The following is a 72,089-nucleotide window of genomic DNA, read 5'->3' on the forward strand; positions in this document are numbered from 1 at the left end:
GCTAAAAGTCTACGAGTGTTATCCACAATTGCACTTGTACGACCCTACTTCTTTCAAGAAAGCTAGTAACACCTTCACCATGTATATTGCCAGATCTTTACAGGGAGGTGTTCACACAAGGTTGTCACAAGAAGCACGAGGCTTGGTTCATTCAATTTCCAAAATTTACTTATATCAAAGTCCAAGGATTCTCTGCCCAACCCTATAGACCCCCAAGATATCCAACAGATAAGATGGTGTTGTTGGAAGTAACTAGACAATTGACTGCCTATGACAAGGTTTAGAAGAAGAAGAAGAAGAAGAAGAAGAAGAAGAAGATTGGGCTTGAATTACCAATTGTCGTAGGAGATTATGATGAAATGTGCCCATCATTGGCAGCAGTAGAGAAGTCAGCAGATGAATTATTATTCTACCACCTCGCACCTCACACCGCAAGGTCGGATTTCGATCCGTGTGATAAGATAAGGATGGTATTTGGCATGAGGCATAGGCATAGACTGCAACTGGAGGATTATTGGGCTAAAGCCAAGGATGACTAAGAAATAAAAAAAAGGATGTTTTCTAGATTGCCTCTTAAGTTGATAAGAATATGTGAAATCATCCAAGTGCTGGACCAAATAGAAGAAGATGTGAATACCGTTCAGCCAAATTATGAAAAGGAAAAGAATAAGCTAATTTAGGCGCCTAGTTAGTTAGAACTAGAAATTGATGATTTGGATATTTTAAGCACGTCAATTATGAAATTCACAAGGCACTGGGTTGAAAGTCACATCGCTAAGTTAAGGCAAAGAATGCTCGCTTGCCTTATATTTTGACAAGAGACTTGGAATCCCATGATGAGGCAACTGAAGGGTCATTAGGAGCCCAGGCCGAAGAAGAGGCAATTTCGTAGGAAAGGATAGAGCGTAGAGAGGATAAAAGTGTCCCTAGGAATTCACAGGCAAGGAAAAGGAAGCTCAAAGAGAGGAACCACAACAGAAGAAGCCAAGGTTGGAGGAAACACAGTCACCTAACAACTCCTCAAGCGTGCATGAAGTTGATATGTTCACAAGAGAAGTAGGAGGAAATCAGCCACAAGGAGAAGACCAGGACATTTCACAAGTGCAGGATATTCTCAATGCCAGTGCCTCCCGAAGGCTTGTTCAGTAGAGGAATGAAGGACAAAAACTTCCTTTGGACACAAAATGATAGGTCCAAGATTGTTTTAGGGAAACAAACATGGGAGACTTAGGACCTTTTGAGGAAGATACGTAGGAACAAGAACAACTGGAGGTGCAAGATCAGCAGGCGGCTGCTCCAAATTGGCTGAAGGAAAGAATGAGGAAAGAGCTAGAGGAAGAGACGGATCCTGCACTTGAGATTGAAGAATTTCTGAACAGGGTACGCAAGCCAGCAAAAAAGAAAGTGGTGAAGAAATTCTCTAAAGTTACAAGGGATGAATCAGGATCGAGGACTTTGCATATAGTTGTGCCTAGGAAATCACTCCTGATGACTATGATGTTACAACCGTTGACGTGGGACATGCCACTAAGGCACAAGTGATAGAAGAATTTGACGAGTCTTCCTTATCATTGAAAGAGCGAATGAAGAAAGGGGAGGAGAAAAATAGGAAGTTGAAGGAGGAAAACAAAGCCTTATGTCAGTATGTACAACGCTTGATGCGTCCATTCAAAGAAGAAGATTGGGCTTTTGTTCCTCCCTCTTCTCTTCTGAAGGAGTCAGTGGATGGACTTGAAGAAATAAGGAAAATGGCTCAATGTTCTAAGAAATGGGTAGAAGACGTCTTCACTATAGCTTGCAAATTCATTAAGGACTTGGCTCATTTCTATTGGAGGATCTTGGCTATCCTTCGCAGATTGGAAAGCATATACAAATCATGGGAGGATGCGCACAATTATCAAGGCTTGACAATTCCACACCTTGAGGCACTAATGGAAACCCCTAGGCAAGCATTGATTAATGGAGAAGTCATGAGGGAAAATGAGGCATATGATTTCCCTCGGTGGTTCTATGCAGTATGCACTAGAAAGGAATTCTTTGAAATATCCAATAGGGGGTCAGCATTATTGAGGACAAAGGTCAAAAAGGTTCAGGAGGAAATCCTCAATGTTGTCGAGCTATTGTTTGCAAGAAGATTAACTGATGAGGAGCTAACAATGGACAACCTGAAGGATAGGCTGCATGAATTCTTCTTCGTGGAATCCTTCTCGAAGGAACATTTGGAGAATGTTTCCTTGTTCTCAAGCATAATGAGCAAGACCCAAGAGACTGTGCCAAGATGGGAGAAGTTTTTCTCAAGTGTGAAAAGGATACTGCCACGTTGGAATAAAAGTTGGAAACTGTGACTAGATTCATCGCATTTGCCGTCAAGGAAAGAGATAATGGTTGTCTTATTTTGGACGAAAATCTATTAAATGTATGGAGTAATAGGTCATTTAATGCATGGTGGACTCTTTGATGGATTAGTGGGTTATTTAATGAAAGGTGGACACCAAGTTTAGGAGCGATGGGCTATTTATTGCATGTACGTGTGATTCCTTATTTATGACCATGCCCACTACTTGGCACCACATATGGTCATTCTTGGTCAAACCCTAATTAGGGTTTTGCATGGGCAAATCTTAGCCATTGATCTGAATGTAATCTAGGCCGTCCATTTTCATTTTGGGGTATATAAATGGGGTTGGCCGCTTCATTTGTAAAGGAGGGAGAATTTGTAAGAAATTGTTGTTGCTTAAGGTTGTCAAGATAATAAGAGTGATTCATTGATTTTGGTGATTATTTGAGTTATTTTGAAGTTGCATGGTTTCTCTTCCTCACTTAGATTAGATTTGTTTTCAAGCACTTAGATGAATGAGATAGATAGCATTGTTTCATGGTGAAATCATACGCTCATACCTTTTGTAAGTAGATGATATCTACTTGCACTGCAAGGTTGGACTAAGCCTCTTGAATGTGTATGTCTAACTTCAATTATCGAATGAATATTGTTCGTCTTGATGGTATTCATTGGTGAAATGAAAATCTTGTGCACAATCTTTGAAGATTGCACCTCTCTTTGCATAGTTGTCTAATGTTGGCGAAACAAAGTGTGATCGATTTCACTTGAGCCTTTGTTATCTTTTGAGTTCTTAGATTAGGTTAGAATCTCTCTAAAACGCCTTCCTATTTACTTTCCGCATCTTTATTGAGAAAAGTTCCAAAAGAGCACTTTTCATTGCCAAACCATTCGCAAAATCTCCTTGAAATATAGATTTGCTCAAGTCCTTTTTACTGCACGTAAGTCAACCTTGGATTACCAACAAAGCATCAAGCCAAACGAGCTCATATCCAACGTAAAGTTGCAAGTTTGCAGTAGGAACTTTGGAGTCACCTTTATGATCTTTCCCATGTTAGCATACGAGGAGTCTTTGCTCAAGAGAGGATAGAGTGACCGTTGAAAACTTTATTCTGTGTTGGTGTCTGTCAACACCTCATTGCTAGAAATGGCACAAATTACCCATTTGACACAAAGAGCCAAACCTTGATGCTGGGTAGAAAGAAGCCCAAGCCCACTAGACTCTTGTGGGAGGTAGCAAAACTCCTAGGCCACATGATGGAAACCCTTGTGGTGATTGAAGGAGAGCTCCTCTTTGAAACTAGAACCAACCCAACAAAGCCAAGGTTAATGGCTTCCCAAGCACACCAAATGCTTTTGGACACAAAAGTGCCCTCAATATGCACTTCTATCATGAGAAGAAGGGTTTGAAAACCAATCCCCTTCTAGGCAAATCAATGGACCAAAAAGCCAAAAGAAATACTATGTTAGAGAAGAATCTTCCATGCCTCATTGCTAGAAATGGCACAAATTACACATTTGACACAGAGAGCCAAACCTTGACATTGGGTAGAAAAAAACCCAAGCCCACTAGACTCTTGTGGGAAGTAGCAAAACTCCTAGGCCACATGATGGAAATCCTTGTGGGCATCGGAAGAAGCCAAGAGAAAATCATGGAGAAGTTTCTCAAGCTTCAAATAAGAGACCTTAGAAGGCACTCAACAAGAGGAGCAATAAACATGAGTAACTGCAAGAATTTTAGAGCAAACCTGGAGTTTCCTAACAAGAGAGTGGTTTAGTAATTTAGTATGAGAGCTTCTTCTCAATTCTAGTGAGAACCGCATTCCACAAGTCCACCAACGAGGCTTGAAAAGAAAAGGGAACGCTAAGAAAACTGAAAATTTCCCCATCTATGATCCACTTTTAGCCATAGCTAAGGAGCCAAGGTGGCATAGGGCAAGTGGATTGGCATTAACACTACAATAACACTGGGTCTTGTACCATTGAATAGCCAAGCTAGAAGCCATGTCGAAGGTGTTAAACAAAGCTACAAGACTTGGACTTGGCCGAAACTCAGCAAGCTGATTTTTGACTCACACTCGGACTCGGTGCCCATACTCGACAAAGACATGGCAAATTGAAAAACCCAAGAAATTGATTATGGTGGATTCTTATGAGGATATTGTGATGAACTCCTTGGTTCATAGTTTTGTAGTTTGCTAATTGTGATCTATAGTGTAAAGTTAGCCTGAGCCTAATCATTGTGCTAAGTTCGATTGTGGATACTTGTTCAAGTTGCACCAGCATTGGCTATTTGAGTGATGTATTTACAATGTGAAAATCTTCCATTTCCTTAGAAGATTGCATCAAGTTTGTGCAGTTGTTGTCATCATAGCGAAGCAAAGCTTGGTTTAATGGGATTCATCTATTTAAGTAACATCCATTATCATCATTGATCTTAGTAGTGCAATCTTTCTAAACCCTTTGCCTCTTTCGTCTTTATTTTTCAAAGTTCAATTAGATCCCACGTTCTAGCAGAGTTCAACCAAAACGTAAGTCCCCTTGTGATTCCAACAATATCACATCATATATCACTGAGTCTATCTTGTTGTTTATAACTAGGGAAGATGGGTTCGGATTGCCTTAAGGCAACATCCAAACCCATATAGGATTGGGTCCTATCTTAAAGGGGTAACGTGCCCCCAAGTTAAGTTCGGCCCCATACCTCCACGCCACACTAAAAGCACCATGCCTCAATAAAATAAATTGGCGCCAAAAAGGATGAAGGCCGACTTGGGATATATGGGTTAAAGACTCGTATAAATAAAGTTAAATTGCAAACACAATTAATCACTTCATCTCTCATGCAATCAGCGAACTAGCTCTGCAACTAAAGGTGCGAAATATAGAAGAGGATTGTGCGAACTTGTCCAAGAGGATATAAGGCATTTTGGTGCAGACTTGGTGTATTTAGAAGGGAAGATCTGATATACAAAAAGGGATCAGATCTGGAGAATCAAGCTAAGTATTGTATTTGTGCAATTAAGATTGAATACATAATCTGACATGTGGGTCTTTAGTGCTGGGTTTTTCCTCCTTGGAGGTTTTCCCAAGGTATTTGTGTTTGTCTCTTGCTCTCTTGTTTCATTCTTGGATTTACTTGATTATGGTTTACTAAATGCTAACAAATAATTAAATGTTACAAATCTGATTACTGAACTAGGGCACAAATTTAACATATCCACAATGTAAAGTCAAGACCTAACAGTATAAACCCTGGAGTCATCTCATTTGATCACGAAGCTCAGCATTTGAGAGGTCTTTATTCAAGAGAGGATAGAATACCTTGGTATTTTAGTTTGTGTTCGAGGTGCATAAAAAACACATCAACACTAACCAATAATAAAATCCAATATTTTGAAAAGCTTAAATAGCTTTAAACTAAGTTATCAAATTAGGATCACAGTCACAATCATGTGTATGGGCATAGTATAGCAAAAGAAATTGGGAGATATATCATGCATATGCTAAGCAAAACTAAAGTGAATATTATAGATTTGAAATACAAGCTACTACTTAAATATCAATTTGCCACTCTTTGCAAAACTCTCTTCCTCTCTAATTCTCATTTATCAAGCCTCCTAGAGCTTTCCCTCTTAACTGCTTCTTAAAATTCAATCTAGCTCTAGGTTGAAAGCTTCTAGGAAGGTGAAAAAGATTGTATGTGGTCTCTTTCCCCTCTTGGTTTTTTCAAAATTAATATTGATGGATCCTCATTTGGCAACCCATTTGTTGTTGGGATTAGTGGGGTTGGACATTATAGTGATGGTTTTGTTAATTTCTTCTTCACTTCTTCTATAAGGTGTTACACTAATAATCAAATGGAAGCCTAGGCAAATTATTGCGGCACTTGAGAAAGCCTATGAGCTGGGTTGGAAGAATGCTATTTGTGAAATGGATTCCATGATCCTAGTTTCTCTTTTAAACAAAGGGAAGTTGCATGAGTCCTCCTAGAGGTTGCCATTTCTACTTGGGCAGATTCTTTGTCTCACCCAAAATTTTGATTCCACTTCCTTTGTTCAGATTCTTACAGAATGGAATGTTGTTATTGTTGTGAAAATTTGCAGTGCAGAATTATATAGAGAAAACAATAAACAATAAACATAGATTTATGTGGAAAGCTTACTAAAACCATACCAAAAATAAAAACAACACAAGCAAAGATCTCTTGTATTTTATTTCTCAAGAAAGACTCGTCGTTACAACAATCTTCAAAACTATATAGAAAACACATCGATATTGGCATGTTGTGGGCATGGTGTGATGGTTAAGTTGCGGTAATGTTGTTCTTGCCATCAAGGTTCAAACCCTATTGGGGTGCTATTGTTGAATGGTTGAATGGGGATGAGGTCCCCCATTTGTGACTTCACCAATTCATAGCTCTGGATCAAAAGCATTTATCCCTTTAAAAAAAAAACTATATAGAAAACATGACTTTGCATAGTCTAAGACATCCGAGTTGTAGACTCCTATTTGAAGAAAACTTTCTTAAAATAGAAAATGTGACTCATGCAACTACATGCCAAACACACATCAAACTGCTGGAATAACAATAAACACAAGTAGACGTGGAATATACCAAAAAAAAAAACATGGGCAAAGATCTCTTGTAGTTTATTTCTCAATAAAAATTTGTTGTTACAAAACTCTTCAAAACTATACAAAAAAACATGACTTCGCATAGCATAAGACATCCGAGTTCCAACTACATGTTGAACACACGTCAAACTGCTGGAATAACAACAAAATTGACTTGATATTCCAACAGTTGTTGATTCCATAGCTAAATGGGCCTCTAGTGTTGATTGCAACTAGAATGCCATTGATTGGGGCTCTCTACCTCCGAATAAATCTAGGCAATTTCTTTAGCTTTTTCATAATGATCGAGCTTAACTCTTCTTGCTTGCTATTCTTAGGGAAAGCGAGTATCGTTTGGATCACAAACTCTTTTAATTTTTGCAGATGGTGGAGTAATAGAAAACCTCCTTGGGTTTTTCCTCTTCTATCTTTATTGATGGCTATTGCTATCTGGAAATATTTCTGTTGTAATCTATTTTAGACTCTACTATCTGGAAATCTTACTGTTGTAATCTGTTTTAGATTCTCTCTCTATTTCTCTCTCTCTCTCTCTATATATATGTATGTATATGCCAAAGTTGAATGTCATGAAAATATTCATTGTTCAATATAAAAATTAAATGAGTTATGAGAAAGACAAACAACATCATCATCATTGATGTTAATGATGGAGGTATATTAGAAGAAACACATACAACCCAACTGCCTCTCACAATAAAAGTCTCTTGGCTATCCCAACTCCTTAAAACGTTAAATGCTAAAACCTATGCATTCCACCTTGTTCTCATTTGTGATTACACAATCTAAAATCCAAGACAATTATTGTATCCTCATATGCTAAAACTTGTTTGTTATTTTTCTAGGAATCGCAAAGAGTAATAGTTATTTGTGGAGACTGGAGACTAGTTGGAGCAAGAGATCGTTAGCCAAGCAGAAAAGACTTTTCTTAAGGATGGCATTCATGTATTCTCCTTTTACATTCAAGCAGAGGTTCACGTGTATTCTCCTTCGCATTCGAGCAGACTCAGAAAAAATGTATTCACAGCAGTTTCTGCAATGCCTAAAAATCAGTTAACTTGCAAAAATAATGAAAAGCAGCCCTTAAAACTCTTGAAAGGAATGAAACGCAACGGGTTTTTTGGAGGTCAAAAGGTGAAAAAAGTAAAACCATTCAAAATCAACGCCTGCCTTCAGAACCATAGCAGAAGCAAACTGGAATCATCACATCATCATCAGTATTTCTCAGGCTCACAAGCTGTCGATTATAAATGATTTAGGCAAGAAAAACATGAACCCTGTCTGAACCTACAGGCACATCATCCCAAATTCTGGTTCCATAATGTTGCGTACCTAGAATTGGCCTAGTTTTCTGCCAATTCAGTAATCTAACTTTACACAATTACAAATTACAATATCCAATAACTTAAACTTTAACTAGTGTAATTATAAAAACCAATACCATGACACTTATAGCTAACTAAATATCCAGTATCTTTAAACCTTAAATAGATTCAATCAGTTATAGAGCCCTGTACCTTAAAACCTTGTATTGCATTAACCAAAATCCTGAATAGCTTCAAATAATCACAGAACCTCAAAAACTTAAAAACTTGGGCATTTTAAATCAATTATAAAACCCAATGTCTTACTGTCTCCGGCTAATTACAAAACCTCGATCTACAAACATAAAATAGCTTTTATCAATTACAAAATCCATATGCAAAAATATAAAATAAATTTGGTCATTCATAAAACTCAAATCTAAAAACATAAAATAGCTTTGATGAATTACAAATCGTAATACCTTAGACCATTAAATTAACTTTGATTAAATAACAAAACCTGATACCGTGAAACTCTAAATAGCTTTAACTAAATGAAAATAATAAAATGCAATAACTTAAATCCTGAAAAATGTTAATTATATAAACCAGTAACTTAGATCCCTGAAAAGAAATGTGACCGCTTACAAAATCTAATTATTTAAAATCCGAAATAACTTCAACCATTTATGGAACCCACTACCTCAAAACCCTGAATAAATACACCAATTATAAATATCAACACAGACCAATGTCCCTAACTGGCTAAATCAATCACATTGCGCACAATTAAAAAACCCTAAATAACCTAACCAATCGCAAAATCTAAAACCTAAAAACTCCTATGCAGACCTACAACCGTTAAATTGCTTCGACTAATTACATTGCATGTTTATCTAGGCGTGCGTATGCAGCCCGCTGGATGATAACCAAAAAATCCTCCCTCATGGTATAAAAACAACCAAGATAATGCAAGCAGAATATTGAAGAGGCATATTTCACTGGATGATGCATAGAAACAAAAATAAAATTATGAAAAACCAACCCATACATAAACAAGCAGGAAAAAGTTTTTTAACTGAGCACTTAAGATTGAAAATAACTTACACCGAACGTGAGGGACAGGCATGTCGAACACGGTCTTAAAACAATTGCCTGCCAAAATATAAGAAATGAGGAAATCCAGAGAAGACTGATTGGAATAAAACAATCTTCCGCGTCCACCCATTTCCGCTACTCCTGCAAGTTTATGTTATTTCCGTTTATTTCAGTGTTCCGCGTCCACCCTTATTTGAATAAAGCAATCTTCCGCTTCCAAAGATTTAGCAACTTAGCTTTTCCCTATTTCTGTTTCGTTCTTGTCTTCGTTTTTTGAAGAAAATATGGGGAGAACATGAGGACGACAACATGACCAAAATCTACCAAAATAACTCATTGGTAAATGAGGTGTTAATTTATTCTTTCTCAAGAGAAATATGAATAATGAGTAGTGTTTTTTTTTAAAGATATTTTACTTATTTTTAAAAAAATAAAATTTGTTTTTGCATTTATTCAAAAATTGTTTTATTTATTTTAATATTATTTTATTTTATAAGTATTTCTTAGAGTACTTAGTGTGGGTATTGTCTATAAGAATTAAGTATTTTTTACATTTGAAAAATCTATTTACCTTATATTTTTGGCATGAATAAAAGAAAAAAAACATAAAAACAATTAAAATTTGCATGAACTGAGAAAATCAAAAGACTTTAAAAGAGGTGCTTGAAAAACAAATCTAAGAAATGAAAGACATTGGCAGCCACAACAAAGACAAAAGGGTAATAAACAATAATAACCTTATGACATTAAATCCACAACGCGCTTTTGGCAAAGAAGTATCAAGTACAATTTTTTTCCAGCTAAACCTTGGTTCGATGAAGAGTTCAAGACCGCAAAAAGAAAGCTTAAAACATTAGGAAAGATTAAAAGAGTACAATTTTTTTATGTAAAACTCGTAAGATCCAAAAAAGAAGACTACATGAAAAGGAGAAGGAAAGAGCTAATCTCTTTGAGTAATCATAACTCTTGAAGCTTCTGGAAAGAATCGCAACAGGCAAAAGAAAAAATTGAAAAACAACATAGCAAGTGTTTAATGACTTGGTTATGCTGAGGAATTCTATGAAAGAGGGCAAAACATAGAACCTCCTCCAATTAGTAAATCTAAGACCAAACTTTTCTCTACTAAGGATGTAAAGATGGGAATTAAAAGGTTGGTTACCAGTAAAGCTTAGGACATAGATGGTCTCTAGGTTGAATTCTTGAAGTGCAGTATGGAAGCTCTTGCTCCACACATTAAAAATATATTTAATCAAGTTATTTAGAATGAATTTCCAACAAATTGGACAATTACTATTGTCATCCCACTCCTCGAGAGCGGTGATGTCAACAACCCAGCAAATTATCGTACAATAATGATTGGGGGCCCCCCTATTCGGTAAGCTCTTTGGAAGTATGGTAAAACATAAGATCAATCTTTGGGTTGAAAAAGAAAAGAAAAGGGCAGAGGGTCAAGCTGGTTTTAGAAACCAAGGCACTCTACCATTGACCATTGCATCACACTCAAATATTTGATCGAGAAGGTTTGGGAAAAACAGAGTGAAGATGTATTTTGTTGTTTCATGGATTTTAGAAAAGCTTTTGACACGATTCCTAAAAGTAAATTATGGCAAAGAATGGAAGAATTGGGAGTTCCCAATCATTATAGGGCAACAACCCATAGGTTGTATGAGTAGGTTCATGCCAAAATCAGAACTAAGGATGGGCTTTTAGAGAGTTTTGGGAGCGACATTGGAGTCAAACAAGGGTGTCCACTATCCCTCACACGGTTTGGGCTCTAAATAGATAAATTAGAGGATTGGATAGCAAAACCATTTGGTGAGGGTGTGATTTTGGCTACTTATAGTAATAAAGTTAATTTTTTATGTTGACAACCTTACTCTTCTACCTAAAATGGTTGAGGGCCTTCAAGATAATCTAAGAGTAGATAGAATCCTTTTTTCATGAGGTGGGAATGCAAGTGACCATTAGAAAAACCAAAGTTACGATTTTTACTTTGAAAATAAAAAGAAGCAGGTAAAGTTTGAGTTTGAGGACAACCCATTATAAGTGGTGAATGATTACAAATACTTGGGCCTAGATTTTTATAGCAACCTTAGTTGGGAAGCTTGTAGGGCAAAGAGGATACGGGGGGATCCAAAGCATTATACATGATTCAAAATAGATGTAGATCAAACGATCTATGGGATTGGAAAACTAGGGAAAATGATATTTTGATTACTTGTTATTCCAGTGGTTCTTTATGGATGTGAGGTTTGGTGCAACGATACCTCAATATCAAGATGGAGACAAATAAAAAGATTATACAAAGATACCTTATTACAAGCAACTTCAAAATTAAAACTGTAGACACCTAAAATTGTCCTCTCATAATTAAATAAATATTTTTATTTATTTAATTATTTTATCCTAAGCCTTCTATTAATTGAATAGATTTTTATTTATTTAATTAATTCACTTATCCTTTTCTAGCTTTTCCTTATTTTGATAAATATTTTTATTTATTTAAATTATCCTTTTCCTAAATTAAATAAATATTTTATTTATTTAATTGGTCCCACTTCTTCTATTAATTAAATAGATATTTATTTATTTAATTAATTCATTAGCTTTTTCCCTCCATGACACTTGTCATTTATCTCTTCATTTTATCCTAACTACCCCTTCATATTTTATTATTTCCTCTACCTACCCTTTAATCCTAGCCGACCATTTATCCTTTCACCTCTTAATCTTATCCTTCCATTATCTAAGGTGTTCTCTATATAAGAGGATTCCTTCATCCTTATATCAACCCTAATCCAACAATCTAACTAATCATTCAAGCAACTAAGACTTTTATGCAACCAAGCGATCAAGCGACTTCACAACCATAATTCGTTCTTTGTTGAGCTCTTGTCCATAATACAAAATCTGAGAGCAATCATATCAAACGAGATAAATGGAGATATGAAACAATGAATATCAAACCCTACTAAGTGTGTGAATGGTATGATCTTTCTATTTTGTTGTGATTTGCATGTTTTAGGTTCTTCATTGGTGTATGGTGGATTCTTGATAATAGAACCAGGATTTATGTGGTTGGATCGTTGTTGGTTTTATAATAGTTTAATCTTTCAAATTTCACCGTATACAAAAACCACAGTTCCTTACAAGATCATCTTAGCGAAAGTTGGAGTCTTTTTAGTTGATGTTGTTGCAATGATTATGTTTCTAGGCTATTTGAAGAGAATGGAGAAATGGAAGATCACAGTTGACCCAAAATTGTGACAAAGCAAAATTTTTAAAGAGAACTTGAAAAAGACTTGGATGAAAAAAATATCAAGTGGCTGAGTAGATAAGGAATTAATCTGCATGAATATCCAAATGGAAATGCTAAAATCAAGAAATATGTTAGAGAGAAAGTAATTTAATTGGCATAGTGGTCAAAGAAACTTGGAAGAAAAAGAGAATACTACATCAAGCATTTTAATCACACATGTGAACATCAACAAAAACACTATATAAAGGTAGATATAAAATGGAAAGCAAAAATCTAATTGCCCAATTAAGAACTAGCTCACACCATCTTTGGTTTGAAAACGAGGAGGTGGAAAATACCCAAAGAGGAATGGGCTGAAAGGGTTTGTCTTCTTTGCACGTCGGGAACTATGGAAATGGAATGGCATTGCATCATGGATTGCATAGCTTTTGATGACATTCAAAGAAACTATACGAATACTCTAAAAGTTGAGTCTCTAAATTCCTTGTTCGAAGAAGAACAAATTATTTAGGTAGTAGATTACTTTGTCAAAATTCACAACAAAAGAAATATGGTCAAAAAGGATTAGTGGTCACCCTTAGATTTCTTCCTAGGTTGGTCAGTCGATTGGTTATTTTAAGACCATTATTTTGTTCTCAATTTCAGTCCCATAGACTACTTGGTCTCATGGACGTCATAAAAAATATCCATTCATTAAATATTTCCTAGAAAAACATATCAAAACAAAAAATATTTCCTAGAAATAATTATTTATCTTAAAATTATGTTATTTTACTTTAAATTATATTATATATATATACAAAGACATATATAAAGTATGCATATCTTTGTTTTTATGTAGTGTTTATTTTGAAAATATTATACTTATAATTTTAATATTAAATTTTGACATGTAAATGTTTGTCAAATTTAAGGTAAAATGTAAGATTTTTATAGTCTCTAGGAGAGGAATGAGCATATTTCTCCCTTAACATGTTAAGTTTTGGATTATCAATGTCTAAAACATGTTCCTCTTGCACCAAAGTATCCTTATGGGGGAGATAATTTTTGAGAGAAGAATTAGCATCATTCTTTAATGCTTCATGTCTAGGAGAGAGATTATTGAGAAAAGTTAATCATTTCCTCTTCTTACACCAAAATATCCTCATGAATAAGAAAAAAATTAGGAGAGGGACAAGCATGGTTCATCTCATCATTATCTATATAGGAGGAGTACCAAGGTACGACATGAAGAATCTAATAAAGCTTTTATAAAAGAAATATATGCCTAAAAATTATTTGAAATTCTCATTATGTAACAAATGAAGATGTAATGGATCACAAGTAGTATGATATAAAAATTGTCACTTTTTAATAAATAAATTCAACAAGTGCAACTATTTAATAATTGGATGAAAGAATGTAAGAAAAGTTGATTGTGAAAAATGCATTAAATTAGAAGATATATAATCATAAAACATTGATTGCAATATATTTTTGGATTCAACTGTGTAAGAATTTTTGCATCGATGTTTCAAGTCACACTTTGTGAACCATCATTAGGATGAAAAAGAATAGGCGAAGGAGAAAAAATTAACTTTTCTCTTTCATCCTGATGATGGTTCATAGAGTGTGACCCGAAATGTTGATGCAAAAATTCTTACATAAGCAAATCCAAAAATATATCGCAATCAATATCATGGACTGTGAAAATTTGATAAATTTGAGCATAAGACATGTCAGGTTCACAAAAATGATATGTAGGGAAATGAGATCCCAGGTCTAGATGAATGTAAACTAATATCTGAAATTCTTTTACATAGCATTGGAACATGAATAGGTTCAACTACAATCATGATAGGAGAGTTCAAAGATAGAATTTTATTCCTTTGTTGCAATGAAATTGAGATCACGAAGTGTGGTATTATATATAAGGTTAATGATAGAAAAATACTTTATTTAAAAGTAATAAACAATAGATGCATAAAGAATAACTGAAACAACAAGCCAAATCTAGGATCTAGAGATACAAAGAGGAATCTAGACCTAAAATATGGAGTAGAAATTATTGTTGAACACACCTGGATCATACTACGAGGGAGGTTGAATCAACATAAATCAAATTATAACCATTTGTTAATTTTAGAATCTTCAAATCAGATATGCAGAAGTAAAGAATGAAATACAACACGCACAACGAAAGAATACCAAGATTTTTACATGGAAAATTAAAGTAAGGAAAAACTATAGCGAGGGTCAACTCACGATATATGAAACAAATTATTAAAAAGTTTATTCTAGGCTTGACACTTCCAAGAAAGCTCACTACTCCCTGGATGGACTTGCAGGCTAAGGTGTGTACTACCCTAGGGAAAGATACAAGACTTGTAGTCTTAAGATCACTTCTCTAGAGAAAGATACAATGAGATTACAACGACACACACAATGTGAAATGTGTAGAAGAAGCATCTCAAATATTGGTAGTGCAGTCCTCTTTGTAGAATGATCACTCTATCATACAGATTTTGCACACTTCATCATCATTTGAGATATAATTGATTTATTTCACACATTACAACAACATCACATCAAATATCACAACTTCAAAAATTATTTAAGCTTCCATATATATCATTCACAACGTCCAAAACATCAGTTAGGTAGGCTCAAATAAGACCTAACAAATGAAACATGCGACCTATAATAGGTCGACTCTAGGCATATGCATCAACCACAAAATTAGGTTGTGGATCAACCTAGTAATTAATTGAAACTTAAACATATCATAACACTTCCTCAAAGCTAATGAAATAGGTTGGAATCAACCACAATTTTGAAAGAACATACCTAGTTGGCCAAATAGATCAACATCACTGTCAAGATCACTAATTGTTTTCCTTTTTACCATCAGGGAGGGACTCAAAAAATCACGTTGGCCAAGATCAAGGTATGGGAGACCATATACAACCTTTCTATAATATCTCCTAAAGAAATCAATCGTGAAGTGCTAGTGTAGAAGAACGTCATCAATAAATTGGTAAATTTTGTGTAGACTAGACTGACTGTAAGACATCAATATAATAAATACTATGCACCAGAGCAACACACTTAAAGCTCATGTCATTGGTCCAACACACTATCCTCAACATCTTCCTAGAACAACTCGAGGTCATACCAATCATTATAGTAGAATGCATAGCATTCTAGTGACCCAATTGCATTTTAGTGAGCTAACTAAAACACTTTATTTTGATAGGTGTTATTTGAAGTTCAAACTCTTATAATTTTTTTCAGTATAAATAGTTAAGTCCTAAAAATTGGTAGACTGGTACTTGACATACTTCATAGATTAATTCCAGAATCGCAAAAGCGGGCCATGTAGGACAAAAGAATGCAAAGCAAAATACCAGCACATAGACATAGGGAAATATACTATTCTATACTTAGACACATTTCCTCAATTTTCTCAATCACCCAAGCATGAAATTGAAAACCAAACATCATGCTACTAATTCCCTAAATATGTAGACATTAACCAAGATGACTGCAAAATATGGACAAGTCATGAATTTTGTGAACCAATGCATACCACCTTCTCTGGACTAGTATAATGTCATTAGATCATTCTTTAGATCGTCTAAAATGACACAACTAATCACAAACATCTCCAACACACACATACACCATCAATGACCACAACACATACTCCAATTATCATCTCCATGACAATACATACTATCATACATCAAGTTGGCACTAATGACAACACATATTGCCAACAAGTGTTAGACATGGGTGTTGGTTTTCCCTAGTTTGAAGGTGCCTAAAACTAATGAAGGTGGGTAGGAATGTAGGTGGAATGTAGTAAGGAGGCTCTGAAATATTGTCTCCCAGAAATCCAACCTAAGAGAGTGAGACAAGGGCACCTAGTGAATTAGTTCAAGGTTTTTTGCCCATTTGAAGTTTGTCACAACCTAATATGTCCTATTATAGAGCCATTATTTGGTTCATTTAATGGATGCTAATTAATAATTAAATGCACACATTTGAATTGGTCATTCATTTTGTTTCTCTTTGGGTTTCCAGAAAACTCCTTTGATTGTGACCACCTTTTTTTATGGAAGGTGCTATAGGAACTTGTTACTAGCAATACTCCAAGATAAACTATTATATAACACACATAAATTAGATTATTTTAGGTTATCTTCTTTTTCATGACATAATGAAGTCATCAACAACTTTTACTAATAATAGATCAACAAAACCTTGTGCTTACGCTTGTGCTTGTAGTTAAATTATAATATCCCTCTTAAGCCTAATTAAGGAGATCATATCATCTTTTCATTTAATTGTTTTCTATTACATAGTTTCCAATGTATTCATTCAACTTATCTTAAGTAGAACTTGAAGATTTTTAGTTGTAGTGAATTGATAAATAAATATAACTAGCTCGATAAATTTAATATTAAAGAGACTAAATCATTGTCTTGAACAAATATGTAACAAATTTTTAAATTACACTTATATAAAAAAAATTAAGAGCACTATAATAAAATTAGTTAATATATCTATTGAAGAGATATCAATTTAAAACTATTTTAAATTTTTTATGTTTCTTATTAAATGTTACTATTTTGACATATAAGTGGCTTTTAAATTTAAGATAAAAGATAAGAATGTTTCTTAACATGCTCACACCATTGCAATCCACCCTTTGTTGCTATTGTAGAATGTCATTTAACATTGATTAAAAAGTAAAATATAATAATAAAAATGAAATCCTCTAAACAAAATTATTCAAACATAATTTTTTTTAAAAAAAGATTAAGATTAAATGATTCAACATAAAAAAAATCTAGAATATGAAAAATAAAAATAAACTAGCATACCTATCTTTAGAGGAATATAGGTAAAGTACACTGAAAGATATCATATTTATTATTCCAATTAAAAATTTATTATAATTAATATTAAATTATTATAATATTACGATATTGTAATTAATATTATATTATTATTAAGATATGATTATATTATTATGTTTTAATATATTATTATTTTTATATTTTACATTTTTATTAAACTCTTTATAATTAATAATATTAGATTGACATAATTATGTAAAGTTAAACAAAATTTTAAACTTTGAGAAGTGGAAGTGAAGATATAATAAAATATGTTTTTTTCTTTTTCATGCATCAAGTGTCACAAACATGTCAAATTAAATACCTCTACTTTTTAAACTTTGAGAGGTGGAAGTGAAGATATAATAAATGTTATTTTTTTTTGCTTTTCATGCATTAAGTGTCACAAACATAGTTTTTATTGCTTCCACATCCATATGTGAATATAATCCACGTTCAACATAAAAATTAAAACTTGTATCATTCAATACATATCTTATAAACATTATTTTTTTATTTTTAAACTTTGAAATGTGGAAGTGAAGATATAATAAAATATTATTTTTTTACTTTTCATACATTAAGTGTCACAAACACGTCAAATTAAATACTTCTAGTTTTTATTGCTTCCACATCCATATATGAATGTAATCTGCCTTCGACATAAAAATTAAAACTTATATCATTCAATACATATCTTATAAACATTATTTTTTTAACTATAAAAATCATCTTAAAATAAAATTACAACACTCAATATCATATCAAATACCTAAATACCTAAAAGTAAATATCGTTATTCAAAACTTCAAATAACCCAATTAACCGATGTTAGATCGGATATAGCTGGTTTTCCGCGAAATCCATTTCAGTAGAGCGTGCATGCTGATGGCCCGAGGTAGAGCACTCAATGGGCTAGGGTGGCCCAAAGCTTGACCAACCCCAAGGAAACCCAGAAGAATGCGACATTTACGTGCAACTTTTATTTAAAAGACAAGATCATCACAGATCTATCAACATTTACGTGCGACTTTTACTTACTAGAGAAGATCATCACAGAGTGATTTCCTTGTCTATCTTAACCTCCAGCAGGATACCCGATTCCATGGCGCACAGTAGGAAAGATTACAAAGAAGAGACTGCAAGCAAAACCCATTCCAAGTGGAACATTCTTCAATAACTGCTCTGCGTTGTCTTGAGCATTCTCATAATAACAATTCACAACGTTTTTATCCATCAAACTCAAACATCCAAACACTGCCATCGACAAAGAAGCATGAACAAAGTCTATAAACCTCAGCTTGTACGAAGACAAATCCAAAGTAGTCTTATCAATTCTCCCATTCAAAATCCAGAGCCCTGTTGTTGTGGCGAAGCCATAGTAAAGCGTCCCATCGGCCGACAGATAGCTGTCTGTGAAGGACGCAACAAAGCAGGAAATCCCACACAAGCCCAACAGAAAGGAGGTAAGATATCGATTAGCAGTATAACAATGGTCTCCATTGGTAAAACTTGGAGATAATAATTGAAAAGCTAGAACAGTTGTGGTGGGAAGCAGCTTTATAAGATTTGCCCCGCTTGAAAGTGCTTTGTCTGCAATCACCTCCGCGGAACTCTTTTTATTGTCCTTCTGAAGCGCCTCTGCGTCTCCCATTATTTTCAGTATTCAATCAACTATTGAACACTCTGATTTTCAGCTTTGTTTATTAGGTAATATGGAGATCGAATACATGCACCCACATATATATATATGGATAGATAGATAAATATTGACGTTTTCAATCGATAGAGAAAGAGAGAGAGATGGGTATTGACGCGTTAGTGACGGAACGTGCTGGTCTGATTTCTTTAAATTCAAATCAAAGGAAAGTGGTATACGATTAACTCTTTTTTTAAAAATATATCTGAGAATGGAGGAGGGCATGGAGAGGGAGGAAAACAATGGGAATAGTCTTAAATGGAATTGGCAGTCATGATCAAGAGTTGTATACGATTGCCTTTGTTTTTTGATCTGAGAATGAAGGAGAGCATGGAGAGTGGGGAAAACAGTGGAAATAGACTTAAATGGAATTGGTATTCCTGATCAGAATGTACGGCTCTACGTTTGAGATGCCGTTCTAATGGCGACTTCTCAATTATTTTCTCAATTCAGGCTTTAAATTATATGACAGTGGCAAAGAATCATATATTTAATCTTCAAGCACTTGCAATAGATATATTAAATCCCTTGATAAATAATAAATAATAAATATAGGGTTGGTGTAGCTTTAAAGGAAATAATTTTATAATAGTTGAGAATGTTTTACTAGTTGTGATAGCATTTGTTGATTTAATGTACAATATTTTTAATAATATAATATTAATAGTTGTGACTTTAAAATTGTTAGTGTTGAGAAGAGTGTCCATAATTGAATGAAATATTTTCTTAGATCTTAAAAACAACAAATCATGTGATGCCACATCAGCAAACTAATAAAACATGACTTAGTGCATATTTTTAGTGGCCTTTTTGACACCTCAACAAAAAAAAATGTTAACGTGGCATCATATTTGACAACGGGCCCTTGAAACCTTAGTTATAAGCAAGAGAATTGTCAATAAAAAAATGGGAGTGATTTGAAATTGTCACACAAGATTTTGAGAGACACAAAATTAAGGTCCTCAACTAGTGGACCTTCTCCCTTATCACTTGAGTTTTATTTCTTGAAGCTATTTTTTTAATTAAGAAAATCAATTTTAACAATAATTGAATAAATATAATTTAAATTTATTTATGAGTTAGATATATAAATGATAATGAATATTTAAAAATTAATTATGATAAATGTATTTAGTTTTGAGAATAATGTTGAAACATTATTAGTGTTAAGTTAGATTTTTGCTTTTGTTGTAGGTATATAAAATGACATTCTAAATCTAAATAGTATTGTACATTCAATGCAACTTTACAACAATTTGTAGTTTAGATTTCAATCCCTCGAGTTTGAACTAGTGTTGTTCCCTTGATCTAATGCACAAGCATGAAGCTAGCCACATGAGAATGAGTCCATAGAATGTGTGCATAAAGTTATATTCACTTTCATTTTCCTTCTTTCCATATATATCAATAATGATTTTTTTAGTGGTTAATGTTTGCCAATTGGCTAATAGTTGATATTGGGGATTCAAAATTTGGCTAATAGTACAAGCTATAAGGAAGCCTAAATCACCACAATTTTACATAATAGTATTTGAGTTTCAGTTAAATCGCTAGAACATTTATTTTAATAAACATTTATAGTAAAACAATTGCCACAATATTTGATAACTAATTAGATCAAATCACCTAAATTTTGTAAGTCAATATAATAGAAAATGAAATTAATTCATCAATAATATTATATAATTTACAGTTATTTTGGGGTAATATCACTATTTTTAATCACAAATAATTATTTAATTTATAATCTAATGACTAGGGTTGAATTCCATGGGTTAAAAAAAAGTACCCATGGAGCTCTAATATCCATTGAGCCCAAAATTGTATTTGGGTCATTGGAGATTTATAATTGTAAGAATTTGTCAATAACAACCAAGATCTAGAGACCAATGAATAACACAAAAGTAAGAGACATGTAAAGATAGACAAGAACAAACTATATTTTCATCAAGATGCAAAAATCGATCAACTATACAATGAAGATGAGCTTATTTATAAAGGCAAGGCCATAAGGAAATGAGAACACATAATCATGACATGTGGCTCAATGAAATGCAAGGGTAGGTAGGAGATATAATAGAATATTCCACTAAAGGTGGATCACCCATAGAAGGTGGAATGTGATAAGAAGATAACACCACAAAAGGTGCAATTTCTCCTACAAACAACCATCTTCCCTAGATGCACAAAATTGTCTAATTGTCTCATATGCAAACTATAATGAATGCATTATCCTAAGTAAAGTGTAATTATGATACATAATTTACACCAACACCCCCCCTTATGTGCAACTTAGGGGAACATAGACTTAAGCCTACAATGCAAGATGGATCTCGACTACTAGGTCATATTAGGTACCCATGTACAAATGCAATGTAATCTCTAACAAATGAAGAAATGGAGAAAACCCAATGGGAAAAAACTCACCCCCAAAAGAGAGATGAACACATAAAATAACTCTCAAAGAAGAAGGATGAAGCCCCAAGAGAGGAAAAAGTCCCCCCTGCCCTTCCCCCCACCCCCAAAAGTGAGGATGGATAAGTCAAATGACCCCCCAATGAAATGAATTATCTTGCACCCCAAGAGAGCTCACAATTGATGAAACTTACTCTCAGTGAAGGTTTTGGTGAAGATGTCTGCAACCTTCTCTATTATAGGATAATATTGCAAATCAATGACCTATTCCTTAATCATCTCCCTAATGTAGTGCATGTGGATCTCAATGTATTTGGTCTACTAATGGTGAACTGGATTCTTTGAGATCTGAATGGAACTTTGATTGTTACAATGAAGGAGTCTAGGCCATGGAGTGGTGAAGCCAAACTCTATGAGAATGTTCTGAAGTCAAATAGTCTTAGTAGTTGCATTAACAACCCCTCAATGCTTAGCCTCAATCAAAGAAAGAGCAATAGCATGCTGCTTCTTGCTCTTCCAACAAATGGGGCCAAAATCAAGATGAAAGTTGTAACCTGAAGTGGACTTACGATCATCAAGATTGCCAACCCAATTTGATTCTGTGTAACCAACCAAGGTAAGTCCTATGCTTGCTACATAGTGAATCCCAAAGTGATTTGTATCTTGTATGTAGTGTAAGATGTGTTTGGTAGCTTTCCAATGAAGCTCACGGAGTTCTTGCATAAAGCGTGAAACCATGCCAATCACAAAGGAAATATCAGAGTGTGTTTGAGTCAAGTAGATAAGACTCCCAACAAGATGACAATACAATATGGTATCAATAAGTGAGGTGGAACACTTAACCTTAAGCTTGACTCTTGAAAGAAAGGGAGTCAACACAAGCTTACAATCAACCATGTGGAACCGTACTAGAAGATCAAGAGCACACTTGAGCCGAGCAAGTGTAATCTTGGAAGAAGACTAAGATATCTTAATCTCAAGAAAATAGTGCACAAAGCCCTAGTAAGTCATAGAAAACCTCTCATGTAAAGTAGATTTGACACTACTTTTGATGGATAAGTCCCACTTAGTAACTCCTGATGGTTCTGAAAAATACTGTGGATTAGAAGTTATAGGAATATAAGCATGTGGAAGCTCCTGATGTTGTGACCAATTCCTTCAAGTGTCTAAAGGATCCCCAACAAGAGAAATCACTGACTCAAGAGTATGTCGAGCCAAATGAAGTATTGGAGGATATAAAGGATGAGGTTCCTCAACTACAAGAGGAGCCTGGAGAGGTGTGAGTCCGTGAGTCAAAGTTGAGAGAGAATCATCATTCAAGTCACTATCATCACTATCCATAATGGAGGAAGGAGGAAGAGGATGAGAGGCCAAGATAGGAGAGCTTTCCACAAAGTGAATACTCCTATCAATGAATACCTCACATGTCTCTATATCCATAAGTTTATATGCCTTAACACTCTTGGGATATCCAACAAATATGAAAGGCCTACTTTGAGGTTCTAATGCCTTGCATTTCTACAGAGGAATGTGAGCTTGAGCTGACACTCAAAGACCCTAAAATGTCTTATAATCAGTTTTCAACCACACTAAGCCTCAAAAGGAGTGATACCCTTCAAAGCCTTATGGGGAACTCGATTTTGGATGTGTGTGGCACAAGTGATAACTTCTACCCAAAAAGTTGGACCAAGAGAACAAGCATGAATCATCCATCTTCTTAAGGGTTCTATTCTTCCTTTCTACAACACCATTCTACTCTGGAGTGTAGGCAACTGAGTCCTAAAGATCAATCCCCTCAAGAGTACAAAATTCCTCAATTATATTGTTCACATACTCCCTTCCATTGTGTGTGCGAAGAATCTTGACTAGCTTCCCTAATTACTTCTCAACATGAGCCTTGAAGCCTATAAATATGTCAAACACTTCACTCTTGTGAACAAGAAAGTAGATCCAATTGAAGCGGGAGTAGTCATCAATGAAGGTGAGGACATAGTGGGCCTTGCTAAATGATGGCACTGGAAATGGGCCTGCTACATTACTTTGAACCAAGTGAAGAACTTCCAAAGCTCTCCAAGACTTTCCCTTATCAAAATTCTCTTTGGGATGCTTGCCCATGGAATACCCTGAACATACACCATCTGAAAAGATAATTTGAGGTAGACCTATGACCATGTCCTTAGTGCTTAGTTGCTGAAGATAGTGATAGTTGAGGTGTCCAAACCGCTCATGCCATAAATTACTTTCTGAATTTGTATGAGTGAGCAAGGAAATAAAAGGATATTGGGGCACAAAGTGGGAGAATGAATAAAGATGTGAGTTGTGATTGGCTTGTCTAGCTACTACCAAGGCATCATTCTCAAGTTCTTTTACCACTCTTGAATCAGGTGTAAAATCAACTTTCTTTCCATTTCTATGGTGGGTGATTTGGTAGATAGAGAGAAGGCTAGTGCTCAAGTTAGGAACATAGAGAACATTATCAAATATTCCATGATCCATGGCAACCAAATCATTCACTTCAACTTCCACTTGTGTATCATCACCAATGAAAATGTGAGGTACCTTAGATGGCTCCAATGAGGAAAATTGATCCCTTGAACCCATGTGATGTGAGGCACCTGAGTCAAGTATCCATTGCTATGAAGAACCTATTTTAGCCACAAATGCTTGTCCTTTTCCTTTTGACTGTGAGGAAGTGGAAGGAGATGAATCCTTCTTATAAGTGGATGGAAAATTGATGTTCTTCTTCTTAATGATATTTGTCAACTCAACAATTTATTTTGAGTGGCAATGATGCTCATCACGACCAAATTTCTTGCAATATGAACAAGTTGGCCTCTCTTTCTTAGGTGTATTCCCCTTCTTGGAAGAGGATGAAGTGTTTCCTTGTTGTGGAGAGGATAATTGTGCTTTATCCTATTGTGTCTTTGGCATGAACTGCTTCTACTTCTTGTTGGACCCCTTTCATTGGTTCCCTTGATTGGCCACCAAAGCTTTGGACATTGAAGATTTGAGAATCCCCATGCTTATCAACTTTGATTGCTCTAATATTAACATTTCTGTGAATGCATCAAATGATAGCATAGTGAAAGAACTACCCACTGTCAAGCGATGAGGTTGGAAACTAGAAACAAATGCTGCATATTCTGATGGAAACTTTCCCAACAAATTATAGACCAACTGCGAATCCTTCTTGTCAATGCCACAATCCTTGAGCTATGCTTTTAGCTCATTTACCTTAGTTACATAGTCTTGGGTTGTATCAAAATTCTTAGGATCCAACATTGTGATATTATTGTCAAGCTGGTAGCCCCTAATCTCATTAATTTGGCCATACAATTTACCAAACATATCCCAAGCATTTTAACTATTTTACAATCTTCAATGTTATAGATGAGATCCTTTGATACATATTTCCTCAAAGTCCCAAGAGCCATATTATTTTTAGTGAGCCATTCCATTTGAACATTAGGACCAACTTTAGGATCAACTAGTATCATAATAGTTCCATTAATATAGTGAGTTAATCCTTTTTCCATTAACCTACTCCAAGCATCAATTTTCCACAAAGTAGTTATGTGGAGTTAAAAGAGGAAACTTAGGAGAACCCATAGCAATAAAATGCAAGAGCACAAGATAAATAGAGGCACAATCACATAAGACACCCTCCCAAATTCACTTAATCAAAGAACTTCCCCAAAATGATGATTTGGCACTTTATACTTAGTGTGTGTACAATGGGCCACTTGCAAAAAGGGAAAAGTGGGCTTCTAATTTCAATATTACAATTGCCTCAAATAGGCTATAGTAGAATCAAACAATAATGAACAAGATCTAAACTGAGATCCAAGCAAGTACATGTGCCAAATAGGTAAAAAAAGACCAAATTCTGAAAGTGATATTTCTACTCAAAATGGTGAAAAACTGATAGCACCACACAAAAGTAGATGAAAAATTATTCACTTTAAAAAAATGACACCTGAAAAGGAGGTCGTATGAGCTTGAACAGAGCCCAAGAAGTTGTAGAATCAAGGATTGGATAGGTACAATTGTGAAAAACTGAAAGTTCTAAAACATATATCAACCAAAATTAGAAACAAACCACACCACCGTAGAGAGCACAAAAGATTAGCCCAAATAAAAAAATCATTGAAAAAAGCCTCAAAATAACCAAGTTATGAGCCTTCAAAGTTGGATAGAAAAATCAAAAGCTCATTGGTGAGGGGTAAAAAAATTTCAAAAAGTGTTGATGGAGTGCTTATTTCAACAATTCACTACATTAAATTTGATGATCATATGATCATTGTGCAAAAACTGCAACCCCTGCGTGGCAATCTATACAGTATGAACTGTTGATGTGGAAGATGACTAGGATGACACATGTATGTATGGATGATGATGTGACATGTTGTCTAGGTCGTATAGATGCTAATGTGGAAGGTGGCTAGCCTGACACATGTCTATACGAATGCTGATTGTGCAGGTATGAAAAGCTAATGTGTCTGCTATTGTGGTAGTACAAAAAAGTTGACGTGTCATGATACAACTGATGAATTGGCCTACTGACATTTCACATGTACGACTAATGATGTGGCCGGATTACATGGCTTGTTGATTGTGTGATGATTGAGCGCTAACATGGACAAATCAAAAGATGACACGTGTGTAGATGTGCTAGTAGGTCTGACGAGTCAATGATCGCCACATGACATAGAGGCGGAGAAGATGACCTAGACAAATCTATGGAAGTTGCATGGCAACTTGTAGGTGGAAGGCAGCTCAAGGTAGCTTGGGCTAATGGTGCTGGGAGTAGAAACCTAGTGACGCTAGAGGAGTAGCCTACATGTAGAGCTCAACGTGTTGGTGGTGGACAGTGGTGAAGCACATGAGGATAATGACATGAGAAATGGGAGGACAGATAGTGGCCGACAAAGAGTATGGTGGGCTGGTGAGAGGACTATTGAAAATGATACGACCCTTGCAATGGTGATCGAGAAAGTACAAGGGGCAGGGTCCAAGTCCACAGACCCCCTCAAACTATTTTTTTTATTTGTTTGAATTTTTTTTTACAAAGCAATTAAAAAACTTTGAAATGTATAATATAATTTTTTTTGAAAAATTGTACCATTAGGTAGACGTGTGGTCTACCTAATTTTTTTTTTTGCGCCAAAAATGACTTTTACCCAATATAGAAAAATTTATAGTCAAAATTTATGGAAATAGCCTCCTGGACTCACTGGTGAGTTCAGACTTGGCGTATGACACTCCCAAAATGCACTGCTCCTTAGATCTAAAAATATGTGAATTCACAAATGCTCTAAAATCTCTCCAAAAAGGCTACATAATGGTAGTCCAATGGCTATGATACCATGTAAGAATTTATCAATAACAACCAAGATCTAGAGGCCAATGAATAGCACAAAAGAAAGATATACAAAGATAGACGAACAAACTGTATTCTCAATAAAAATCAACCAACTATACAATAAAGATGAGCCTGCTTATAAAGGTAGGGCCATAAGGAAATGAGAACACACAATCATGACATGTGACTCAATGAGATGCAAGGGTAGGTAGGATAAATAATAGAATGTTCCACTAAAGGTGGATCACCCATCAAAGGTGGAATGTGATAACAAGATAGTACCACAAAAGGTGGAATTTCTCCTACAACCATCTTCCCTAGATGCACAATTCCCTAAGTGTCTCATATGAAAACTAAAATGGATTCATTATGCTAAGTCAAATTAAGAAAAGTGTAATTATGAAACAATATTTACACCAATGATAATCTAATGGTTGGGGTCAAATTTTGTTGGCCAAAATGTACCTGTAGACCTTTGATTCTCACGGGGTCAAAATAGAACCCAAAAAATAGAATATAAATAAAATCAATTGTGGTGAAAAATAATTTAGGACTATTATTGAAGAGGGTAAAACGTGGCAAGGGAAGATCAGATGGTTAGTATTCAAATGAAGCATTCAAACACAAAAAACATGAAACATCAACAAACCATATGAAAACATAAACAAATTGTTTATACCTTTCAAGCTTATACCTCTCCTTCGGATTGAGCTATTTGTGAAGCCAAGGATGCACCCCTCCTTAGCTTGTTTGGATTAGATCCTTGATTGTGATGTGGAATGCTATCCAAGTGCTCAACAAGATAGATTGGATTTGATAGGATTATTGGATGGATTTGAATTGAAAGATTGAAGGAAGAAGAGAGAGGAGAAAAGAGCAGCATGACAATGCATGAGAAGTGGATCATTTGTGAGGAGAATAGGCTCCAATTTATAGATTGGAGGAGGCCAATGGAGGGCCAAGATTGATTTGATCATGAAGGGTTGAGATTGATTTGAGATAGAAGGCATGGATCAAGGGTGCCTTGGGAAAATAAACATGAATATAAAATTCTTTGAGAAGAGGGGGGAAAAGAAATTTGAATTTCAAATACGAGGAATTAAAAATTCCAAAATAAGGATGCATTGAGAGATTCAAAGAAATTTGAATTTCTTTGAGAGACTCATGTTGGCATTTGATGAACCGGTATGTTGGCATATGATGATATGATAATAATGTATGTTGTCATTGATGTCAAAAAGTTCAGGTCAATCGGTATGAAGATTGGAAGAAGTTGTTATTGGTGATCAAGTTGGAGAACCGGTATGAAGAGATGTAGTGAACCGGTGTCGGGGTTTCAGTAAGTGTGACTACCAGTTGGTAGTTTCAGTTTTAGGGTTTTCGGTTTGGCAATATAACTTGTGCGATGCAACCGATGATATTCTATGATGAGTTAGCTAAGAGATAAGGATGAGATTGAGATGCCACGTCAGTTTTGTGCACATGAAGGATTTCCTTGAGGATCTTGCATGAGAAGATCGTTTGCATTTAATGTCTACCTCTGGAATGAACATTCTTCTTAGCGGTATGAGAATAAAGCATGATGGGTTACTGATTTATATGTGTGGCGAAGAATGGATGATACAGAATGACTTGTGATCTGTTTGAGATTGTTTCATTCTATGAAATGTGTTTGGATGGTTAGGATTGGATTGCCTGTAATTGTAAACCTAAGATGCTTAGGGTTCAGGGTTTATGTTACCGACCTAATTATTGTCTATAAGGTCGATGATGTTTGTTATTGTAAGTGTTGGCAAAAGTTGTGTATGTATCCGACTGATGAGATACTTGCTAGACCAGTGAGTGAAAATTGCAGAGTGTGATTGAAGAGTGTGAGGAATTGAAAAGGATCTGCCTTAGCATATAGTGTTGTTATCAGATCAGAGTTTTACCTGTTATCTTCTAGCCATTTCAATAGAAGGAAAATCCCTTAGCCAGGTAGCTTTAACAGGCTTACTGTAAATCCTCTAACCAAGTGACTCAAGCTCATTGAGCTCTTTAAATCCTCTAGCAAGGTAACCTTTAATAGGGTTTTAACCTTTAACAATGTATATAGCCATCCCTTAACCGGGTGATCTTTAACAAGATCGGTTCCTAGCAGAACCTTATTGTAAAGTCTTTAACCGAACTAGGCTCCTAACAGAGCGAGCTTCAAAAGAGTTCAAAAACAAGCTTGTGGGTATTCATCCCTACCGTGGTTTTTTCCATTTGGGTTTCCACGTGAAAAATCTGTGTGTCATGAGTTGTGCATTTTTCATGTGATGATTAAGTATTCTTTGTTTAGGTGATTATGCATGCAGAGCTAATAGTTATGGTATTACTGATACAACACATGCACATGTTTATTGGTGAAGTAGTTATCAAGTTTTGAATGATATTTGTAGTATTCAGTTTACTGGTTTAGATGTCTGAAGTCTTACTGTGTTTAACCGGTATTGCCATGGTTAAGTCCAGTAATGAAGACAACCGGTTATTTTTGTTTTAACTTGATAAGTTGTTGAGAAGTTTTGTATGTACTGATTCACCCCCCCTCTCAATACCAGTTAGGGTATTTGTTGTTCGTCGTAATTCATCAGTTGGTATCAGAGAAACTCCAGGTCCTCGGTGATATAAGCTTAACCGCTTGAGGTAAAAGATCCCATTTTAATGATGAAGAGGGAAGGTCCTAAGTTTAATAGAGATAACTTCAAAATATGGAAGGACAAAATGAAGATCTATATCAAGAGTTTGGGCGCTCAACACTGGAGCTATGTTAAGAATACCTATGCAATTCCCATTGGCACTTTAACCAATGATCGGAAAAGAGAGATTCAAGAAAATGGGCAAGTCATTGAAGCCCTTATTAGCAGTTTGTCCAATATTGAGTTCATTGATGTACAAGATAAGGATACTCCTAAAGATGTATGGGACACACTGGAAACTATTTATGGCGGTGATGAGCATGTCAAGCAAGCTAAGGAAGAGAGCCTTAGAGGAAAATTTGAAGACATGAGGATGGTTGAAGGCGAAACCATTCAACAATATGGCATAAGGATCAAGATTGTTGTTGGAGATATCAAGAGCATTGGTGGAAGAATTGATGATGCCACCATTGTTAGTAAAGTTTTGAGATCATTGTTACCGGTCTATGTAATCAGAGTTGCTGCTATTCAGGAGCTAAGGTCTATTGACAAAACCAAGGTATCCTTAGACTCTATCATTGCAAAATTGACTTCATATGAGTTGAATAGCTATGATGGCAGTATTCAGAAGACTGAGTCAGCTTTTAGAGCATCTGTTGCACCAACCAGAAAAGGAAAAGAAGTAAGTACCAGTTATGAATCCATGCAAAGCAGAGGTATGGATGATGAAGAGATTTTGATGGAGTTTGAAGCTCTTCTTGCCAAGAGACTTCCAAAAGGCACTAGAAAATACAGAGGTAAGCTTCCTTTAAAATGTTTTTCCTTCAATAAGATAGGACATATAGCTATTAACTGTCCTAACAATGACAATAAGGATAAAATAGAGAGGTTTAGAAAGTATAAAGGAGGAAATAGAATAAATTTTCTTATTGCAGTGGATGAAGGTGTTATTGATGAAGAATCTGAGGATGAAGAGAATGAGGAAACATTGTTTGTAGCTGTAAAGGAAGAAATATCTGACAAGAAAGCACTTGTCTCTCGTATTGATAACTCTAATGAGTGGATTATTGATAGTGGTTGTTCTCACCACATGACTGGTGACCGAGGAAAGTTTTTGTCTCTAGAAGAATATGATGGAGGTGTTGTCAGATTTGGCAATGATGCACCATGCTTGGTAAAAGGAAAAGGATCTGTATACACATAAAAATGACTATAAGCAATTAAATAAATATTTTATATCTATTTAATGATTATTCTTCTATTAAATAGTTAATTTGAAAAGATAAATTTATTTAATTCATTTTCATGTCTTTCTATTAATTAATATTTTATTAAGTAATTCATCTATCCTATTCTTCTAATTAATTAAATATCTAATATTTAATTATTTCTCTAACCAAGTTAATTATTTAATATCTAATATTTAATTATCTTCTCCAAACAATTAAATATCTAATATTTAATAGTTATTCTCCTATCCTATAGTCTCAAATATTAAATAATTTCTTAAATTATTTAATCCCTTTTCCAACTCACCCTCCATCTCCACTTCATCTTCCCTTTGCCAACTCATCAAACATGTGACTAAAGAAATTAATATTTCTTAAATATTAATTCATCATTTATCTTCAACTTCCAAAATTAATGAATATTGTGTACGTACAAATATTTCATAACCATTTCCTATAGTCTCTCCAACACCCCTACATTTTAGGAAGGACTTGAGTCCACTTGTCCTATCATGCCTAAATTTCCTCCAACCATCCCTAGATTCTCTCAGTCAACAACCCAGTCAAGGTGAGATGAGTGGCACTTGTCTTCTCCTTCCCCCTTTCTCTCAACCTTCACCTTTGCTCACAACCATCCAAATCTGCAGATCTGATCATGACCGTTGATCTAAGCCACATCATCTAATCCTCTCAAGGTCTATAAAATCAAGAGCTTCAGTTGAGAGAGAGTTAGTCTTCAAATCAATCATATGCATCCATGAGTTTTTGAAGCAAATAGCAAATAGTGAATAGAAAATAGAAAATAGCAATATAGCAAATATCATCTAGCATAATCATGTAGTATTGCATATCATAGTATTAGTTAACTACAAGTTATCAATCCATTCTTCATATGCCATCTTGGAAGCCATCAGTGCATTGTCTGAGAGCACACCATCTGCAACCAAGAATAGTGGAGTTAGGACACAATGAGACATAAATCATGAAGGTAAAAATAATGTTTTATTTTAATATTTATTTCATGTAGTTTCATTGGTTGAGTTTAGATTTCCTGTAGCATTTCCATTTGTATTTTGTGATACTAACTTATTATAGATAGCATTATGAGGATGAAATTCAAGTCGACACATTTTGGCGCCCACCGTGGGGCTCATGGACCTCACATATACCTTTAAAAATCTCACAAAAAGTAAAATTAACGCATTTGTAATGCAGATTCACGCATGTGTGAATTCTGACCGTGCTTTTGTTTCGCAGGTTAGCACATTTGCATCCTAGGTTAGCGCATTTGAATTCTAGGGTAGTGCATTTGCACCATAGGTTAGCACTTTTGTCTTGAAGTCTACACATTTGCACTCTAGGTTAGCACATTTGTGTCCTAGGTTAGCGCATTTGTCAAAGAAATCACGCTTTTGTATCCACAGAGTAGCACTTTTGTAGCCTAGGTTAGCGCTTTTGAGCAAGAAGATAGCACATATGTTAGATTAGCGCTTCTATTTGCAAACTAACAAAAATTCCTTGTAGGTCCGAATGTCCAAGAAATCAAAATTTTCAGACTACTAACATGCATTTGTAGGATGGTGTTTAAGGCAAATTTTATGCATTTCCTCATCTAGTTAATTAAAAGTCTTATTTTGGGAAGTAATATATCATATTTTGTTCATTTAGTCTAACTAAGAGGGCAAATTGACAACATGCAACTTGCATTTTTAATATTTTCTCTAAAATAGTTGCACATAGACTTTTAAGAGGGCTAAAATAAACACTATGCTTGTTGGAGCAACATCTCCAAATAGGACTTAGCCAAAAATTGCTTTGAAAAGGTTAAAAATAACACTTGTATTCCGTGTCTCAAAAGTGGTAGGTATATTCTCTCCCCTTAATTGTGTGACCAAAAAGCCAAACTGATAGGGAGATTGCTAGGTAAGTGCTCAAAAGGCCAATTTTGGTCAAAAAGGTACAATAGGAAACAAAAAGTCTTGTTTATATCTGCTCCTTATATTTGCAATATCAAGGTTAGTTACAATTGACAGACCTCTCTTCAAGACTTGACCATCAACCTCCCTTTTTGGTGAGAGCTCACACCCTTACTCAAACTTACTCCAATTCCTTACTTCACCCATCTATGCATTTCTCAATTCCCTGTTCTTTTGACATTCAACTTACTATTTTTAGTGTGCATTAGGCAATTCCAACATGGTCATGTAGAAGCAACAAGGTTTACTCAAAAGTTGACAACTAAAACCTAGTTTAAGGCTCATAGCCTTTAGCTTACTCAACTCACCAACCAAGGGTCAAAACCTCCAAATGAGACTATACACTGTCCAAGGTCCAAAATGTAACTTGTTTTACTATTTTAGAATGATCACACAAGGTTTCATAAGTTCCAAACTCCTCTATGCAATCGGGTTCATACTTTTTGATTAAAACAGTAAAAAAGGGCTACTAGCCCGTGAAGGCCTAATTGGCCTAGTTTTGCTCACCCTACCCAACGATGGGCTTCTTGACCATGGGAGATGATTTGGACAGTGAGGAATAAGTCATAGCAAAGAGATTTTTGTGGTTTTAGGCTTAGATAAGTAGTTTTACTGTCTAACCTCATTTTTAGGCATGAAAGTAGGGTTTTGGAGTATAAACATTGTGGTTGCATCCTTGTTCACCAATACAAGTGCCTAGATCTTCATAGAACCTTTGTCATAACTAAAACATGTGTCCCCCACCTTTTTCACACAAACATTATGCCAAACACTTGGCAACAAACTGAGAAATGAGTGAAATGCCACTGTCACAGTCAAAAACACTGTCCTTTACCAGTCAACTGCTGCTACAACTTTTGGCCTGCTTAACAAGGAGTTTTAACTAGAAATATACCTTAATAAGGTCTGCAAAACATCAATGAAGTCTCCTATTACATTTCCTTCATAGTTACAAGGCTTGGATAATTCTCTTGAAGCATTCCTTGAGCTATTTGACAAAAACAAATCACAAAAACAGTGAACTTGCTGCCAAATACAAAAACTGATAAAACTTGCAAATTACGAACTTTTCAACTATTAAAGTTGAATCAAGCTAACTTATAACACTTCTCAGACCCCTTTCTTGGAAAGTTTAACACTTTAATGCATTTTGATTACAAGAATTTGAGTTTTCAAGAAGGATATTAGTCAAGTTCCAAAACTTGTCTAATCTTCACTCAAATTTGTCCTCCAAGCATAATTCTAACTCTACAAGAAATATATATACAATGTACATGCATAAAAAAACTTGAACCAATCCATTTGGTGGGAGCCCAGGCCTGGATTAGTCAAGTTGTGGCATTTTGAAACCTCAAACCCTTGACAGGGCAGTGAGCACACAGAATGAAAGGATTTTTATTTCACCAACTTGCAAAAAGGAAAACCAGTGCAATGATAAATTGAATAGCATTGGGAAACCAATATGTATACTTCCCAAAAGGTACAGTATGGACCAAATGGGCTACAGTATGGACTGCTGCTCTAAAGGAGAGAAAAACACATTAAAAGCCAAAATTTTGCACTTCTTTATTGAGAAAAACTTTGTTTCCACATTTGCTAACCCTATACCAGGAAGAGGGTGGTCTATTTAAAGGTTTAGTGAGTTATTTAGGGTGTCCTATATGGACAAAGAGCCATAGGATTGCCTTTTTACATTTTTGACTTCAAAAAGCAACTTTTGTTGCCCAGTAAGACAATTTTGAGCATCTTAACTAAACCAACATATCTAAACACCTAAGTGTGAATGAAAACACTTTAACAACATGACTCAATTCTTTCTCAAGCATTCCTAAGCCTATAAGGCACATTTCACGATTTTTCCCATTTTTGGCCTATAAGGCAAAACTTGACAACTTAACATATGAAAAGAAAAACTTGATCTCAAAAGCACAAAATGAGATCAAAACCATGAGATATGACACAAAATAACCTAAAAGAACAACACAAAGCTAACACAAGACATTACAAACATGAAAACATGAAATACTCAAAAAGGAGAGTTTTTACTCAACTAGGTGCTTTTGCACCATACTCCCCCAAAGACAAAGAAGTCATGTGACTCCTTGAGGTAGCAAAGAAGAAGGGATTCCAAACTTCTAAAAGTCAGTTTCAGGTATCCATGTGGCCTCTAAGATAGGCTTATCCTTCCATTTGACTAGGTGCTTCATATAGGTGTGATTTGTTGTCTTCTTGAGAATCCTGGAGTCTAGAACCTGTTCTGCTTGAGGAAAAGAGAGAGGAGAAAAAGAAAGATCAGAAAGGGACTATGTAACATCTGAAACTCTTTGAATCTCCTTAGGTGGCTGCCCCTTGAAAGCAATCAAATCTGCAACATTAAAAATGGGAGACAAATAAATATCAGTAGGCAGATCAAGTTTGTAAGCATTAGACCCATACTTAGCCAAGATTTTGCAAGGGCCTATCCTCCTCATTTGAAGTTTGCTTGGAACTCCTTTTTGTAGCCTTTCCTTGTTCAAATGAACCATAACATAATCTCCGACAAAAAATTGAACATCTCTCTTTGTAGCATCCACTCTTACCTTGACATTTTGGGAGGTATATTGAAGAGCCTTTCTCACTTGCTCATGAACCTCCTTCATGGATTGAGCCATGTCATATGCTGTTCCACTCTTAGACTAAAAGTTAGTGATATCCATCAACTCCATTATACCCCTTGGATGCATACCATAAAATACTTCAAAAGGACTTTTACCTGTAGACCGGTTGACACTATTATTGTAGGCATATTCTACTTGATGAATGAGCTGATCCCAACTTTGTTCATATTCCTTTGTCAAACACCTAAGCAAGTTTCCAAGAGACCTGTTCACAACTTCAGTTTGGCCATCAGTTTGTGGATGATAAGCTAAACCAAAAGAGAGATTAGTACCTAGTCTCTTCCACAATGTTTTTCAGAAATGACCAAGAAATTTCACATCTCTATCTGAAACAATGCTAGTAGGCAAACCATGTATTCTAACAACTTCTTTGAAAAACAAGTAAGGAATATGACTTGCATCATGTGTTTTCATATAAGGAATAAAATGAGCCATTTTGCTAAATCTGTCAACTACTACAAAGATGCTATCAAATCCTGCTTGAGTTCTAGGTAATCCTACCACAAAATCCATACTAATGCAATCCCAAGGCCTATGTGGAATGGGAAGAGGCTGATATAAACCAGCATTGGAGGAATTACATTTTGTTTTCTGACATACCAAACATTGCTCAACATACCTCCTGATGTCTCTCTGCATCTTAGGCCAATCATAGAACCTTTGAACCAACTCTAAGGTCTTGTTGAGACTGAAATGCCCACTTAAGCACCCATTGTGCTTCTCCTGAATGAGGTTCTCTCTCATAGAACCTTTTGGAACACATAATTGTCGACCCCTGAATAACAAACCATCCTACAAATTGAAATCAACATATGCAGCATGGAAATGATTCGTAAAATCTTGACAAACATTATAAGCTTCAGCAAAATCATCATCAGTAGGATACATATCTTTAAAACTATCAATACCAATGCTCTATACTTGAATCTCATGAACAGTTAACAACCTCCTACTCAAAGCATCTGCTGTTTTATTCAACTAACCCTTCTTATGCTTAAGAGTAAAAGTGTAAGCTTGCAAGTACTCTACCCATTTAACATGCCTATGATTTAGTTTATCCCATGAGTTCAAGAAACTTAATGCCTGATTATCTATGTATACAACAAATTCTTTAGGAAGAAGATAATGTCTCCATTTCCTAAGTGCCTGTACTAATGCATAGAGTTATAAATCATAGGAAGAGTACTTTTTCTTGGCATCATTTAACTTCTCACTAAAGAATTCAACTGGTTTATTGTCCTGACTTAAAACAGTTCCTACAACAATATTGCTAGCATCACATTCAATAGTAAAAAGTTTATCGAAACTAGGTAAAATGAGCACTAGTTGAGAAGCTACTTTAATTTTCAATAATTCAAACCCTTTATTGGCTACATCTGTCCACTGAAACTTTACCTTTACACCCCCTTTGATGGTGTCTAACATAGGGGCACAAATCTCACTGAATCCCCTGATGAATTTCCTGTAAAATTGTGCTAAACCATGGAAACTTCTGACATCACTGGTTGTCTTAGGAGTTGGCCAACTTTTTATTGCTGCAACTTTAGATAGATCCATTTTCAGATTGCCTCCTGACACAACAAAACAAAGATAGACCAATTATTGCTTCATAAAATCACATTTTTCTAGATTAATGGTTAGTTGTTCATCAGATAACTTGCTCAAAATAATAGCTAAATGATTCAGATGCTCTTCCTTAGTTTTACTGAAGATAAGAATATCATCTAAATACACAACAACAAACTTGCCAATGAAATCATATAAACTTCATTCATGAGTCTCATGAATGTGCTAGGAGCATTAGAGAGTCCAAATGGCATGACAAGCTACTCATAGAGACCCTCATTCGTTTTGAAAACTGTCTTCCATTCATCACCCTCTTTAATTCTTATCTAATGGTAACCACTCTTCAAGTCAATCTTACTGAAATACTGTGCACCCCCCCAAGCAATCCATCAAATCCTCTATCCTGGGTATGGGAAATCTGTATCTGATGGTGATCTTATTTATGGCTCTAGAATTTATGCAAAGTCTCCATGTTCCACCCTTCTTAGGTGCCAACACTGTAGGTACTGCACAAGGACAAATGCTTTTCCTAATCAACTCTTGGTCTAAGAGTTCTTGTATTTGTCTTGCTACCTCTTCATTTTGTTCAGGGGTCATCTTATAGGCTGCCTTATTGGGTATAGAGGCTCCAGGTATGAAATCAATCTGATGGCTTATGGCTCTAGGAGGTGGTAAGGCTGCAGGTGTACCATCACTGATTATTTCTTTGAAGTTATCAAGGATTTGCTGCACCTCATATGGTATCTCAACTTTCTTTTCTACCTTTTCTTTCTTGGGTTTCACTATGAGTGCAAATCCCACTCCTTCACCTTCTTCTAGTGTTTTTATGAATTCTTTCTCATTCACTAACATGATGTTAGGCACTTTGTTGTTGCTCTCTCCTTCTTCATTGAGGGATTGAATCTGATAGGTTACTTCATCTTTCTGAAATGAGTAGGAGTTTCTTTCCCCATCATGTTGTGCTTTCCTGTCAAACTGCCATGGTCTACCCAACAATAGGTGGCAAGCATTCATAGGAAGGATGTCACATAGAATCGTATCCGTGTATCCACCTATGTGGAAATCTACCTAGGCTTGCTCATTTACTAACACATTTTGTCCCTTATTTAACCATGTGACCTTGTATGGCTCCTTGTGTTGTATCCTAGGTAGTTTCAATTTACTTACTGCTTCCTCTGATATAATGTTATCTATGGATCCTGAATCTGTGATCACCTTACACACCTTTCCCATGATTTTACACTTAATCTTGAACAATGCTCTGCTCTGTGAGACCTCTTTACCATGTGGCTTCTTCATTAACACTCTCTTGATCATTAAACTCTCACCATCTTCTGAAGCTAGGTTCAATGCTGAAATTTTGGTATTACCTCCATCTTCCTGAACATAATTTACCCTCTTCTCACCACCATAGGATGAACTAGGCTTCTCTGGGCATCTATAGGTAGGGTGGCCCAACTTTTGACAGTTATAGCACTTCATGGTTGAGAAGTAGGACTCTCTCCCTGGTCCATTAGATCTAACCCTACTCGGGTTGCCTGATCCCCTACCCCTATAGTTGGGTTTGCTTTGAGAATCCCCACTTTGCTCTATAAGTTTAGACTCTCCCTAGGATCGTTGATCTATGCTCCTTCCCCCAAAACTGCCTCTATGGTCTCTACCATCTCTTCCCCTACCTCTTCCTCTGCTGCTTTGTTCTTGCTTCCTCCTACTTTTCTCTTCCACTTTAAGTGCTAGTTGATAACACTTGTGTACTATTTGTGGGGATAACAAACTCATCTCTTCCTAAATGTTCCATCTTAATCCATTCAAATATCTTGCCACTTTTATGCTCTCATCCTCTACTACTCTGGATTTCATGCACAGTTTTTGAAACTCCTCAGTGTAGCTATTGACATCTAAGTCTTTTTGTCTCAAATTTTGTCTTTTCCTATGAAGTTGGACTTCATAGTCTTCAGGAAGGTAGGTTTCTTTTATTTTGGCTACCATTGCTTTCCAGGTGGCTATTGGTTGCTTACCTTTTTCCACCCTTTCCTCTTGGATGAACTTCCACCAAGTTAAGGCTGCCCCTCTCAATCTTGATTTTGCTACCTTAACCTTTTGTGCTTCAGTTATTCCATCACATTCAAAATGGTTTTCTAGACCTTCAATCCACTCTATAAGAGCATTTGGATCTATCTTTCCACTGAAAAGAGTCACTCCCTCTAAGGTTTTACCACTCATAGCTCTCAAATCTTTCAAGAATGGTTCTTTCTCAATAACAGGGTCAGGTATGGGAACCTCATCTTCTATGGCCACCATTTTACCTTGATCTCTAACCTTATCATGGACTTCTTCAGTTTTTACTTCTACTTCAGCTAGTTTCCTTGCTAACTGATCCAATCTTTCTCTGAGTGCTTTATTTTCTTCTTCTTGGTCTTCAACCTTCTTGGCTAACTCAGCATTAGTCACCATGTTTCTCCTAATGATTCTTTTCTCCTAAATCTTCCATTGGCTCTGATACCACTATGATAGGGAGATTGCTAGGTAAGTGCTCAAAAGGCCAATTTTGGTCAAAAAGGTACAATAGGAAATAGAACGTCTTGTTTATATCTGCTCCTTATATTTACAATGTCAAGATTAGTTACAATTAACATACCTCTCTTCAAGACTTCACCATCAACCTCCCTTTTTGGTGAGAGCTCACACCCTTACTCAAACTTACTCCAATTCCTTACTTCACCCATCTACACATTTCTCAATTCCCTGTTCTTTTGACATCCAACTTAATATTTTTAGTGCGCATTAGGCAATTCTAACATGGTCATGTAGAAGCAACAAGGTTTACTCAAAATTTGACAACCAAAACTTAGTTTAAGGCTCATAGCCTTTAGCTTACTCAACTCACCAACCAAGAGTCAGAACCTCCAAATGAGACTATACACTGTCCAAGGTCCAAAATGTAACTTGTTTCATTGTTTTAGAATGATCACACATTGTTTCATAAGTTCTAAACTCCTCTATGCAATCGGGTTCATACTTTTTGATTAAAACAGTAAAAAAGGGCTACTAGCCCGTGAAGGCCTAATTGGCCTAGTTTTGCTCACCTTGCCCAATGATGGGCTTCCTGACCATGGGAGATGATTTGGATAGTGAGGAATAAGTCATAGAAAAGATATTTTTGTGGTTTTAGGCTCAGAGAAGTAGTTTTACTATCTAACCTCATTTTTAGGCATGATTGGAGGGTTTTGGAGTATAAACACTGTGGTTGCATCCTTGTTCACCAATAAAAGTGCCTAGATCTTCATGGAACCTTTGTCATAACTAAAACATGCATCCCCTACCTCTATCACACAAACATTATGCCAAACACTTGGCAATAAACCAAGAAAGGAGTGAAAAGCCACTGTCACAGTCAAAAACACTGTTCTTTACCAGTCAACTGCTGCTACAACTTTTGGCCTGCTTAACAAGGAGTTTTAACTGGAAATCTACCTTAATAAGGTCTACAAGACATCAATGAAGTTTCCTATTACATTTCCATCACAATTACAAGGCTTGGATAATGCTCTTGAAACATTCCTTGAGCTATTTGACAAAAACAAATCACAAAAACAGTGAACTTGCTGCCAAATACAAAAACTGATAAAAATTGCAAATTACAAAATTTTGAACTATTAAAGTTGAATCAAGCTAACTTATAACAATTCTCAGACCCCTTTCTTGGCAAATTTAACACTTTAATGCATTTTGATTACAAGAATTTGAGTTTTCAAGAAGAATATTAGTCAAGTTCCAAAACTTGTCTAATCTTCACTCAAATTTGTCCTCCAAGCATAATTCTGACTCAAAAAGAAATATATATACAATGTACATGCATAAACCAGATTGATCCAATCCATTTGGTGGGAGCCCAGGCCTGGATTAGTCAAGTTGTGGCATTTTGAAACCTCAAACCCTTGACAGGGCAGTGAGCACACAAAATGAAAGGATTTTTATTTCACCAACTTGCAAAAATGAAATCCAGTGCAATGACCAATTGAATAGCATTGGGAAACCAATATTTACACTTCCCAAAAGGTATAGTATGGACCAGATGGGCTACAGTACGGACTGCTACTCTAAAGGAGAGAAAAACACATTAAAAGCCAAAATTTTGCACTTCTTTATTGAGAAAAAATTTGTTTCCACATTTGCCAACCCTATACCAGGAAGAGGGTGGCCTATTTAAAGGTTTAGTGAGTTGGTTAGGGTGTCTTGTATGGACAAAGAGCTGTAGGATTGCCTTTTTACATTTTTGACTTCAAAAAGCAACTTTTCAATAAGGAAAAACAACTTTTGTTGCCCAATAAGACAATTTTGAGCATCTTAAATAAACCAACATATCTAAACACCTAAGTGTGATTGAAAATACTTTAAAAGCATGACTCAATTATTTCTCAAGCATTCCTAAGCCTATAAGGCACATTTCGCCATTTTTCCCATTTTTGGCCTAGAAGGCAAAACTAGACAAATTAACACATGAAAAGAAAAACTTGATCTCTCAAGCACAAAATGAGATCAAAACCATGAGATATGACACACAACAACCTAAAAAAACAACAAAAACCTAACACAAGACTTTAAAAAATGAAAACATGAAATACTCAAAAAGGAGAGTTTTTACTCAACTAGGTGCTCCTATACCACAAACCCACTCTTTTATGCTTTCTTTACTTTCAAGCAATTAAATCCTTTAGAGGGCCTACCTTCTCGAGCTGCCTTGAGGGGGCCAGTGAGAGGGGAACAAACTAAAGTGGAAAGGGGCTAATATCGAGTCCTTCCAATCCACTATAAATAAATTGTGTTTGTGATGAAAGTCCCAAACAACATGTGCTGATAAGTTCATACCGACACTATGTTTCCTCATAAACCCTATGGAGCGTAACCTCTATAGGCTGGGAACCTTTTGTATTTACAGAGCTGAAAGTGCCGCATGTATGGCCACATGACCAGAAGCCTTTACTAAAAACCATTTGTACTAGTTACCAGAATCCTTCTAGTTGTTGGCGCAGGAGGTCGGACCTCTGAAGCAACTTACACACATACGGTTCTTAGTAGAGATATAAAGTTTGCCATGAGGAGTTTTCATGGAAATTGGTTCTTGGCTTCCCTAAAGAAGTGAGTGCTGAGGGTGGAGCCAGTGGGGTCAAGCATCTAAATATCCGCTTTGAATAGCGTAGCCTCAGGGGAAACCCCATGTGAGATTCAACGACTATTGTCTCAGGCTGCCATATGAATTGTAATTGCTTGTGCATTTTGTTTATTAAACATTGTGTCTTCTATGTCTGTAACATGTTCTAAATGGTAAAAAATTGAAAAAAATTATCATCTACAAGTGAACAAAAATCCAACAAATTGCTGAAAAAGTTTGATCAAAAGGGTAATACAAAAAGCTTTCTGACACTTGAAACACCAGATCAAAACCAAAGTGTCAAAACATTAGTATCAAAATTATTCTTGAAGTAATTTTGTCTCTATACCATCACATATTGTCAAAACTAGCTCAAACAACTAGGTCACTAATCCTACAGGTTGTTCCTAAAAAGTTCTATAAACATCAACATTCAACAAGCTATTAATTCAAACATCTTAAGTGCAAAAATCAACATCCTTGTCAAGTCTCTTATCAGGATAATCAAATCCTCTATCACGAAGCTTGATCAATCTATACTAGGCTCCTAATCTTGGATATATCTTTCCTATTTTGAACCTAGGTTATATCACAACCAAAATTGCACCAACATTTGAATCAAACAAACTTGTAAATTGTCAAATGCTTATATGAATTTTAAGTATCACCTTAAGAAAAGAAAACCCAGTTATAAAGCTACTCAGAAAAGTATAAGATTCTTGTATATCAATCGCAAGATCTTATTGAAACATAGGACATTCCTACACCATTTTTGTCACTACCTATGTGGCTGTGGTACAGAATTTGATGGTGAAACTTTACAAAGACGTGCTTTTCAATAAAGAGACGCTTTATCCGAATGAACAAACAATAGCGGTAAAATCAACAAGGCATATCTTCCTAAACCAATAATCACTTATTGACTTAGTCCATTAAAATTTTCAATAACTTTGAAATAATCACATGCCAGTTTGGACTAGAGCCCAACACGAACAACTTATAAAACAACAACAAATGGAGGAAGAAGATAATCCTTTATTCCAAACTTTTGGATTTACCGTTGTTGACGAAGAAGCAGTCAATAGAATCATTAGAGACCTTGAGCAAGATTTCAAATTTGATAGGCTAATGGAAAAATTGTTGGTAAAACAAAAAGAAAAATATCTCTTGATGTTGGCAAAATATGGAGCTAAACTACCACAAGACTTTAACATAGAAAGCTTGAAACAGGATGTAGAGGCAAGTAACACCGAAAAAACAGATGAGCCAAATAACGGAGATGTGAATAAAGAAAGCAATGAAGAAACAAGGAAAAACTATGTGGATAATCCATTGTCAAACCTTGCTCAACAAATACAAACTCTACAACAACAGATACAAGACATGCAAAATGGGACAAGCTCCAAGAAGTATTCATTAGAAGATATATGCTCATATCCTTTTGATAAAAATCTGAATATGATACCATTTTTGCAACTTTGCGAGATTCCTAAATATGACAAATACGATGGAAAATCTGATCCTCAAGATCACATTAGGGAGTTTGTACTATGAGCATGGAATTTTCTCATGATGAAACTTACCTTATGCGTCTTTTTCCTAGGAGTCTAAATGGACAATCAATGGAGTGGTTTTCAAGATTACCATCCATAATCAAATCTTTTGAAGAACTTGTGAATAGGTTTATTCACAATACTCCTACAATATAAGGAATGAAATAACAATGCTGGATCTCTGCAATGTTAAACAAAAGAATGGTGAATCCTTTATGATCTTCTTACAACGATGGAAACAAATGTTTAATAGGTATCCCCGAGATGTACCTGATCAAGAAAAGATGGACATATTCATTGATAATCTTATTAGTGAAATGAGTTATCGACTAAGAATGCAATGTCCTCCCTCTTTTGCCAAAATGATCAAGAATGGTCTGAAAATAGAGAACGCAATGGTAAAGAAAGGAGAACTAAAACTTTACAATAATTCATATAACAACAACAACAACAACAACAACAATGACAAACCCAAGTTCTGGTCAAAGAATAGGAATGTCAACAATGAAGGGAATGCCGATAATAGTATTACAGAACAACAACAACCAATTTTTAATCTATCAAGCCGAATCCCAAGCAATAACAATCTAGAAAACAATAAAGCCAAGTCCTTTTTCTCCAATCCTCAGAGGAAATTTACAAACATTGGAGAATCTTTGGAATCAGCTCTAAAAACTCTGCTTGCCAACAAATTGATTGCTTTACTAGAAGCAAGAAATTATGAACCACCAGTCAAGCCAAATTGGTGGAATGACAATCATTTTTGCAATTACCATCAGAATAAAGGACACCTAACAAATGATTGTCAGATATTGAAACACCTTATCCAAGTTTTAATCGATAATGGAACCATCACAATGTATAGCCATAAGACAAATGAATCACACTTGGCTTTCAAAACTCCACTTCCGAATTATGACAAAGGTGAATCGTCCCAATTAAAAGATGACAAAGGAAAAGCCAAAGTAAATTATACTTATACATACGATGATGTGGTAAATGTGATCATTGTTAATAAAAATCCATCTTCAGAGCCAATCAATGTTATCACGAGAAGCAAAGCAAAAGTTACCTTTCCAGGTATAGCAAAAGACTCAACATCCACATCACAACAATACAATTTAGTAGAGAAATTACAAAGAATATCCGCTCAAATATCAATTCTGGAACTTCTCAAGGTTTCACCTATGCATAAAGAAATTTTGGAGAAAGTTTTAGTGGAAATAACAGTTTCAAAAGATTTGGATGTAGATCAATTCCAAAACATGGTAGGACACCTTATAGCTCCTCATTGCTTATCATTTTCTGAAAATTATGATGCATCCTTACAACATCCTCACAATGCTCCGTTACATTTTGAAGTCTCCATTAATAAAACTCATGTCAAATGTGTGCTCATAGATGGAGGAGCCGACTTAAACATTTGTGCATTAAGCTTGATAAAAGCTTTGGGATATTCAGAAAATGTAGTAGACCCGAAAAAGAAAATAACCACCAAGGCTTATGATGAAGCAGAACATTCTTCTAAAGGAACTGTTGTGCTACCAATAAGAATAGGACCTATGGAAAAAGATACATTGTGTCAGGTTTTAGATTTAAACCTCTCTTACAACATTCTTCTAGGAAGGCCATGGATTCACAAAATGCAAGCAGTTCCTTCTACATATCATCAATGTGTAAAATTTTCTCATGAAGGAAAAGAGATCACTATACTTGCAGATTCTAGTCAATATTGCAATAATTTGAAACCCGCACAAGATACAAGAGTTCCGCATAATAGAAAATCAGTATATCCTACCAAAGAAATTCAAGCAAAGCTATGGGAAACTTTTGAAGAAAAGATCAAGTTAAATGATGAAGGAATGGGAAAATATTCTTTGCATAATTTTCCACTTTCCCCTAAGTCATATGGAAAGACTGCAGATATTCAATCAAAGACATCAAAAAGATCAAAACATATGTTTAAAGGAACATTTGTTAGTGCTAGAACTCTTGTAGAGGAAAATGAAGACAAAGACATTCTTGGTTGGTTGTACAAGGATGAAGACAAAATTATAGCAACAGCAACAGAAGTCAATATTCCCATAAAACAATATGGCAAAGGATATGAAATCATGCAAAAGATGGGATATGAAGGAAAAGGACCAATTGGTAAGCAACATCAAGGTATTTCAGATCCTATTTGTCCATACTCACAATCCACAGAAGATAAATCCGGGTTGGGATATCTAAAATTAAATCAAAAGCAACACAATCATCAACAACAAAAGTGGAGAAAGAAATCAGTTTCTAAAGAAGAAAATTGGCAAGAAAAGCTACATCAAGCGGTCGAAACAGTAACCAATAAATAAAAGAAGCAAGAAGAACATGAAAAGAAAGAGGAGGAGATTACCATCCAAGGTGATGAAAAATCTTGTCAAACAAATGCAAAATCTGAACAAGATATTCCAGAAGCATTAAAAATAGAGATAACAGAAATCAAATAACTTTTTGTACCATACGACATTTAGTATGGTATAGTGGAGTAATCTTAGATCAAGATTCAGAAACAGATTCCATTGAGTATGAATGGGGTCCAGATGTCTTATCTACTATATCAAGTAAAGAACACAATGAAGATCAAGCAACTATCACAAAATAAGACTTGTCTATTGCAAAACAAAAGATGAAATTAGAAAGAAGGAAAGAAAAACTCAGAATTCAGAGAAAAGAGGCATATGCAAAAAGGAAAAGAAATGACAAAGACAAAGAAGTAATGTCACAAGAAGTACAAACAAGGATAGACCAAGAATTTGAAAATACAAGATTTTCATCAAAAGAGGAACAAGATATATCCAGATATGGCAAAACCATAGAAGCATTAAGAGATAGTCAAGTTGGATTGACTATTAGTCCAAAAGAAGTTGAGTTTGAAAGGAGACAAAGTCTAGCAAAAGAATCCTCTTTATCATGTACACAAGTATGTCAACTCCAAAATGCAAATGAGGCCAATCAAGAAGGAATTTGCAGTATTAAAGATGTGTGTGTTGACATAATCCATTCATTTAAGGGACAAACGTCAGTTGAAGAACCACTTGAGTGTGAACTACAAAATGCTAATATTGATTTTGTTAAGACTATTTTGAAAACGCTTGAGAAAGGCAATCCTCAAAAACATTTAATCTATGACAATACCTATTCTATGCAAAATTATGATCATTATGTCATGAACATTGAAACACCTAATGATGACGGTGATTATGATTTACCCCTTCTTCATCCTGAACTAATCGATTGGGATAATTTAGACAACCCTGAACTGAATGTCTTTTCCAATGATCATGACTTAGCTGTGTACCTTAACATTGTTGAACCCATCCATCCTAAGATATCTTCCATTGCAGAATCAAGTGATGTTTCTTGTAGTCAGGAAAATGCCAAACTTTCCAGTCGCAAAAACATAATAAAACAAGGAAAGAGACCTATTGTCGAAAACTATTTCATGGCAACATTAGATTAATCAAAAGGGAAAACAAAGGACACATCTGATGGTGAAAACCTCCTTGAGGCACCAGAAGATGGAAAGTTTGACATTCTTCCTGCATATTTTTAAGAGAGATTTTCTATCCTGATAGAACCAACAGAAGCAACAAACATTGAAACATTAAAGGATCCTAAAATACTTCATTTTGCTGCCTCATTATCAGAAAGAGAGAGGAAAGAATACATGGAATTCTTTAAGCAAAGAAAAATAAATTTTTCTTGGTCTTATGTAGATATGCCAGGACTTAACCCAGATCTTATCATGCATCATCTTAATGTGGATTTAAAAGCAAAACCTGTTAAGAAGAAGCTAAGAAAGATGCATCCACACATTGCTCTTCTTGTAAAAACCGAATTGAAGAAACTATCAGAAGTGGGTCTCATAAGACCAGTGGCTTATCCAGAATGGGTTTCAAGTATTGTACCAGTATCAAAGCCAGATAAAAGCATAAGAGTCTGTATAGATTTCAGAGATCTAAATAAAGCATGTCCAAAAGATGATTTCCCACTACCAAACATTGATATCATAGTGGAATTATCAGTAGGAAATGATATGTTTTCATTAATGGATGGCTTCTCAGGATATAATCAAATAAGAATCGCACCTGAAGATCAAGAGAAGATAGCTTTCACTTGTGCATGGGGAACATATTGCTAGAATATTTGCCATTTGGGCTTAAGAATGCAGGAGCAACTTATCAAAGGGCTATGACAACAATTTTCCATGATATGATGCATACATTCATGGAAGATTATGTCGATGACATACTTGCAAAATCTCATACAAGAAATGAACATTTGAACATTTTAAGCAAGATTTTTGACAGGATGGAAAGATATCAATTGAGATTAAATCCAAAGAAATACGCATTTGGGGTAACCTCTGGAAAGCTCCTTGCTTACATTATATCAGCCCGTGGCATTGAAGTAGATCCTGAAAAAGTAAAAGCTATCATGGAGATGGAGTCGCCCAAGAATATAAGTCAATTGCGATCTTTACAAGGAAGGTTGCAATCAATTAGGAGATTTGTTTTTCAGTTAGTAGATAAATGTCTTCCATTCACCCATCTTCTACATAAAAATGTTCCATTCAAATGGGATCTAAAATGTGAAGAATCTTTTTTACAAATAAAAGAATATCTTATGAGTCCTCTAGTACTGATATCACCAACCAAAGGGAAACCATTGTTGCTCTATGTCTCAGCAACAAGTGTATCATTAGGCGCTCTCCTAGCTCAACATGATGATGAAGGAAAAGAAAGAGCAGTTTATTATATAAGTAGAACACTTGTTAGTTACGAATTAAATTATTCCTCAATCGAAAAGATATGTCTAGCAGTTGTATTTGCAACTCAGAAGCTGCGACATTATATGTTGATTCATTCTGTAAAACTAATAGCAAAGATAGATCCTCTCAAATATTTGTTGAGCAAGTCAACATTAATAGGGAGACTAGCCAAATGGGTTATGATACTGAGTGGATTTGACATAGAATATGTTGACCGGAAAGCTATCAAGGGACAAGTCATCGCCGATCAATTGGCTGATGCACCTTTACAAAATGACATGCCTTTGCACATCGAATTTCCTGATGCAAACATCTTGATAGTAAGTACAAACTTTTGGGAATTGTACTTTGATGGTTCTTATACACAATATGGATTAGGCGCAGGAATCTTTTTCATCACACCTCAAGGACACACAATTCCAAAATCATATAGACTGCGGTTTCCATGCACTAATAATACTGTAGAGTATGAAGCATTGGCTATAGGGCTTAAAATGACCATTGAATGGAATGTCAAAGAACTCCATGTCTATGGTGATTCACAACTTGTCATCAACCAAATAAATGATGCATATCAAACAAAGGATGATAAGCTTATGCCATACAAACAGTTGATAGAGGAATTTAAAGGACACTTTAAAGAAATATCATTTACCCAGATTCCAAGAAACGAGAATAAAGCAATAGATGCAATGACCACAATATCATCTCTCTTGCAAAATAAGGAGAATCAACAGCATTATAAATTTCTCATGGAAGATATCTTAACCCCTACCATTCAATCCCAGTATACCTATCGCATTTGCCATATATCAGGAACTAGTCAATCCTTATACGGTCAAACTTATCAATATTTGAAAGATCATATCCATCCTCTTGAATTATCTCGTAATTAGAGACGAAATTTTATCCATCATTCCTCTAGCTATACTATTATTGCTGATATCCTATATAGGCATGGTCTAGATGGTACTTTGTTGAGATGTCTTGAAAAAGACGAATCTGAGAGAGTTCTTAATGACATTCATGCAAGCATTTGTGGCACACACTCAAGTGGTTTAACATTGGCTAAGAAACTTATTCGTATGGGTTACTATTGGCCTACTATGGAAAGATATTCATTCACATATGCTAGAAAATGTAAACAATGTCAGAGCCATAGAAATCTCATTCATGCACCAGCACAAGAGTTATATCCTATGACAGGATCATGGCCATTTTCACAATGGGGCCTTGACTTGGTCTGAAAGATCAATCCCTCATCTTCTAATGGACATAAGTTTATTCTGATTGCTACTAAATATTTTACTAAGTGGATTGAAGCAGTGCCTCTAACAATAGTGACAAGAAAACAAATATCATCATTCATTTTGAATTATATAATCTATCACTATGAAGTTCCAATGACCATTATCACTGATAATGGAAGACCATTCAAAAATCAAGATGTGAAAGAGCTATGTGAACAATTTCATATCCAACATAGGTTCTCTACTCCATATTATCCACAAGGTAATGGTCAAGATGAGGCATCAAACAAAACTATCTTGAAAATCTTGAAGAAAACAATCAATGAAGCTGGAAAAGACTGGCACATTTAGCTAAATCCTGCTCTTAGGGCATACCGAACTAGCATCCGCACTCCAACAGGGGCAACTCCATATTGTTTGATCTATGGATCAAAAGATATATTACCTATAGAAGTAGAGATACCTTCTCTATGAGTATCCTTGTATGGTCTTATACTAGAAGAAGAACAACAAGTCTCTCGACTCCAGGAACTAGAACTGATTCAAGAACGTCGCCAAAATGCAACAAAAAATTTGAAAGTATACCAACAAAGAATGGAAAGAATCTATAACCATAGAGTCAAGCCACGTATTTTCCAGATTGGGGATATAGTTCTAAGGGAAAATCCAAGAAATCAACAAGACCGAGAAAAGAAGGGAAAATTTGAACCAAATTGGCCTGAACCTTTTGTCATAGAAGCAACATATGGATCAGGAGCATACAAGTTATCTACCCCTGAAGGTGATTGGTTCGATAAACCTATCAATTCTATCCATGCCAAGAAATTCTATGCGTGAGATATACAAGTCCTGAAAAAATCAATAAAAAGTATATACAATCTTGAAAAAATCAATAAAAAACATATAAAGTCCTGAAAAAAAAAAATCAACAAAAAACATAAAAAGAGAGAAAAATACAATAAATTTAGATAGTGAAAACTTGGTAAACAGGCGCTATCTAAGAAGTAAGCTCCTCCATCTATGAGATCGCTTTGCGCACCTATCCACTCCATTCTACCACATCTGTCGCTTCCATCTATCTTACCTTATCTATTCCATCTTCCATCTTTCACATCCATTGCTCTGAACCATTAGTAGGAAATATGAAACTTACCAACAATTATCAATCTTTGACATACTTGTCGTAGTCATTGTCTTAGATTTTATCAAAATCAATCATATCTGGATTTGTATCCTGCCATGGTTTGGATCTTGATCAATTCATACATTCATAATAAAAAAAAATTTCCGCTGGGGGCAAAATCTTAATTTTTTTGCTAAGGTGATCTTTTGAATCTTTGAAAATCCAAAACATTAGAAAAACTTAGAAAAACCAAAAACACCTAAGATTTTGAAACAGATAACGAGCAACAAAGCAACAAATCAATCAAGGCATTTCATCAACAACTGAATCGTGAAACTCAGGAAATAAAGAATCAATCAGCAAGTAATACAAGATTATCAAGTTCATTCATCAAGATGATTATATCAGTTAATGACCATTAGAACATGTGAATGACATACAAGATTCAGTGTTTATATCTTGATTTTATTGCTAATCATGTACTCTATGCAACTCAAGGATGTCCATGACTAGAGATGCTATGATGAGGCATGATTATTTTTATTTGATTTCTATTTGTGGTTTATCTCTTACTATAGTATGAACTTGTCTTAGGATATGATCGACAAAAGATCAAGGAGGACGTTCCAAGTCATGCATGAAAGGGGATAATCCTTGTCTGTTCTGCAAGCAATACTCAGGTCAACTTGATCCATTATATCAAGTTGCTTGTATTAACTTGCTATATCAAAATCCATGTAAGGAATACTCAGGTCATCTTGAATCATTATGTCAAGTTGCTTGTATTTTCTTACAACATTTTAAAGATCAATGATGAAATCAAGCACTATTACAAGATATCATATGAAGAATGGCAGTACAATTTTTAGTTAGATAATTTCATTAGCTCATCATTCGTATGCATTATAAGCATTCATGGTCAGTTGCATTATAATCATATCATTTCATTAATAGATCAATGGTCATAAATAAAGATTGAGTATACTTGGACAAACAAAACAAAAACAATTTATATTTGATCATTATAGGTTCATTCATTCTTAGAATCATTTTAATCATCATCCATTTCATTAGTTTGCATTCAATTAAGTGCATTTTCATCATATAGTGTATCATCATTATAGTTTGCATTATCATTCTATTAACGATCATTTAGTTGCATCTTTGCACTTAGATTCATGAACATTGCATATAAAATAAAAAACATTTCATGTAGATCATTTGCATTTACATCATCATAAATAAAAAGTAAATCAATAATTTATTTGCATTTCCATATAGATCATTTGCATTTGCATCATATCATTTAAAGTAAGTAATCATTTTCATTTGCATCCAAGATCATCAAAATCTAAAATCAAAACAAAAGCATATAATCATTGTATGCATATTAAAACATCATCATCAAATAGAGTAACATGCATAAAGAACATCATCCATATAATTACTGCATCCATATAATCAAGGCATATAGATCATCAAATAGAATAACATGCATATAATAAAGATCATCATCATATAGAATCCATGTCTGCATATAGATCATAATAAAACAATAAAAGTCCAAGTATACAATGATATCAAATAAACAATACAAGTGTCTCCAAATCAAGTCACGTCTATCCTATACCACTACCACCTAACTCTGTTCGTCTCTGTGGTTGTGGGCAAGAAGATCCTCTAGATGTCTGTCTTCCATGCTCACCACTCCTCTGAGGAGGTCCCATGACCCCACCACTGCTAGTGTCCATCAACATGGTAGTATGATAACTACCTACTCTCTAGCTCTCTGCAACTACCTCCTCATATCATTGTCGCTAGTGGGAAGTCTCCTTCCCAGCCTGAACTAGTGCTCTAACAGTGTCAGCTGAGAGAGTACCCGATCCAACCTGCTGAATGTGATCAAGAAGGCCCCGAGTATCTTGCTATCTCCTAACAACTCTATCCCTCTCAGTCATAAGAGTCTGCACCTGTGATTGAAGCTGCTCAATTTGTGCTCTAAGACTGTCAATGGTCTCTTGCTCTAGCACATCATGCTCTGGTGCATCCTGCTCTGGCATATCATGCACTGGTGCATCCTGCTCTGGTAAATCCTGCTGTGGTGCATGAACCCCAATCCTATCCTCATCAACAACCTGTCCAACTGCTGGAATCTCAGTCCGAGTAACTCTCTGAACCTATCATCTAATAAGAGGAACATGATCCTCAGGATCCTCATCATCTCCACCATGATCTGCAATGACCATAGGATCTGGCTGAATCTGTCCAAAATCAATGCCTCTCCCGCAACCCCCATCCAGTCCAGTCACCCTGCCTCCTCTTGTCAATGGCAACCCTCTCGGTGATCTCATACCTACCCTACCATGCTCCCTCCCAATCCATCCAACATCTCTCCCACCCATAGGATGTGGTCTCCCAATCCTGCCATCTGGTCCAAACAATCCTCCACGGACTCTCAAACGACCTCCCTTCTGTCCAGGTCTCCTACCACCACCACCTCCATCCCCACCCTCATCTCCATCTCCCCTAGCTTCCTGAGCAGCTCTAAGCTCTCATCTCCGTCTATGTATCCTCACACCTGGATCATCTGAATCATCATCATCTCCTGAGCTAGGAGGAGGATCTACCAAATCAGTAATGCGAGGAAATGGATGAGCTAGTATGTACTGAGCATAATCTGTAGTAACCCCAGGATCAAGAATGTGCAATCTCATATCATAAGCCACTCTCGGAGTAGCAACAAACTCTGCACGAGCAATCTCAAATGATAAAGAAGGTCCCCAATCTCACCTATCTCTGTACCGTAGAGCATATATCGTCACACCAGTAGGCATAGGCTTGATGATACCAAGCTGTCTCAGAGACTAATCAACTATTGCTCAACAATGTACGACATCAGACCAATGAGATATCTACTCTGCATAATAAATGGTAATGTCTGTGCATCATCCATCCATGACTCACAATCAAGATATGGTCTCTAAGTAATGCTATCCAATGAATTAAGCACCCAACGCCAATACTCCATCTTACCCAGCTTATGCTGAGTAAGGATACCTACATAAAAATATACATATGGTTGTCTCTCTCCACGAACTCTATGATGGATAGGCCGAGTAATAGCAATGTGCTCCCAGCACCAGATCTGCAATAAAGTTCATCCTGTAGACAAATTCACACTCTCATCATACACCACCTGATGAAGATTATGATATAAATGTGCCAACATACAAACACCCCAAGCATATCCAGTATGATGCTGCATCATACTCAGGAGAATCTCACCCCATCCAACTGAAAAACCTCGTGATTGCCTATCAGGACATATAAATCCTCCAATCAAATCAACAAGAATAATGAGAAGAGCCTTATAATACATCACCATATCTACCCATTGGATCTCTCCTCTACTAATGCTATCATTAGCAAACATGGCTTTGCAAGGCTCTATCCCAATTCGATCCTGAAAATCATACTGCACTAGCTCGCTAGTCATTGGGATGTGCAGAATCCTATAGACATCCTCAAGAGTCACACTAATCTCACCCGTAGGCAGGTGGAAAGTGTTATGCTCGCTGTGCCATCTCTCGGTTAACACCATCAACAATCCTCTATTATGCGTAATCTCCAACATATACAACAAATGGTGTAAACCACATGCATCTATGTGTCTAACCTCTGCCTGGGTCAGCTCTGGCACTAAATGATGCACTACTGGTAATTTCTCCCGACACTGGAGAACATCAAGTTTCTCCTATTTATCAAGAGAAACCAATCAATCAATCTATCAATCACCTATCTATCTATAAAATCAAACTGAAGAAATCTATGCTATCTATCTATCAAATCAAACTAAAGCAATCTATGCTATCTATCTATCAAATCAAATTGAAGCAACTTAAGCTATCAAATCATTTTAAAACCTATCAATCATGGTTTTCTATCAATCACCGAGTTCAATCAAAACTCTGCTAAGCTCTTGCATCAGAAATTAAATCAGTTTCTTAGAGCTACTCAAATCAAATCTATCAATCAAATCTATCAATCAAATCTATCAATCAAATCTATTGATCAAATCTATCAAATCAAATCTATCAATCAAATCTATCGATCAACTCTATCAATCAAATCAATCAATCAAGTCTATCGATCAAGCGATCAATCAACAATCTATCAATCATGCAATCAATCAATCTATCTATCCAACAACATCACACAATCACTCAATCAAGTCCCTATTTCATCATTAATGCGTATTCAACACGTTAAATCTACTTATCAAAGTGATTTTAGCTTTTGCACTTATAAAAAATATCAACTTTGAGCATTTGTGCTATCCTATTGAGAATTTGTGCTAAACTACAATAAAAGCGCTAAATCTACATGCAAATGCGCTAAACTGATGAATTTGCGCTATCTTTTTGTGCAAATGTGCTAATTCTAAAAGCATATGCGCAAAACAAAGCAAAAGCGCTAACATCCTATGCATTTGTGCTAACAAAACGAACATTTGCACTATCCTATGCATTTGCGCTAACATCCTCTACATATGTGCTATTCTAATGAGCATTTACACTAATCTATGCAAATATGCTAAACCTAATTGCATATGTGCTAAATCAAAATGCAAATGCACTAACTAACGCCGAAAAAATCAAAAAAATTCAAAAAATTCAAAAAAATAAAAAACGCGCCTAAAACATGAAAATTTGAACGAAAAGTTCAAAACAAAGCTCGACATAAGATACATACTTGATACCCATACTTGGCAGGTCGCTGATATCGCCGAACACGCTCAAAATGATGGTTCTCCATGGGAATCGCCATTTCACTACCTCAGCAAGAATATTTTCTTCACAAGCTGACAAGAATAACAATGAAATTAAAATTAGCCTTGGTTAATTTTATATTTACTATTTAATGCTATTCAATGGGGCAATTTAATTTGTTTTTTACAAATTAATTTAATTGACTACAATTTTTATCAATTATCATGAGATCAATCCTTCAAACCAAAGTTTTCAACAATTTCACGATTAATCTCCTGAGGGGGCACACAATCAGGAATTTTAATCTTTATCAGGCGCATTATCAAGACTTGATTTAATCTTTGAAACAATTTTGTCTTGACATCATTTCAAAGAGGGGCAAAATGTATACACATAAAAATGGCTATGAGCAATTAAATAAATATTTTATATTTATTTAATAATTATTCTTCTATTAAATAGTTAATTTAAAAAAATTAATTAATTTAATTCATTTTCATGTCTTTCTATTAATTAATATTTTATTAATTAATTCATCTATCCTATTCTTCTAATTAATTAAATATCTAATATTTAATTAATCCTCTAACCAAGTTAATTAAATATCTAATATTTAATTATCTTCTCCAAACAATTAAATATATAATATTTAATAGTTATTCTCCTATCCTATAGTCTCAAATATTAAATATTTTCTTAAATTATTTAATCCCTTTTACAACTCACCCTCCATCTCCACTTCATCTTCCCTTTTCCAACTCATCAAACATGTGGCTAAGGAAATTAATATTTCTTAAATATTAATTCATCATTTATCTTCAACTTCCAAAATTAATGAATATTGTGTACGTACACATATTTCATAACCATTTCCTATATTCTCTCCAACACCCCTACATCTTAGGAAGGACTTGAGTCCACTTGTCCTATCATGCCTAAATTTCTTTCAACCATCCCTAGATTCTCTCAGTCAGTAACAAAGTCAAGGTGAGATGAGTGACACTTGTCTTCTCCTTCCCCCTTTCTCTCAACCTTCACCTTTGCTCACAACCATCCAAATCTGCAGATCTGATCATGACCGTTGATCTAAGCCACATCATCTAATCCTCTCAAGGTCTATAAAATCAAGAGCTTCAGTTGAGAGAGAGTAAGTCTTCAAATCAATCATATGCATCTGTGAGTTTTTGAAGCAAATAACAAATAGCAAATAGCAAATAGCAAATAGCAATATAGCAAATATCATTTTAGCATAATTATGTAGTATTGCATATCATAGTATCAGTTAACTACAAGTTATCAGTCCATTCTTCATATGCCATCTTGGAAGCCATCAATGCATTGTCTGAGAGCACACCATCTGCAACCAAGAACAGTGGAGTTATGACACAATGGGACATAAATCATGAAGGTAAAAATGATGTTTTATTTTAATATGTATTTCATGTAGTTTCATTGGTTGAGTTTGGATTTCTTGTAGCATTTCCATTTGTATTTTGTGAAACTAACTTATTACAGGTAGCATTCTGAGGATGAAATTCAAGTCGACACAGGATCCATTTCATTGAATGGAAAGAGTAGTGCTGATGACATCTTTTGGGTAGAAGGTCTTAAGCATAACCTATTGAGTGTTTCTCAGCTAAATGATAAAGGACTTGTTCTAGAGTTCAAAGGTGGAGTCTGCAGTATAAATGGAAAGAGTGGTGAACTTATTGCCACCAGTAAGCAGACTAATTGGATTAGGACTTGATTTGATTGGATGATTGATTGATTGGATTGGATTGGATTGGATTAGATTGGATTTGATTTGATTTGATTAGATTGGATTAGATTGGTCCTTGGATGAGGACTTGGTTTGATTTGGATGATTGCTTGACAAAGGATTGGATAACCGGATTAGGAAGATTGATGGATTTGATTGATTGGAATTTTGGAGATTTGATTGGATTGGAGGGAGAATGATTATGGAAGATCGAATAGATAAAAGGAAGAATAAAGGGAGAGGCTACCCAAAGTCAGATGAATGATTTGGACAAAAATATTGGTTGAGGAAGGATGATTGTTTGAATGGATGAAAGTGGAACACAGATTGGAGAGTTTCTTGGAAAGATAGAAATGGATTGAAGACTTGATGATGACAAGACATAATTTGGAAAGAGGGATGATTGATTGGTTGTGGGGGATGGACTTGGCAAGAGATGTCAAGTAAAGAAAACACAATGTTTAAAAGAAGTTAGACTCAAAAGACACTCATGATCCTTCACAATATATCCTATGGTGAGTAAGGACAATAGTCAATGGATCCCAATTGGTTTCCCAGTTACACTTTCCCAGAGCGGACACTTAGATTCTTGACCCCACTGGCTCCCCTCCACGACACTCACTTCTCCGGGGCAACCAAGCATCAATTCCCATGAAAAATCCTCATGGAAAACTTTGTCTCTACTAAGGGTCGTAAAAATATGGGCGACTTCAGAGGTTCGACCTACTACACCAATGACTAGAAGGTTTTTGGCCACTATGCACAAGGTGTTTAGTATGGCTTCCCGTTAGGAACTACCCTTTGTAGTTGCACAAGCGTAATTGAGGCCTATAGCCCAACGAAGCACCAAGAACTTAGTAGTCATGCAAGCATGATTGAGATCTCTAGGATCCTACTAAGCACCCAATGTGAGAGTGAACTCTCAAATAGCCCCAACCATTGATTCTTTCGATCTCAATGGCCTATTTATTATAGTGATTTGGGAACCCTAGGTCCAGGTGTACTCACTTGGGTCATTCCCCTCTCACCGACTCTAAGAGAAATTTGGGAGGGCAAGCCCGCTAAGGGTAACACAAGCAATATTCCTAGAAAAGACCAAAGGGGTCTAGATTTCCGATTGCCTATATAGGCAAGAGCATACTCTCCTACCCTTTGACTCTTCAAGACAAAGAAAGCACAAGATTATTTTACCCCCTAATTAGATCTAGGTGCCTAATAAAAGAAGCACAATGTTTGCTTGAACCCCCTAGGCAACCTGCAAAACCACTTGATTAGTAGTTTGAAATGAAGTCTTCGACAAGCATCCTGCAAAAGACAAAAGGATGACAAAAATATATATTTTTAAAAATGTTTGGGAATGAGTAGAAAAATAAGAACAAAAACTTTTCTACTAAAGAGAAATGTGGATTTGGGGGAAAATTTGATGGGTAATTGGGGTTTGACTAGGTTTTTGACACTTTCTAGGGGATGGGAAAACATAAAATGAGGATTTTAGAAGCGAGGTGAAGGAATGGAAAAAATTGTCCAAGAGGGACAAAGTATAAAAAAATGGAGATAAACACTATGGAAAAATTTGGAGGTGATTGGATAAAAGTGGAAGAAGTTATGGCAAACCCTAAAAATAGGGAAATGTGAGATTTCGGGCTTCAAAAAGTGGAATTTGGGATAAGGTCCTCAAGGAAAGAAATGTACAAAATGAAATTGCGGGGGATCTAGTGAAGTTTGGAGGAAAACAGAGTGAAGATAAAGAAGATATGGTGAAAAAACATAATAAATTTTACACGCTTTTTGATTTTTTGATTATTCTTGTGGCCGCGCTGATTAGTAGACAGTTGCGCTAATGTGCGAGCGGTCGTGCTATCAGACATAATATTATTATAAAATAGATAGCAAAAAAAAAGCAAGTGCACTGATTAGCAGGCGATCGCGCTATTGTGCGGGCACTCACATCAAAACAACTAGAGTTAGCGCTCGAAAAATTCAAATTCAAATTTTTAACAAAACGCTCGCGCTAGTTGCAGAGCGGTCGTGCTGAAGCGACAACTAAAAATAAAAAACACAGCTGGTCTAGTGTATTTTTTGATTTTTTCGATTATATTTTACAAAATAGAGATATAAGTGAGAAGAATGGAAAGAATGAAGAAGAGAAGATAGATGAATTTGCACGGTAGTTCGGCTGAAGCTGAAGCAGTTGCACTGAAGCATAGTGAGGTGCCAGAAAAAAATCAAATTTGACACTGTCGCACCGAAGCCGTGACGGTTGCACTGATTAGCAGGAAATCGCGTTGATGTAGCAAGAAGTCGCGCCAATGCGCGTGCTCTTGTGCTAAAGCGTGAACCTGCAAGAAACCTTCACAAAAAATTCATTTTTTTTGTTAAATTTGGGACGTGGGTCTCACCGGGCATGCCAAAATGAAGAGGGGAAAACATGGTAAGGGAAGATCAGATGGTTAGCATTCAAATGAAGCATTCAGACACAAAAAAAATGAAACATCAACAAACCATATGAAAACATACACAAATTGTTTATACCTTCTCCTTCAGATTGAGCTATTGGTGAAGCCAAAGATGCACCCCTCCTTAGCTTGTTTAGATTAGCTCCTTGATTGTGATTTGGAATGCTCTCCAAGTGCTCAACAAGATATATCATATTTGATAGGATTATTGGATGGATTTGAATTGAAAGATTGAAGGAAGAAGAGAGAGGAGAAAAGAGCACCATGACAATGCATGAGAAGTGGATCATTTGTGAGGAGAATAGGCTCCAATTTATAGATTGGAGGAGGACAATGGAGGGCCAAGATTGATTTGATCATGAAGGGTTGAGATTGATTTGAGATAGAAGGCATGGATCAAGGGTGCCTTGGAAAATAAACAAGAATATAAAATTTTTTGAGAAGAGGGGGGAAAAGAAATTTGAATTTCAAATATGAGGAATTAAAAATTCCAAAATAAGGATGCATTGAGGGATTCAAAGAAATTTGAATTTCTTTGAGAGACTCAATGTTAATGTGACATGAGTGGGAATTAAAAATAGGAAAATAATGATAAACATGATTATGAGAGATTCAAGAAGGATTAATTAGGTTGAGTGTGATTAGGAAAAGTGATTTGTAGGAATCACATGACTAGGTTAATTAATTAGAATTAATTATTGGAGGGGACTTTAAAAGAATAGGGGAATAAATAATTTATAAATTAATTATTGGACAATAGGGATGGAATTAATTTAATTGATTCTGAGAGGAATGAGGATAACATAATTAAGTCAATTAATTATGTTGATAGGCTTAAATTAATTAAATATTAATTTTAGGTGTCTACAATTATAACAAATAATATTTTCATAATAAAATTAGCGATATTAAAAAGGTTTCAATTCTGCTCTACTTCTTGCCATGACTGCTGCTATGTGCCCCTCTGTTGGTACATGCCCTTCTATGGATCGTCATCGAGGGCTTCAATTCATGTTGGGCACTAGTGCATTGATAGTTCTGATACTTAATATAAGTACAGATCCAATAGCCAACAAGATGAGAGGGGGGCGGTGAATCATACAAACTTAATCTTCCATAAAAACATCAGATTCAACCTCGGTAACATATATTTCAGTAATATAACCAAAACTGTTAAAAATGCAAACTCAAAAGCATATGAACATCATAAACCTCATAACATCAGATTTAACATGGAAACCCAAATAGGGAAAAACCACTGTGGGATTTTAGACCCACTAAGAAATATACTCTTCTAGAGTATGCTCAGTTAAAAGCAAATCCTTTTAAAGATTACAAACACATTGCTAGATGTGACCCAGTTAAGGGATTTCCCTTAGATCTATTAGGATCTTCACCTTGTTAGAAGTGACCTTGTTAAAGGATTTCAAACACTCAATCAAAATGCCACCTTGCTAGAGGGTTTTACAAATAAGACTGTTAAGTCCACTCGGTTAAGAGATTTTCTGTCACTTTCACAAAATAACAGTAATAAAATCTATCTGCAACTTCACATCTAAAATGCTAAAGCAGATTCTTATTTGTTTAATACAATCTAGACATAGAACTAATCTTGTCTATCTACTGGGCTTCTATACTCTGTTATTCAAAACAGATCTTCAAGCTTCTGTGCTCGGTAATCACTATGTAGCATCCCTGTGCATACACTTACCCGCATACATTTTTTATCAACAATTTCCTATTTATAAACAATTAGGTAACTGCTTAATCTCCTTGATCACATTTCCCATGATCAATCATAGCCATCAGATCTTCAATCTTGTCTAGGTTCAATGCATCTTTCGATCTGAAAACATTTTACTCTGCCTTGGAACTTGCATATTAGTCTTGGAACTTGTGCCAGGGTATTACGGTTCAATCTGAGCTGTAGATCTTCATACCGAATTTTCATTGCCTTAGATTCATTAACAAACTTCATTCGCAGCTCACCAATCATTGATCAGTTCCAACTCATCAGCTTTCTTCATTAAATAACGCATGTAAACATTTAATGCATTCTGTTATAGCTTGGTTACAACTCGGTAACAACTCGGTGAATACTAAAATTCACTCGGTAGACATTCCGCCTTCATTAACTGATAGCGATAACCTTAGGGTTTACCGACTAGGTTCCTTAGGGTTTACCAACTAGGTTCTTTGCTTGATAACATAGTATAGTATTAACCTTTATATTTACAACATATGTATGATGCTAAAATAATCTAAACATCATGATCTCATCATTGTCTGACTCGGTACTAGTTGCCCATTGAATACCTTATTCATCCCCTTATTCATCATATTCTTTCCTGTGTCTTTTACCGACATCTTTATAATCTTTATATCATACTTCTCAAGATATGGCAACATCATACTAAATTAGAAAATCAATTTCTTGACATCAATGACAAAATAATAATATCAAGACAGTAAACATCTTTAATCAGTTATATCCATAATCATCAACAACGTTCTCAATATCCTTATGAAATGCCAACAATCTTTCATTGCCTATTATAATGCAATATTGCCAACAATCTCCCCCTTTGGCATTGATGGCAAAACCAATTGATTTGACCTTAAAAGATTTGGATTGCTGTGATTCTAAAATGCTCTCCCCCATACATTAGACTTCTCCTATTTTCAGTCTTCTTTCCAATCTGTAGTCTGCTCAGGTTTCTTTTAGTCTTCTCCCCTTATAGGTCTTCTTCCTCTTTATAGTAGTCTTCTCCCCCTTTGAAAAAAATGCCAAAAAGTAAAGAACTTAAAACATAATTACTTTTTGTAAGAAGTTATTTCTTGCTGTTGTGTATCAACTGAGTCTCGGTCAGAGCATTTGTCTTCAATTCCTGTTCCCTGTAGTATTTCCTGTACACCTTTAGAAAACATCCTAAAGTGTATAAATCAACATCAACTCCCAAAAGATATTCATTAGAGTCATCGGATTGATGCTTTCCAAACTCGGTCAGTGAGTAGAAGATAGGGGTAGGACCCCTAACTTACTTATGAGATATTCAAAAGTGTCCCTTGGTAGTGGTTTGGTGAAGATATCTGCTATTTGTTCCTTTGTGCTAACATACTCCAATACCACTTTCTTCTCTTGAGCTTCTTCTCTAAGATAATGATATTTGATAGATATGTGCTTTGTCTTAGAGTGCATAATAGGATTCTTTGAAATATTAATGGCACTAGTATTGTCAAAGAATATAGTTACTAGCTTGGTAACTTTCTCATTTATACCTTCCAATAGTTGTTTGATCCATGCAATGTTGGTACAATTCAATGCTGCAGCAACGTATTCAACTTCTGCTGTTGACTGTGAAACACATCCTTGTTTCTTGCTAAGCCAACTCACTAGTCTTTCTCCTAATAAGAAAGCTCCTCCACTTGTGCTTTTTCTATCATCAATGTTGCCTGCCCAATCAGCATCAGTATAAACTTTTAAATCAAAATCATTTCCTTTCTGATATACTAAGCCATAATCCTCTGTGCCTTTCAAGTATCTAAAAATTCTTTTGATTGCTGTCATGTGTGTTTCCTCAGGATCTGCAGAGAATCTTGCAACTATACCTACTGCATGTGCTATATCTGGTCTGTTGTGAACAACATATTGTAGCTTTCCAGTCATGGATCAGTAAAGTGTCTCATCAACAGATGCAGATTCATCATTCTTTGATAATTTGCAGTTGGTAGTCATAGGAGTACTTACTGGTTTTGAATCCTCCATTCCAAATTTCTTCAAGATTTCCTTTATGTACTTGGATTGAGTAATGAAAATCTCATTTTTCATTTGCAGTATCTGTAAACCTATAAAATAATTTATCTCACCGATTAATGACATCTCAAATTCTTTGCTCATTTCATTTCTAAAGTTCTTGCATAAAGAGTCATTTCCACAAAATATAATATCATCAACAAATAGGGCTAAGATCAATATTCCATTTTCATCATTCTTCATGTACATGTTGTTGTTCTCACTTGTCCTTATAAAACCAATCTTAATCAAATAAGAGTGAAATCTTTCATACCATGCTCTTGGTGCTTGTTTCAAACCATATAAAGCTTTGTTCAATTTACATACCCGATCTTTATTCTTGTCTTCAACAAATCCTTCAGGTTGTTCAATGAAAACTTCTTCTTCTAATATTCCATTCAGAAATGCACATTTGACATCCATTTGATATATCTTGGAATTTTTGAAAGCAACATAGGCCAACAATATTCTTACTCCTTCAAGTCTAGCAACAGGTGCAAAAGTTTCACCATAATCAATTCCTTCTTCTTGAGCATAACCTTTGCAAACTAGTCTTGCTTTGTTTCGAATGACCACTCCTTTTTCATTTAGCTTGTTTCTGAAAATCCACTTTGTACCGATTACATTTTTATCCTTCGGTCTTGGGATTAGTGTCCATGTGTCATTCTTCTTGATTTGATCAATCTCTTTTGTCATAGCATTTATCCAATCTTCACTGTTAAATGCCTCTTTCACTATTCTCGGTTCAAATTCAAATATCAAACATGTGTTCTGTCTCAGTTTGTTCCTTGTCATCACTGGATCATCCTTATCTCCTATAATCTGACTTGGTGCATGATGTCTTCTGACATACTTGGCTAATACAGGCTCGGTAGGCTCTATATGATCTTCTTCATCACTTTGTAACTGGATATTCTCTTCATTTTCTTCAACAGTCTTCTCGGTAGGACTTCTCGGTTGAACATAGACAAATTCATCATAGTCTTCTGGTTCCTTGGAATTTCCTTCATCATTTCTTTCTGCAAATTGATCAATTTTCATGTTTGCACTTTCTACTATTTTGTTAAATGATTTGATCAAACATTTAAATGCTTTGCTTCTAGAAGAATAACCTAGAAATGTTCCTTCTTCACTTTTCTGATCAAATTTGTCATTTCTATCATCTTTATGAACATAGCATCTACTTCCAAAGATTTTAAAATAACTTACATTAGGTTTCTTATCATACCAGATTTCATATGGTGTCTTCAAAGTACCTTTGTTCAATTGAACTTGGTTCAAGGTGTAAACTGTTGTGCTTATTGCTTCTCTCCAAAATGTTTGTGGCACCTTCTTTTGAATCATTAGTGTTCTAGCACAATCCACAATAGATCTATTTCTTCTCTCAGCTATTCCATTCTGCTGTGGAGTTCTTGGTGCAGAGACTTGTCTTTTAATACCATGATCATTGCAAAATAAGTTGAACTCATCAGATGTGAACTCTCCTCCTCTATCTGATCTAAGACATTTCAATTGTCTTCCTATTTCATTTTCAACTCTTGCCTTGTACCATTTAAACATTTGAAAAGCTTCTGATTTTTCTTTTAAAAACATTACTGACATCATCCTTGAATAGTCATCCACAAATAGTATGAAATATTTATCACCATAATAACTTTGAACTTTCATAGGACCATAAAGATCAGTGTGCACTAGATCTAAAATTCCTTTAGAAGTGTAAGACTTACTTGTAAAGCTTGATCTTTTCATCTTACCCATCTGGCATCCTCGACACATAGCATTCTCAGGTTTTTCAAGACTCGGTAGACCTCTTACTCTGTGCTTCTTGCTTATTTTGATCAGATTATCAAAATTGACATGACAAAACCTTTTATGCCATAACCAGGTATCATCTAACTTTGCATGCAAACACTTATTCTGAGTTGAGTCAAGGTGAAATGTGTTACCTTTTGTTTGTGTCCTGGTAGTAGCTAACTTTCCATGTTTGTCATGAACTTTGACAATTCCCTTTTGAAATTCTATTTGGTAACCTGTGTTGTTTAGCTGTGCTACACTCAACAAATTGTATTTCAAACATTCAACCCAATAAACATCATTGCATCTTGCATTATCAAGAAGTGTTATATATCCTTTACCTCTCACCGGACATGGTGCATCATTACCAAATCTAACATAGCCTCCATTATAATCTTCTAATATAACAAACTTGTGTTTATCTCCTGTCATATGATGTGAGCATCCACTATCTATAATCCAAGAATCATTAGTGTTTATGTGAGATATTAGGGCTTTTTCTTCTTACCTTTCTTCATCCGATCCATCCTTGATAGCCACATAAACTACTTCCTTTGTATCAGTCTCATTTGATTTATCATCGTTGGATTTCTCATCAGCTATTAGGCATGTCTTTCTATCTCTTCTTCTGAAGTCTCGGTGTCCTCTGTAATGATTATCTTTCTGTCTATCATCTCGGTAATCTCTCTTTTCAGTAGAATCTTTGTCAGGATAGTTAGAAGCCATATGTCCTATTTTATCACAATTGAAACATTTCAAAGGTAGTTTTCCTTTATACTTACCTTTGCCTCTCGGTAACCTTTTGGCTAGTAGTGCTTCAAACTCTTCTTGCTTTCTGATTTCCTCATATAATTTGTGTACTGCCTCCATGTTCTTACGAAATCTTTCACTTGCTCCACTGTGATCTCCTTCAGAGTACTTATACTTTCTTTCATTGAAATCATTAGATTCATCAAGATGAAAAGAACTAAATGCAGATCCAACTTTATTTACCAAAGATCCACTGTGATCAAAATTACTTAACTCAAATTCATGTAGCTTACCAATAGTAGCATCTAAAGAATCTGGCATATTAGGTATAGACCTCAATTCATTGATTGCAGAGACTCGGATTGCATAAGCTAGTAGAAGGGTTCTTAACAACTTACTTGTTATATCCTTTTCTTCAATAGTTCCACCTGCTCCTTTGATTTGATTGGCAATCTCCTTTAGTCTTGTACTGTACTGAGTTATGTTCTCACCTTCATTCATCCTCATAGATTCAAGTTGTCCTCTTAGACTATCTACTTTTTCTCTTTGAACATGTTCATCTCCTCTATATACTGATATGAGCTTATCCCACATTGCCTTTGCATCATTGCAACCTTCTAGATCATTAAACTCTGAATCGGTCAGTGCAGATGTTATTTCAATCATTGCTTGAATATGTTCTTGCTTTGCCTTTATCTCTTCCATAGTCAATGGATAGGTGTTTGGTGTGACAAAATCATTCTCCAGATAGTATACAACATATTCTCCAACTCTTGATAGATGTAGCTTCATCCTTTTCTGCCATGTAGAGAAACTTGACTTGTTTAGCTTTAGTGCATCCCTCTTATACATCTTTGGATCTTTAACTCAAGTGCCTTTAAACTTTCCTTCCGGAGTCCAAAGCTTTGATACCAATTGATAGTTCTAATACTTAATATAAGTATAGATCTAATAGACAACAAGATGAGAGGGGGGGTGAATCATACAAACTTAATCTTCCATAAAAACATCAAATTCAACCTCGGTAACATATATTTCAGTAATATAACCAAAACTGTTAAACATGCAAACTCAAAAGCATATGAACATCATAAACCTCATAACACCAGATTTAACATGGAAACCCAAATAGGGAAAAACCACTGTGGGATTTTGGACCCACTAAGAAATATACTCTTCTAGAGTATGCTCGGTTAAAAGAAAATCCTGTTAAAGATTACAAACACATTGCTAGATGTGACCCGGTTAAGGGATTTCCCTCAGATCTGTTAGGATCTTCACCTTGTTAGAAGTGACCTTGTTAAAGGATTTCAAACACTCAATCAAAATGTCACCTTACTAGAGGGTTTTACAAATAAGACTGTTAAGTCCACTTGGTTAAGAGATTTTCTATCACTTTCACAAAATAACAGTAATAAAATCTATCTGCAACTTCACATCTAAAATGCTAAAGTAGATTCTTATTTGTTCAATACAATCTAGACATAGAACTAATCTTGTCTATCTGCTGGGCTTCTATACTTTGTTATTCAAAACAGGTCTTCAAGCTTTTGTGCTCGGTAATCACTATGTAGCATCCCTGTGCATACACTTGCCCGCATACATTATTTATCAACAGTTTCCTATTTATAAACAATTAGGTAACTGCTTAATCTCCTTGATCACATTTCCCATGATCAATCATAGCCATCAGATCTTCAATCTTGTCTAGGTTCAATGCATCTTTCGATCTGAAAACATTTTACCCCGCCTTGGAACTTGCATATTAGTCTTGGAACTTGTGCCAGGGTATTGCGGTTCAATCTAAGCTGTAGATCTTCATGCCAACTTTTCATTGCCTTAGATTCATTAACAAACTTCATTCATGGCTCACCAGTCATTGATCAGTTCCAGCTCATCAGCTTTCTTCATTAAATAACGCATGTAAACATTTAATGCATTCTGTTATAGCTCGGTTACAACTCAGTAACAACTCAGTGATTACTAAACTTCACTCGGTAGACATTCTGCCTTCATTAACCGATATCGATAACCTTAGGGTTTACCGACTAGGTTCCTTAGGGTTTACTGACTAGGTTCTTTGCTTGATAACATAGTATAGTATTAACCTTTATATTTACAACATATGTATGATGTTAAAATAATCTAAACATCATGATCTCATCATTGTCTGACTCGGTACTAGTTGCCCATTGAATACCTTATTCATCCCCTTATTCATCATATTCTTTCCTGTGTCTTTTACCGACATCTTTATAATCTTTATATCATACTTCTCAAGATATGGAAACATCATACTAAATTAGAAAATCAATTTCTTGACATCAATGACAAAATAATAATATCAAGACAGTAAACATCTTTAATCAGTTATATCCATAATCATCAACAACCTTCTCAATATCCTTATGAAATGCCAACAATCTTTCATTGTCTGTTATATTGCCAACAAGTGTACAAGGAAATGTTTCCTCTACCCATCTCCTTACTATTCAACCTCTCTCTTGTGTGATAATTACCTCTAATTGTTTGACTCCTTTCGAAAAGGATTTCGAGGCTTCTAATCTGGGGGCGTTTTACTCAAGTAAGGCTTCTAATCTTCCCTCCAAGGTTTATGTGACTAGTGCTTACCCTAACTCTGGGGCTAGATCAACTACCTAAGATGCTCACCTACAATTTAAAGCATGGGTGGATCATGTAGATTGACTGTATTTTCAAAAATCTTAAGACAAGCCACATCATCTCCTATTTTGGAATATGCCGAGGAGGTAGAAAAAGAAACAATTAAGAGATAAAATTTATTTATGACCAATAGAATGTTTGGCTAGTTCGGTCACCTTTGCCCAAGTCTTTCAAATTTTTATGGATGGATTAATAAATCCTGAAAGCCAATGGTGATTGGAAACATGGAGGTTTGCCCTTGTGCTCATGGATTCTTCATTGTGGCTTTTGATATTGTGAAAGATCATGATGCCATTTTGCATGATCATTGGGTTTGGGAGAAACACTTGCTCCTATTGAAACTATGGTTTCCCATTTCCAATCCTCTCTCTAAAACATTCAGAGTTAAACCCATTTGGGTCAGGCTTCCACACCTTCCACTACAATTTTGGTTTGAAGCTAGCTTTGAAGCGATTGATAACTTGTTAGGTGATTTTGTGGCTGTTGACAAGGATACCTCTAGCTTCACCCACACAACATTTTCCTACATATTGGTCAATCTTAATACATCCAAGGATCTCCCTATAGATATATCTCTCAAATTTTTTGATTTCTCCTAAACTCAAGTTTTAGATTATGAAGGGTTGACAATTCATTGTCAATGGTGTTTTAAAACTAAGCACTGAGCTGTAAATTATGCTAGGCCCAAGACAAATTCTGATTTGTGGGGTTCTTGGTGGAAAGGTTCTCTACCAAGGAATTACATGGTGGATCCTTCCACCATGCCTTTGGTGGAGAACCCCAAGTCTGCCAATAAGAAACCCATGTTAGGTACTATTGGGCTTCTTCCCAAGGATGGTGGAAATATGCAATCTCAGAAACTGGTAAAAGGAAAAAAAAAGATATCAAGCTTGACAACAATAAAGATAATAGATGCCTTCTTTTAGATGCTTCTATGACTAGTGATGGAGTTGAAACTTCTTCTGAGCTTCTAGTAACCCCATTGAACACCATTCCCATGGACTGTGCAAACTGCAAAAATGACAGTCAGTCCAAATATAAAATCTCAATTTGAGCATGGATGGACAAAAGTTAAGAGAAGGAAGTCTCCCCCTTCAAATCCCTCACATCAAATGAGGAGAAGCTCTTAGATAGTAGGAATTTCTTCCCATGTTTGATGGACATGTCTTATTTATGATAATGATACAAAGTTAGTTTGCATATCTAGTTTTGCACCCCTCATCAGGGCATGCATTTCTTTTATTTTTTATTATCAAATATACTCTTTCTGCAACTTCAGTTGTGCTTTATGAATAAATAAAAAAATAAAAAATTTAGGATTAATTTAAAATCTTCAATATTTGATTTAAATTATTAAATAATTTAAGAATTATAGAATAAGTAGTACACCTTAAGGCTTAGGCAAATCAATCATTGCCACCCTCAGGCCTTACTTTTCCATAGTAATATGGTTCTTTTAAAAGGAAGGATTTCTATGGTAATTAATGTATTTTCCTATTTTTTGTTAAGATTTACTAAGATTTTCTATGAATTTCTAGTGATTTTAAAAAACTATCAATAAAATTAATATTTTTTCAAAAAGGAAAGATTTGCCAATAGAAAAAGTTGCTATGGTCGAGTTCTTCTAGCTCAACCCTTTTTACTATTGAACTTTGTGATTCTAAGTGAATGATCATATTATACAACATGCATAGATGTCTAAATGACATATATGATTCTTATGTAGATCATACTTTTTTGACCCTTAAAAAATGAAGTGTGCTATAATGATTTCTTCTCATTCTTGCATATTGTTATTCTCTATTTTCCATCATGCAAGATAAAAAATATTATATTCTATAATTTACTATGTTACATTTGTGCTCATTTTATTTCATTTATCATTTCCTTATCCTACCTATAACATACACATAGAGGAATTTGAAATGTCAATGATTTGTGAGTTGTCATTCTTTCTTAGTCTACAAGTTACTCAGTTAGACGATGAAATTTTTATTTCTTAGGTTAAATATGTCAAAGAGATTCTGAAAAAGTTTGAAATGGAAAAGTGTAAACTGGTTGCAACCCATTTGGTTGTTGGTTGTAAATTGAGAAAAGATGACACATCTTTGAAAGTTGATTAGAAGAAGTATAGATCTATGATTGGAGGACTACTATATTTAACTACGTCTACACCAGATACCATGTAGGTTGTCTGTATAGTTGCAATATTTTAGGCTAATCCAAAGCAATCACATGAGCAAGCAATAAAGAGGATTTTGGTCTTTGGTACAAAAATAATAGAGATTTCATGTTGAAAGCATACATAGATAGTGATTGGGCCAGAAGTATTAATGATAGGAAAAGTAGTAGCAATGTTGCATTTTTCTTGGGAGACAGGTTGGTTTCTTGGTTAAGTAAGAAGTAGGATTCAATATCTCTATCTAATGTAGAAGAAAAATACATTGCAACAACATCTTGTTGTACTCAGGTTATATGGATGAAATAGACCCTTAAAGATGTCAGAGTGGTATATGATGAAGCTATTCCTATTATGTGTGATAATATCGGTACTATAAAAAATTCAAATAATTCGGTAATGTATTCAAGAGCTAAACATATGTCAATTCGATACCATTTCTTAAGGGATAAAGTTGCAAAAAGGGACATCAGATTGGAGTATATTTCTTCAAAAGAATAGGTTGCAGATATTTTCACTAAGGTGTAAATGAAGGATACTTTTGAGTATCTCAAGCAAAAACTAGGGGTTTTTCTCCTCCTTTTCCTAACTAGATGGATAGTAGTGGTGCATCTTTCTAGAGGGAGATTTAGAGTTTATTCTTTATATTCTGGATTGATTTTATTGTTGCTCTCAAGGGGAGCAGTGGAGTATGTGTTGGATGATCAATATATTGTATTTTTCCCTTTGTAGTTGATGTCAAAGAGGGAGAGATGATTTGATGTGTGCTCAAGTTTTGCCATCAATGGCAAAAGGGGACATTTTTGAAAATATGAGCTTGTATGGGGGGGGTGCAAGAAGTTGGGTCCCAATTAGGGGGAAGTGCGTGCTTTGGGAAGAACACTGCTAGAAAGGGGGACCCATTAATTTTTAGAAAATGGGAACCCGTTATGCTTCGG

At 35.3% G+C, this 72,089-nt stretch overlaps 1 protein-coding gene across 1 annotated transcript; it reads right to left on the reverse strand.

Moving 5' to 3' along the window:
• Positions 1-18,595: 18,595 nt before the first annotated feature.
• Positions 18,596-19,171, reverse strand: LOC131067747 (protein DMP6-like). Its single transcript, XM_058002872.1, has one exon. It carries the CDS (start codon positions 19,169-19,171, stop codon positions 18,596-18,598), a length of 576 nt encoding a protein of 191 aa, XP_057858855.1.
• Positions 19,172-72,089: the final 52,918 nt, after the last annotated feature.

Source organism: Cryptomeria japonica, chromosome 9 (genome assembly GCF_030272615.1).
Source record: "Cryptomeria japonica chromosome 9, Sugi_1.0, whole genome shotgun sequence".
Lineage (NCBI taxonomy): Eukaryota > Viridiplantae > Streptophyta > Pinopsida > Cupressales > Cupressaceae > Cryptomeria > Cryptomeria japonica.

Bases quoted from the DNA above. Each gene is read 5' to 3' on its own strand.
- LOC131067747 (XM_058002872.1), bottom strand. From the start codon at position 19,171: ATGGGAGACGCAGAGGCGCTTCAGAAGGACAATAAAAAGAGTTCCGCG.